The 64,776-nt window shown below is 60.6% G+C and overlaps 5 protein-coding genes across 37 annotated transcripts in view; 4 read left to right on the forward strand and 1 right to left on the reverse strand.

Annotated features, from left to right (window-relative positions):
* Positions 1-3,720: 3,720 nt before the first annotated feature.
* Positions 3,721-8,811, reverse strand: TMEM187 (transmembrane protein 187). 3 transcript variants are annotated; one of them, XM_019933654.3, is made up of 2 exons: positions 8,598-8,811; positions 3,721-5,091 (listed from the first exon to the last, which is right to left on the reverse strand). In XM_019933654.3, the coding sequence occupies exon 2, from the start codon at positions 4,844-4,846 to the stop codon at positions 4,046-4,048; it is 801 nt and encodes a 266-aa protein (XP_019789213.1). In that variant the 5' UTR covers positions 4,847-5,091; positions 8,598-8,811; the 3' UTR covers positions 3,721-4,045. The 3 variants fall into 3 exon arrangements, with proteins under 3 accessions (XP_019789213.1, XP_004315633.1, XP_019789214.1); XM_004315585.4 differs by having other exon boundaries at positions 3,721-5,095; XM_019933655.3 differs by lacking the exon at positions 8,598-8,811 and adding an exon at positions 6,608-7,006.
* Positions 8,812-9,655: 844 nt separating this feature from the next.
* HCFC1 (host cell factor C1) lies at positions 9,656-33,278 on the forward strand. 8 transcript variants are annotated; one of them, XM_033849071.2, is made up of 26 exons: positions 9,656-10,818; positions 16,255-16,403; positions 16,561-16,721; positions 17,284-17,492; positions 18,404-18,488; positions 18,995-19,101; positions 20,165-20,344; positions 20,427-20,786; positions 21,025-21,185; positions 21,686-21,883; positions 22,254-22,478; positions 22,569-22,673; positions 23,077-23,320; positions 23,616-23,758; positions 23,908-24,046; positions 24,187-24,407; positions 25,021-26,455; positions 26,654-26,817; positions 27,348-27,921; positions 28,360-28,680; positions 28,878-28,996; positions 29,092-29,229; positions 29,560-29,745; positions 30,352-30,652; positions 31,074-31,137; positions 31,368-33,278. In XM_033849071.2, exons 1-26 carry the CDS (start codon positions 10,626-10,628, stop codon positions 31,405-31,407), a joined length of 6,222 nt encoding a protein of 2,073 aa, XP_033704962.1. In that variant the 5' UTR covers positions 9,656-10,625; the 3' UTR covers positions 31,408-33,278. The 8 variants fall into 8 exon arrangements, with proteins under 8 accessions (XP_033704962.1, XP_033704960.1, XP_033704964.1 ...); XM_033849069.2 differs by having other exon boundaries at positions 9,657-10,818; positions 27,345-27,921; XM_033849073.2 differs by having other exon boundaries at positions 9,657-10,818; positions 27,477-27,921.
* A 2,441-nt stretch (positions 33,279-35,719) lies between these two features.
* Positions 35,720-42,847, forward strand: RENBP (renin binding protein). Of its 10 annotated transcripts, none has more exons than XM_073798974.1 (12): positions 35,720-35,811; positions 36,075-36,193; positions 36,307-36,382; positions 36,470-36,545; positions 36,736-36,908; positions 38,196-38,420; positions 38,973-39,054; positions 39,331-39,545; positions 40,101-40,232; positions 41,885-41,977; positions 42,507-42,594; positions 42,683-42,847. In XM_073798974.1, exons 2-12 carry the CDS (start codon positions 36,087-36,089, stop codon positions 42,826-42,828), a joined length of 1,413 nt encoding a protein of 470 aa, XP_073655075.1. In that variant the 5' UTR covers positions 35,720-35,811; positions 36,075-36,086; the 3' UTR covers positions 42,829-42,847. The 10 variants fall into 10 exon arrangements, with proteins under 10 accessions (XP_073655075.1, XP_073655076.1, XP_073655079.1 ...); XM_073798975.1 differs by having other exon boundaries at positions 36,084-36,193; XM_073798978.1 differs by lacking the exon at positions 36,075-36,193 and having other exon boundaries at positions 35,789-35,811; positions 36,470-36,613; positions 36,713-36,908.
* A 58-nt stretch (positions 42,848-42,905) lies between these two features.
* On the forward strand, positions 42,906-47,765 carry NAA10 (N-alpha-acetyltransferase 10, NatA catalytic subunit). 14 transcript variants are annotated; one of them, XM_033849005.2, is made up of 8 exons: positions 42,906-43,351; positions 43,781-43,929; positions 44,382-44,440; positions 45,337-45,382; positions 45,468-45,610; positions 45,925-45,969; positions 46,713-46,797; positions 47,444-47,765. In XM_033849005.2, the coding sequence occupies exons 1-8, from the start codon at positions 43,057-43,059 to the stop codon at positions 47,678-47,680; spliced, it is 1,059 nt and encodes a 352-aa protein (XP_033704896.1). In that variant the 5' UTR covers positions 42,906-43,056; the 3' UTR covers positions 47,681-47,765. The 14 variants fall into 14 exon arrangements, with proteins under 14 accessions (XP_033704896.1, XP_033704893.1, XP_033704894.1 ...); XM_033849002.2 differs by having other exon boundaries at positions 45,468-45,583; positions 45,679-45,969; XM_033849003.2 differs by having other exon boundaries at positions 45,468-45,583; positions 45,682-45,969.
* A 3,864-nt stretch (positions 47,766-51,629) lies between these two features.
* Positions 51,630-64,776, forward strand: part of ARHGAP4 (Rho GTPase activating protein 4) — a 15,713-nt gene continuing 2,566 nt past the window's right edge. For both annotated transcript variants that reach the window (XM_033849096.2, XM_033849097.2), the window contains exons 1-18: positions 51,630-51,787; positions 55,699-55,906; positions 55,993-56,155; positions 56,355-56,417; positions 56,663-56,827; positions 57,414-57,542; positions 57,620-57,841; positions 61,726-61,827; positions 61,908-62,099; positions 62,185-62,269; positions 62,545-62,572; positions 62,803-62,905; positions 63,550-63,610; positions 63,687-63,764; positions 63,860-63,994; positions 64,100-64,205; positions 64,334-64,567; positions 64,655-64,746. In XM_033849096.2, coding sequence (XP_033704987.1) covers positions 51,721-51,787; positions 55,699-55,906; positions 55,993-56,155; positions 56,355-56,417; positions 56,663-56,827; positions 57,414-57,542; positions 57,620-57,841; positions 61,726-61,827; positions 61,908-62,099; positions 62,185-62,269; positions 62,545-62,572; positions 62,803-62,905; positions 63,550-63,610; positions 63,687-63,764; positions 63,860-63,994; positions 64,100-64,205; positions 64,334-64,567; positions 64,655-64,746 — 2,233 coding nt within the window. In that variant the 5' untranslated portion in view covers positions 51,630-51,720. The remainder of the gene's footprint in view (positions 51,788-55,698; positions 55,907-55,992; positions 56,156-56,354; positions 56,418-56,662; positions 56,828-57,413; positions 57,543-57,619; positions 57,842-61,725; positions 61,828-61,907; positions 62,100-62,184; positions 62,270-62,544; positions 62,573-62,802; positions 62,906-63,549; positions 63,611-63,686; positions 63,765-63,859; positions 63,995-64,099; positions 64,206-64,333; positions 64,568-64,654; positions 64,747-64,776) is intronic.

Here is a 64,776-nt window from a genome sequence, read left to right on the forward strand (position 1 = left end):
GCAGGAAACGGAAGAAAAGACTAGAAACACATGAAAACGGTTAGAAGGGCCTGCTGGGCTAGCAGGGCGCGGGCTGCAAGGAGCTTTCCCGGCCTGCGGGCGCCAGGCCCCAGAATTCAGCGCTTAGCAGAGAGGCAGCCAGGGCTCCAGGGGCACCTGGCAGCTGAAAACACCGGGAAAGCAAGACCCGCTTAGAAGGGGAAGAGGCGCTCTCGAATTTCATAGCTATTTGGGGGCTCGCTCGGGAACAGAAATTGCCTAGTTTATAGTTACCCAAAGATTTCTACTCATGGAGGCTTTCGGAGGTGAGAGGGAAATGTTTACCTGTGGGACGTGCCCAGTTTTAAGTGCCGAGAAACAAAATCTCCTTTGTCCCCCAGGCTGCGATGAAACATGCTCCTCGGGGTTTGGGCATTTCCTCTCCGCCATGGAACACGATTGTGAAGGGCTCCGGCAAGTACAGTTTGGTGAACTGTCCTGTTAACGGTGATGACAGCTGCACTGCTTTGTTTCTGAATGTAACTTGCAACTATTTTATGAGTATTAGTCTCAATTTTATAATTAACTTTTTATAATGAAAACTACCTGAAGCAGCTATAGGAGATGTTAAGATTCGACAAAGCTACCTGATGTATAGACAAGAAACCCAAAGGCTACAAAGAAAAAGACAGACGTTTAGACATCCATGACCGGGGAAACCTTCAACCACGTTCCTTTAAGATGCCCACAAAGGCAAAAGACAAATGAGATTAACAAAACGTACGTATCATCTGCATGACAGATGAATGGTTAACGTTTATAATGTGAAACAAGTTCCTGCAAACTTTTGGAAGAAAAATCCAATAATGAGGAAAGGATGGAAATCAACAACCTACAGAAGAATAAATCCTAGCTTCCAACAGACAGGTGCACAAGCACCAGTTGTGCACAAGTGTGCATACGTGTGTGTGGAGGGGCACGAGTTAAAATCACAACGAGGTCTTGCTTTGCCCCCATCAGATTGGCACAAACTGGAAAAGCCCCCTGACGCCTTGCCCAGCCTCTCTCATCGCCGTTAGAAACTGAACCATAATATCAGTGGGAAAGGCAACCCGGGTACCCCTGATCCTGACCCAGAGGAAGGCGAGCTCTGGGGCGAAGGGGCAGGCACAGGATGTCGGGGTGAGGGTGGCCGGTATAGACGCCACTGCAGCAGCGCGGGGCCGGGGGTGGCATCTGGGCCCAGCACCGTGAGCGGGAAAGACAGGTGCAGGGGGGTGTGTCCCATGCTGGGGCCACCGCAACCCTGATGGCGCTCTCAGGTGGCTCGTCGTCCCCACCGTGAGCCTGTATACCTGCACGATCAGAGCAAAACCAATGCCACCACTTTCAGGGGGAGCAGATCCCCAGGCCACGTGTGGGGAAGTGAGGAAGAGGCCAGGTGGTGCCGCCACTGTCACTGCTTCCCGGGAGAGGTGGGGCATCACAGCAGAAGGGCCTGGAGGCCGCCGCCTGCCTTTCGGATGCTCAGTGTTGAAACCTTCAGCAAAGTTGCACATGTATAGTTTCAGTTTCTGCGAAATGAGGGCGCCGCGCACATGGTTTCTGAGATCCCTCCCAGCTTCAGAGCCTCTAAGCCGTTAGGCCAGACGCAGGGGGAGGGCCCGTCTGGTAACCATTGGCCTCTCTGCTTTCCGGGGGCAAGTTGCAGAGGAAAGAGCAGAGCCCAGAGGGGGCCCGGCCGCCAGCCTCCGTCCTCTGGCACCTCAGACATCGCGGGCGCCCTCGCAGCCTGGGGCAGGGCTGAGGCTGGCTGAGGCCCCGGCCCCGGAAGCCAGGACTCACCAGGGCTGCAGGGGACGCAGGAAGCTGCGTGGCTAAGGCTGGCCACACTTTGAGAAACGCTGATCAAAAACAGGGGGCAGAGAGAGAAGGTTCCAGGCCTCTGGCTTTGGTTGGATGGGTTCAATATAGGGTCGTCTGACTTAGCAAATAACGACAGAACACGCAGTGAAACCTGAATTTCAGATAAACAATGAACACTTTTTTAGTATAAGCACATCTCATGAGACATTGGGGACGCACTGGTACTGAAACATTATTTGATGTCCTGCATTTCATCTGACCACCTTGGGCTTCTGGAGGTTTCCGCCCCATCCGAGGTGTCCCTTCCACACGAGTCTCTCCCCAGGCCCCAGAGTGGAAAAGACCCCCTGCGGTTCCCCCCTTTCCTCCCTCCCCGTGGCACAGTGGTGTTCGTAGTTCTTCATGAAACAGTCCTGAATCACCCTGATCTCAGCGTGACATCTGTTTCCTGTGGGGACCCAGCCTGACACACGAGTGGAATGAAACCCAGAAGGTTCCCAGGGTTATTTATTAAATAGGTATTGGTAAAAATAAAATAAAATAAAAACAACAAAATAAGTTATGAGGGCTTGCGGCCCTCATAAGGTATGGAATGAACGAGGCTATGCAAAGCCCCAATTCTCAGGGGATCCACTCTGCCAAGCAGGGGGGAATCAGAGCCCACCCCACATCAGACCCTGGTCCTCCCCCATTCCTCCACACTGCCACCTCCGTCTCTAACTGAGCCACCCGAGAAATCATGCCTTTCCCCTCCCTCCCTCTGGCCTCTTCGAGGAGATGCCCATAGCCTTTTTCCTCTTCTAGGACACACAAAGCCTTCGAGATAACTGTAGTGGAACAAAGCTGCTTCCCGAAGCAAATGCTGGCCGTGCTCTTCAAAGCCGGCAGGCCCCGCCGCGGGCCCCAGTCCTCAGGGGAGGGGCAGAGGCAATGATCACCGACAGGATTCTTCAGGCAACAGCCTGGTTGAGACCCGCCACCCACTGGAGATGTGCCCAGAACAGAACATCCTGCCCAGGTACCCAGTTTCAAAAGCACCTTGGTAGTCATGGCAACGGTCCACATGCCAACCCTCGAGGCTCCAGGGAGAGGGGCCTCAGGGGACACTGAACAGATGCCTGTGGGCTGCCCGTCCTGAGACGCCATTCGGCAGGGACAGGACATCCTCTCCCTTCTGCCCTTGCCTTTGTCTTCAAAGACCAGATGCCTTTCCCGTGACGGGGAATGAAACAGGTGTCTAAAGAACACGTTAACAAGCAGGCAACCCAAAGGCAGACTCCTCAGCGTCTCTTGGGCCTCAGTGTTCCCCCACCCAGGGGGGCTCTCTTGTTCAAACATCATCATCTGCATGAGAAGCACGCTTTGGGGTTGAAAGATGCCAACTCCATGGCCCTACACTGGGATGCCATCAGGGGATCATGGTTCCGAAGGACCCAGGTTTCTCCGTGGGTGACAGACACTTGACACTGCAGTAACCCTAGCTGCTGAGGACACCTAAGCTATACCCTGGCTCTGAGGGAAGACCCGGCAAGCAACACTCTGTTGAGGACTCACCTCTTGACATTTGCGGGTGTTGCTCCACAGAGGATCTGAGGTGATGTGACTCCCATTTGACCTGCTGTCAGCTTGGCAGTCACAGATGGCACAGTGAGTTAGTGCTCTGGGCTTCGGATTTCCCCACCAGTCTGCTAGGCGCGTGTGTTTACTATGACTCAGTCTCCCTGAGGCCAGATACCTCTGGAGACGCTCACTTGTAACCCCAGCGCCTGGCCTGGCACGCCAGCCAGAGGCTACCCTGCCCCACTGTCGGCCAGCCCGTGCTTGTAGCCCACATCCCGAAGCAGACAACCATTCTTTGTCCAACCGTGAGTCTGATGGATTTCTTGGGGTCATTTCCCCCCAACATTTTATTTTGAAAAATTTCAAACTACAGAAAAATTACAAGAATAGTAAAATGGAACCCCACATCCCGGCCCTTAGATATTTGCTTTAACCCTTTGAAAGTAAGTTGCAGACAGCATAACGTTTCATAATGTTGAATATTCATACTCAGAGTATTGAAGCCCATACGTTTGAAGGAAGGGGCAGTCTTCTGTCATCATCCTATCTTGCTGCACCCAGGACTCTGAACACTGATGACAGGATGCCAGCGGAGGGCGCATTTTGATGTTAGGGTGGGTAAGCACCTTCCTTCCACACTTTAACGCATCTTCTCCGCAGGAGGGCATCTTCGGCAGGTGTTTAAGTTGGTCATGAACAAGAAGGCAAAGTGGAACTGGAGCACATCGCAGACTTTGGACCAGAAGTGGCCCGTGAGCCGCTGGAAGAGACGCCACTGCGAGAGCTCGTGGTCACACAGCTTGAGGAGCACAAAACCCAGGCAGCAGAGCACGCCCAGAGCCAAGTACTTCCCCGAGGAAGCGCTGCCGTGGCGGCCCTGAGTGCGCAGGGCCTGCCCCACAGCTGCTGCGATGTGTACACCCAGTGCCACCTCAAACCCACGGGGGTGCAGCAGGGCCAGGCTGTAACTGCACAGGGAGAGGCCCTCGACAGCCAGGAACAGCCAGGGCTTCCAGCCCCTGTCCAGGCAGAGGCACCAGGCCACCGGCCATGCAAAGATGGGCAAGGTGAGCCACTGGTCCAACACGGCGGTGGGGCGCGTCTGCATCGTGATGCGCAGCCACTGAACCGGGCCGTAGACCAGGGCCATGCCCGCAAAGACGTCCTTCATGTAGCAAGCCTTCCATGCTTCTGTGGGGCCTCCCGGGGCGCTGGCCTTGCTCTGCAGCCAGTACATCCCCAGGAGCACGTAGGCCACGTTAACGAGCGAGTTGAAGGGCATGGCCAGGAAGGCAGGGAGGCTGGCGACCGGCGCTTCGGCGTAGTGCTCATAGCCCACTGCGACAGAGACACCTGCGAAAACGCCGGTGTGGACGGTGGCCGCGCAGAGGCAGCTGACCAGGGCCACGTGCAAGAGGGCCTGCCCCGACTCGGGCTTCATCTGGAATCCTATGTGTGACCCGGGTCGGAGAGCTTAAGAGAGCAGCCGTCTCCACTGTTATTTCAGAATTCAGATAAACAGTTTTTTTGCAAAACACTCCTCGGCCTCCCAGCTGAGCCAGCAGGAAGAATTCCCCGTGATTTCCGACGCAGATGCTGCGACCTTGCCCCGCGTGGAGGTAGTGGCCCAGAGGAAGGCGAGGGTTCTGCTGATTGGTTGGCACCAGTGGAGGATCGTTCTGCCTTCTTCCTTTGTGGTTACAAAAAGAGTGTAGTTAAAGAGTGTGGGTAGAAAGAAATCCATCCGAAAAAGGGTCTCCATCTTCCCGATTCTCAGCCTCAGGATCCACCAACATCAGGAAACAACCCAAACAACCCCACAGAAATAAAAGTGCAGGAATACCCAGTCCATTCACCTTCTTATGCACGGCCTCTAGAAGGCTCTAGAACCCTCTTGTTCTTTCATCTGTGTGCTAGAAGAGTCCCGCCCCTTTGCCCTCGTTCCCTTCGAGCCACTGCAGTTGGAGACTTAAATCTTTCCTAGGTCTGCTGTTAAGACTCAGAATGGGCTTTTCCACCTCAGTGACATTACAAATGTGGAAGTTTCCAAGCCAGTCCCAAAGCCCTTTGAACCAAATACCCACTTAAAAGAGAAACCATTTGCTGTGGTCCGAGTTCTGGAATCTAAGGCAAGGATGGCGGGGGTGGGTAGGAGGAGGGCGGGGGAGGACTCCCCTCTGCTTCTTAGATGTGAGGCCAGGTGGCACAGGGAGCCGTCCCCCATTGGTTCACCCTCCTGCCTGCCCCTGAAGTACCACGCCTTTCAAAATCACCTTCTGTCCTTGGCTCACAAGAAAACCTCCCACTTCCTGCAGTCACAGAAGCAGTCCGATAATTTTAAAACAATGTGGACTTTTCATGGACCGTCAACTGCTCTGGGGCCTGCTGCAGTGTAAGCTGGCCAGGTAGCCAAGAGATGTATTAATATCAACAAGAGAAGAGGTTCAATGCCCTGAAAGTGACTCACAGCGAAGACAGCAATCAGGCAGGCAAGCATGGGGATGAGAGGGACTGTCCGTGTTCAAAGCCCAGTGCCCCCAGCTACTAACCGTGTGATCTTGGGCCTTAACCCTTCCGGGCCTCGGTTTGCATACCTGCAGAATGGGGATGCTACCAGTACCTCCCTGCAGAGTCATGGTGTGAATTAAATGAGTTCTTAGCTATGTAGACCACAGTTTATTTCTGAGGCCCAATGTCCACCTGCCCTCCTGCAGTTCAGGCCCTGAAAGGGCCGGGCAGGGTCTGATTCTGCACTCGCCCTCCGCTGCTCAGCAAAGACCTGCTCAGTTTCGGTTCAAGCCCCAAACCAGCACCCCTGCTCTTTTTCCTCATCCTGTTTGCCATTTCGCTTCTCAGACTGGCCGTGGGGCCCACGTGGAAGATCCGGGACGGGGCCCGCTGGGTGTCTTGGTGAGGTTTCTGGCCCCCATCCTGCCTTGGGGGCCTGTTGCTAAGGGGACCGGCATTTCCACGAGGGAACCGCAGGCCTTGTCCTGACCGCCACCTCAGCACGCAGCGCTGTCTCACGCCTCCCCGCTGCGGCTTCCGGTTAAGGAGCCTCTAGGCTGGGGGGCTGCCCCTGCCCCGGGCTTCCCACTTCCAGGCTGGCCACCGCTAACGTGGTCTGCACACAGCAGCCCCCAGCATCTCCCTCAAGGGCCGCCCCTGCTTAGCACCCTTCGGTGGCCGGCTCTCCACTCACACATGATCACGCCCCAACCTCTCGCAGACACCAAAGTGCCGTGCTCATGTAGTCCTGCGGGTCCCTCCTGTGCCTGGCCTGCTTACACCCTCAACTCGGCTATGCCTTCCGCTCTGGCACCAGCACTTCCCCATTCCGCTCCTGAGTCTGGCTGGGACACCAGCTGAGGCCCGGCCTCGTTTCTCCAGGTCCTTCCCTGGCGCCACCTGGGGCCCGACTCCCTGGTGTGAAGACCCAGGCCTCCTGGGCCCCACGCGGCCAGCGCCAGCCTGACCCTCTCGTCTGCCAGCCAGCATGGAGGAGAGCTGGGGACCGGAGTCCAGCACTGTCAGCTTGATAGACAAGGAGGCCCAGGAAGGGCGTGGAAAGTGACTCCTCTCCCACTGCTGGCCAGAGGCTACTGAGCCCTTGCGCAAGCTGAAAGTGACGTGTAATCAAACGAACTTCCCAAGTCCACCAGGAAGGCCAGGCTGGGTACCTTATGGCCTAGCTCCTCCGTACCCCTGAGGTGCTGTGACACTTGTTACATGACTCTCAAAGTTCTTCCCAGCTTACCCCGGCACATGAAGGTCCAAGGGCTCTCCCCTGGTCTGGTGCTGGGGTCTCTGGGGGAAGTCCTGCAAAACGTGACAATCTCCTGGCTAAGGGGTTAAGACGTGTTCCTTAAACGCTCCTGCTTCCGCAGTCTGTATGCATTGAAGCAGGAGCCACTGCCACTGTCACAGTGGTGGTTTCTTTGGCCTGTATCATTCATGACAACTGCTTACCGTGCCCGTGACTACCCTGACCACCTTGTTCCCTTTCTGCGGCTAAGGGGACGCCAGTCTGAGGGCTGTACCGTGGGACACCAGCAGCAGGAGAGCTCAATCTGGGCCACTTGGATGCCCAAGGAGCCTGGAACTACCGTAGTGATTCTTGAACTCTGAGGACAGAATCACTGAATGTGGCTAAGGCGCCTGGGAACCAGCAGCTTGGCTTCCTTATTTTACAGGGGAAGGAGTTGGGGCCAGAGAGGTGACGTGAACGGACAAGGTCACCTAGGGCAGTTGGTGGCACAGAAACACAGATGAGGGCTCTTGTCCTTTGCCTGTGTCACAGGACTCTTTGGTCTTTTACTCAAACAAATGCTTCCAAATGCATAAACTAAAACAGAATTACAACAGAAACTTAATATGTCGAAAGACAGTTATTAAAGTATTTTTGAAAATGTATGATATAGTAATATACGTGCTTCTTTACTAATAGGTTAAATTACAGGATCTATGGGCAGGTTGAATAACTACAGTAATTTCCTTTTTAAAATAAATTTATTTATTTTAGTTATTTATTTTTGGCTGCGTTGGGTCCTATTGCTGCGAGCGGGCTCTCTCCAGCTGTGGTACGCGGGCCTCCCACCGCAGGGGCCCCTCCCGCCGCGGAGCACGGGCTCCAGGCACGCTGGCTTCAGTAGTTGTGGCATGCAGGCTCAGTAGTTGTGGCTCACGGGCTCTAGAGCACAGGCTCAGTAGCTGTGGTGCACGGGCTTAGCTGCTCTGCGGCATGTGGGATCTTCCCGGACCAGGGCTCGAACCCATGTCCCCTGCCTTGGCAGGCAGACTCCCAACCACTGCACCACCAGGGAAGCCCAACTACAGTAATTTCAAAGCAGTTATTCTATAATAACGTGTAATTTCTTTAATTTCAGGATATCTACAAGAAAATTTATATGATCTCAAATGATCTGTCATTTCCTTTGGTGACACAGTCACCAGGCTAACCCTCTGTGCTTTGCTGCCTACACTCGTAATTGCGGGAAAGGCCAAATTTCGGCTGGAGGTTGGTGAATGTAAAGATCAAATAAAGATGAGAGAAACAAGAAAAATCATCTGTTGTCATTCCAAGAGCCCGGAGAGCAGCGCATTACACCCTGCGTCTGGCAGTGAGCATGACAGTGCAGCGACCAGACAGCCTCCTGCAAGATTTGGAACATAGGGGTGATGACAGTACCCACCTCTCAAGGTTGTTGTGAGAATTTACAGGATTGGCGCGAAAAGGCCAGCGATCACCATCCGGGTATTTTGCCTCTCTCGCTTTGCTGGGGGAAATTCAAATCTCGAAAAAGGGCGGAGCCGAAAGGCGGCCGTGCGCCTGCGCGCGGGGTGGGGCGCGGGGTCCTGGGAAGCAGGCGGGGCGGGGTGACGCGAGGTGACGCGGGGCGATGCGGACCGCTCCCGCGCCCGCCCGCTCGCCTCAGGCGCCGCCAGCCTGGCTGCCCGCCCGACAGCAGGAGGGGCGGCAGGCGGCTCGGCGCGCGGCGGCCCCGCTCTTTTTCTCGGGGCGCCGTTGGCCGCGGCGGCGCCCCCGCGTGGGGGCGGGACAGCAGGCCTGGGAGCCTGGGAGGGCTCCGCCCCCGGCGTGGCGCGCCAGGCCGCGTTACCGCTCACCCCCACCCCGCCTCCGGCTCCCCCGGAGGCGGGCTTCGGGCCACCTTTCCGGAGGCAGCTGGGCGTGCGGAGCAGGAAAACGTCCGCTCCCCGGTACGAAGCCTGACTCTAATGTCTCCGTCAGCCACCCTCAGCAACCTGTGCCCTGTCCCCCCTGCTAGTTAAAGCGATTCCTCTGGCGTGTGTCCCTTCAGCGACCCAGGGGGCAGTTCCCAAGGGGGCGGGGCCAACGGCGTCTGAGGCATTCTCATCCGGGCATTCCCCAGATGCCGCAGCCGCCATCTTTGTTTTGTGCTGAAAGTCGCTACTGACGCCCGCGGACGGCCGGGCGAGGGGAAGTGGCAAGATGGCGGCTCCCAGGGCGGAGGCGTGGAGGCGCGCTTCGGCGGCCACAGGGCTGGGGACGCCTGTGCCTGACCCGAGCGCGGCCTGACCCCAAGCAAAGCGTGCAGCGGCACCGGTCCCTCGCCGCGAGGCAGCGCGAGGTTCTTTTAAGAAGCCTCGGCCGGGAGGAGAAGCCTGCGAGGGTGGGGTGTGGGGGGAAACAGTGACGTCGCCCGACTCCGCCCCCTCGCCCGACCGCCGCCGCCGCCATGTTTAGTTGTTACTTCTTCACACAAGATGGCGGCTCCCAGGGAGGAGGCATGAGCGCCCTGCCGTTACCGCTCCTCCTGCCGTACAGTTGCCACTTCGGGGCCTAACTCTGCCTCTTTGAAGCGGCTCCTGTGGGAAGGAGTCATAAGGAGGGAAGCGAGGATCGGACGCTGCCTTGCGTTTGGTTTGCAGTGGAAGAACTGACCCAAGAGGAAGAGAATAGGGGGGAAGGGGGAGCTAGTCTCAAGATGGCGACTCCCAGGGCGGCAGGCGCAGCCTGAGCAGCAGAGGCGGACTAAAGGGAGACGCTCGAGACCTCACGAGCCGTACGGCGCGAGCCTCCGAGCAGCCCTCGAGAACTCAAGCTCGTTTCACTGGCCTCCGGCGCGCCTCTATTCTTTCCAAGTGTCGAGGCTGTTTAGGGAGCGGCCTCTGCACTAAGCGCTGGGCGGGGAAGCGGGACGGTCTCAAGATGGCGGCTCCCACAATTGTGGTCTGAGCTCCGGCGGGGCTGGGACAACCGCGGCGCTTGTGGCTCATTTCCACCCGCCCCGGAAGCCGGCCAGTGCAGGAGACTTGGGGAGGGTGTGGGAACCGGGCCGGGGCTCCGCCATTTCCGGCGGGGGAGGGCTACGATTGAGGAAGGGAGGAGAGAGAGGCGGCTCAAGATGGCGGCTCCCAGGGCCTCCCGCTCGAGCTTCTAAGTGGGAGCTCCCAGGCAAGTAGTCAGGGCGGCGGGACTCGGCGGCCTCCAGCTTCTCGGGTCTAGGCGCTCGACAGCTTCAGGAGGCTCTTAAGGAGACGTGGTGAGCGAGAAGAAGGGGAAGAGTAGAAGAGAAGGAGAATAGTTAAGATGGCGGCCTCCATGGAGCCGTTCACCGCTGTGTGAAGAACCGCTTCTCTGTGCGAGACGCCTTAGACGAAAGGGGGTGTGTGTGAGTGGAATTGGGGGCCTCCCTTCTCGCTTGGTGACTTTTTCCACCGCGCCCTTTCCCGGAACTATGGCTTCGGCCGTGTCACCCGCCAACTCGCCAGCAGTGCTCCTGCAGCCCCGCTGGAAGCGAGTGGTGGGTTGGTCGGGTCCAGTGCCCCGGCCCCGCCACGGCCACCGCGCCGTGGCCATCAAGGAGCTCATCGTGGTGTTTGGCGGCGGCAACGAGGGGATAGTGGACGAACTGCACGTGTACAACACGGGTGAGTGCAAAGCCCGCTGGGTTCTCGGATCTTTCCCTCCTCCCTTCATCTCCTCCCTCTCCCTCCTTTTCCCTCCCTCTCTCTCCCCTTCCTTCCCTCCGTCCCTCCTCCCTCTCTCTCCTTCCTCTGTCTCCCGCCTTCTCCTCCCCTCCCCTGCAGCCCTCTCCCCCGCCTCCTGTTCCCCCTCTCCGTCCGCACCGAGGTGCTACTTCTCCCGTCCGAGACGGTTTGCTCTGCCCGGCACCTCTGCTTTCCCTTGCTCTTTTTCCCATTCTTCCAGCCCTGATTCCCATGTGTTTGAGAGGCGCTTTTCATTATTGGAGAGGAAGCCTGTACCCTGGCTGGTGAAGGAGCGGGGGCGGCTCCCGCGGCGGTGACTTCAGACAGACACCGTTACCCCCGCCAGGCGGGCGGATGCGTCCCTTTGGCGCAGAGTCCCACCCCCTTCCTCCCTCCTCCTGCGCCTGGTCCGCTCTTCCTCATCTCTGGTGCTCTTTCGGGAGAAATGACAACTTCTAGATTACAGATTAGGTCGCCGTCTCGAGAAAAGGGGCAGAGTTGAGCAGCGTAATCCCGACCTGGGGGAGGGGGGCGGGCTGTGTGCTGCGCTGCGTAACCGTCTCCTGGGGACCCACAGGTCAGACGACATTGCTGCTTCCCTCTTGCAGCGTTGACTTCTCCAGCGTTTCTCTACAGATTTCATGTTGTCTCGATCTGGGATCCTTTGATGTAAGAGATGAATTAATTCCAGTGATCCCGCAGCAGGCTGAGGAGGTTCCCCTGCCCGTTCTCATGCCTCCCCCAAAGCCCGGGCCTGGTTGGTTGGGAGGGGCAAGCAAGGTGCGGTCATAGCTGGAGGCTGCGGTGCGCCTCTGCCTCCGGGTGCTGCTGCCGTGCCGGCTCGCCTTCGGCCTGTTGCCTGGTGTCCCCGCTAAGTCTCTAGGGCTTAGCCGCATCCTCCTGCGGCCCCCTCCCCCTTGGCGGCCACTTGGCCAGGTTGATACACCTGGCGCCTCCTTGGGCCCGAGCTGCCTGTTGAATGGACGCTGGCCCGCAGGACCTCGCCTGGCCCGGAGGGAGGGGCTCGGCGGGCGTTTTCGCCGGGAGCGGTGGGCCTGGGTGCCTTCCGGTCCAGTCCCCAGCCTGAGAGGTGGAGGCGGGGCTGCGGAAAACCCCCTCCCAGCTCAGGCAGCGTGCTTTGAGGAAGCTCCCCTCCGCAGCTCGCAGTCGCGTTCGGGTCAGCCGCGGCCAGGGGCCGGCTTCCAGCTCTTTCCCCCGCGCCATCTCATCTGGCGAGCTCCATTGGCCCCAGAGCCATCCTGTCCGAGGGTTCTGTTGGTACGGTGTCCTCGGGCCTGGGCACCTTCTTCCAGCTTTGAGGTTGCTCTGGGATAAGGTGTTGGTTGGAGTGCTGAGGGTTGGAGCTGGGCTCTCGGTTGGGTGCTCCCCACCGCCGCCTCCCCCAAGGCACAGAGTTCAGTTTTCTCTGCATCTTGTAGGTTGTTGACCCTACAAAGTTGACTTTCAAGAGGCTGGTGGGTTGCCGGTGACCCTTCACATTGTGGGTCTGAGCACCTGTTGCCTCCAGTGAGGCTGGGCTGGTTGGTGGTGCTCTGTGCCAGCTCAGACAGCTGCAGCGGCAGCGATTAGCCGGGTAAGGTAAGGCTGAGGGGCAGGGCTGTTTTTAGAGAGGCCGTTGCCCTGAGCAGAAGCTCCTAAACTACTTGGACCAACTTCATTCTCGTAAGGCCTGGAGCAGGCTCCTTGGCAAGGAAGGACAATTTTAGAAAGTAGGGCAGGGGCCTAATTACCATCAGCTCCAAAGTCCACTGCTTCCTGGGGCCTCTGCGTATTCATTAGTTTATTAAAATGAATCGAGCCCTTTGGCGTTAATTCATTCCCCATCTGCAAGGGTGTGTTGTATAGTAGAGGATAGCCAGCCTTCCGAAGGGCTGCAGCCCTGGATTCCTCCAGGGTAGCAGTTTGGAAAGTGCCCTATGAACTCCCTCGGTGACTTCTCGGGAGAGCCGTTAGCTGACCCAGCTCCCCTGTCCTCACCGAGTGTTTGCTATTTGACAGAGCCTCCAGCTCCTACTGTTCTCAGAAAGACAGGCTTGGTGTTGCCTCTCTCCCACCAGCCGTGGCACAGATGCGCAGCATCCTTAGCTGCTGTCTTGACAGCCAGCCTCCTGCTTACCTTGGTTTTGGTTTGTTTATAAATTTATTTCTTTCTTTCTTTATGGCTGCGTTGGGTCTCCGTTGCTGCGCGCGGGCTTTCTCTAGTTGCGGCGAATGGGGCCTACTCTTCGCTGTGGTGCGTGGGCTTCTCATTGCAGTGGCTTCTCGTTGCGGAGCACGGGCTCTAGGCGCGCGGGCTTCAGTAGCTGTGGCACTCGGGCTCAGTAGTTGTGGCGTGCAGGCTCTAGAGCGCAGGCTCAGTAGTTGTGGCGCACGGGCTTAGTTGCTCCGTGGCATGTGGGATCTTCCCAGATCAGGGCTCAAACCCATGTCCCCTGCATTGGCAGGCGGATTCTTAACCACTGTGCCGCCAGGGAAGTCCCTTGGTTTTGTTTTAAATGAGGTCAGAGCATACTCTCTAGTGCTTTTCTTTCTGCAAGATGAGTGCTCAGAGAGACTCGCCCTTCGGAGAGAGTTCCCCGTTGCTAAGACAAAGGGCTCCAGGGGGCACGTGCTTGCCTCGCTGTCTTGGTCAGCTCAGAGATCGGGGCGGTGGGGGGGGGGGTGACGGGGCTGGGGGTGGCAGGTGTGCACTTGAAGGGTGTGTGTGAGAAAGTGTGTGTCCTTCCTCTTTGGTGGCTGTGGAACACTTCACAGGCCTTTGGGAGATCTTAGGGTAGCAACTGTCCTTGACCTCGGGGAATTTTACTTCAACAGCAAAGCGGATTACTCGGAGGACCCGGCCCTGACACAGTGGGGTGCGCCCTGGTGAGGGGAGGGTGTGGCTGGTTGCCAAACCAGTGGCCCAAGGCTGGTCTGCCTCAGTGGTTCTCGAATGTCTGCAACTGATACCACCGGAAAGAGCCTTGGAAAACATCTAGTGGAACTTCCTTGTTTTTGCACATGAGGAAATTGGGGTCTGAGAGGGGAAGTGACAGGTCCAGGGTCACCCTGCTGGCTGGCAGTGGAGTCAGGCAGAATACAGGCCGTCACCGAGACTGTCGGGCTGTCTCGCCCTTCAGTTAAGGGGTGCGGGCCACCACCTTGGAGACACCTCCCTGTTCCTCTGTCCCTGGAGCTAATTGGTCACTAAATTGAGCTTATCTCAAACCCGTTCCCCCTCCGTTCTGGGTCCTTCTTGCTCTCACAGTCACTTCCTGCTCGGCCCGGCGGCTGGTTTCACTTGTCGGGAAGTCCTGTTCAGCCTTCAAGGCCCCGCTCCCATGTCACCCCTTCTGAGAACCCACCCCCACCCCCACCCCCGCTTCGAGCCTCGGCCGAGCGGGAAGGCAGCTGCGGGGGGAGGGGCTCGGCCACCTCCCGCCTCCTGGGTACAGGCCTCCCTTCCTCGGCCCCCCTCGCAGCCGAGAGTGGCGACAAGCCCAAGCCTAGGGAGAAGGAGGGACCCGGAGGTCGGGTCATGCGCCGCCCGCCCCGCTAGATGAGCGAGAGATGACATGATTGGGGGCAGCTGCCATCTCAGGGTAGAACTGGGACTGTAGGTGATGTGAAGAGCGGCAGGTTCTGGCTTCAGACCAGAAACTGTGCCTCCTGACAGACTGCTCCTGATGGCAGTGCAGAGAGCCCCTGCCCTGCCTGGAGGGCTCTAGAATGAGATCAGCCCCTCTTGGGTGCTGTAGAATGAGCTGTCAGGACGTCACAGGTCCCTCTAGCCCGGCCCGCTGAGTCAGTGGTGGCATGTGACGAGAGAGCTGCCGTTTCCCGTGTAGCCTCCTCCCGGCCCTCAGGTGGGCACCTAGCAGTCACTTTAAGTCGGTGACAAGGTTCTCATCTGTGTGTGTGTGTTTGGCCCTGTGACCTCGGGTAAGTTACTTCCACTCCTGGTCTCTGTTCCTTTGTCCACGGAGGGAGGCTCAGAGGTCTGTGGCGGCTTCAATCCCGGGAACTTGGATGAAGCTCCTTCCGGGCCCCGCGGGAGGCCATCTCCCCCAGTTCGGGCAGGGCTGATGGCTCCAGCCTGGAAAGCTGCTGCTCTTCTTGGTTTGTCTTTGCGCTGCGCGGTAGGACGAGGTGGAGCGCGGGGGTCTGGGGCCTGGGCGTGCAGAGCAGGCAGGGGACCCGGAGGCCCGCTGGCTGCTGAACTGAGGACGGGACCCACAGCCCACTGCAAACTAACGTGTACACTTGGGAAGCGGCGAGCCGGGCGCCTTTACCTCGGGAGGTGTGGTGTGTTTTTGGCGGCGGGGTGGGGCAGGCCTCTCTGCCCAGCTGCAGGTAGAGTCGGGTTACCCAGCCTGGACGGGGTCAGGGACCGGGTGCACCGTGCTGTCCCGGCTCCTGTCACGCCCCCACAGGGGCTCTGTTCGCTCCCAGATCCGTGCCCTGCCCACTGGCCCCTCAGTCCCAATTCACTTGCCTACGTTTGACCAAAAGTGATCGAGGGGCGTGGAATCAGATTTGCAGTCGGCTGCCGGTTTGGGGTTTTCGGAGAGAGTGTGGTGTATGTTTTAGGGGATGGCCCTTCAAATAACATAGGACAGAAGGCATCCCTCACAAGAGGGCAGCGTTTGCCCCCGGACTTTTCCAGGAAGACCTGGCATGGCAGACGTGAGGGCGGTGGCCCAGGAGGGGCAAGGATGCCAGGCAGAGCAGGGGCAGGTTGGGAGCTCCAGCCCGGCTAGAGGCGATGGGCTTTGGGCAGCTTAGTTGGCACTGACTGCCGCCACCTCTGCCCGTGTTCTGGAGGGGGGAGGGGGTGGGCCCGGGGGAGGGCTGCTCCGGACCGTCACCCGGGAAACAGCAGTAGAGATTGATTCGTACCCCCATGGCCCTCCCCAGCCTATACCGCAGGCTGCTGCTCCCAGCCTGCACTGGTAGCTCTTTTGGCCACTTAGAGGTGCAGCCACGGGCCCCTGGACGGTATTTTGGGTGTTAGACGTTTCTTTCCGATGACCCATAGAGTGGCGGGAGGTGGCCACATCGCCAGAAGCTGACGAATTTTCTTGGTCAGTGACTTCCTGCTTTTTAAGACGACCGTGATGAGAAGCAGGGTGATCACAGGCTGTTTTGAGGTGGCCTCTGAGGCCAAGGAGTTTGGAAGATGGCTTGGATAGAGGGCTGGCACTTGGATGGTAAAAGGAGAAAGTCCCACATCCTTGGGAAGAGAGGCAGTGCCTCAGCCCCTCCTTTCTTAGACTGTATTTTGAAGGCTGGTGGGTGTGGGGAGGAAGAGGGGTGGAGGTTCTGGTTCTAGGGGCTCCCGAGGAGTTCTGACTTCTGCTAACTTTTGTTCTCCAGCGACCAACCAGTGGTTCATCCCGGCCGTGAGAGGGGACATCCCTCCTGGATGTGCAGCCTATGGCTTTGTGTGCGATGGGACTCGCCTGCTGGTATTTGGCGGGATGGTGGAGTACGGCAAATACAGCAACGACCTCTACGAGCTCCAGGTAGGCCCTGGTTCTTGGGGCAGGGGCGGGGGCAGGCCCCATGTCACCCAGGACCTTCTCACTCCCTTCAGGTCCCTCCCTCATCAGCACCAGCCCTTCCCTGTGCGGCCAGTGGCCGGCTCATCCCCGATTTAATCACTGGGTCTTCATTTTGCAGGCAAGCCGGTGGGAGTGGAAGAGACTCAAAGCAAAGACGCCCAAAAACGGGCCCCCTCCGTGTCCTCGGCTCGGGCACAGCTTCTCCCTTGTGGGCAACAAATGTTACCTGTTTGGAGGTCTGGCCAACGATAGCGAGGACCCCAAGAACAACATTCCGAGGTGAGGCTTTGTCCTGTTCACGTGGAATCCCGTGAAGGCGGGTGCTTGCTCACATAGCAGCCAAGCCTGCCGTACCAAGTGCCTTTCCTTTGTGAAACGAGGGTGGCACTGGATGCCCTCTAAGGAGCTTTCTAACCCCGAGGAGGCCTCGCGGGAGGAGGGCCAGGCCAGGAGGTAGAAACCCACCTTGCCTTGGGCTGGTTCCTGCTCCTCAGACCCAGTTTAGAGCTGGCGCTTTGCTTCTCAGCATCTGCTGCCTGCAATCTTCGTGATGGTTGTTGTCCTTTCTGAAGTTTGGAGGTAGTCCTGAGATGGTGCCCCCTTTTCACCCGGGAGGCCCTCATGTCACGCCCAGCTTCGTGTGCAGGGCAGACTGGCACACCCCATCCGGCTCTTCCTCTTCTCCTTGCTCTCCTCCTCTGGAGCTTCTGGTAGCCCCTCCTTCGGGGCGAAGGTAGAAGACCTTGGGGTTCGCACAGCCTCAGCCCCCTTTGTCTCCCCAGGAGTCCACTGTTCACCCATCGAAGCCGGTGGCCCGCCATAACTGACTGTTCTTCTCCAGGTACCTGAATGACTTATACATCCTGGAACTGCGGCCAGGCTCTGGAGTGGTAGCCTGGGACATTCCCATCACTTACGGCGTCCTTCCCCCACCCCGGGAGTCCCACACTGCAGTGGTCTACACCGAGAAAGACAACAAGAAGTCCAAGCTGGTGATCTATGGAGGGATGAGTGGCTGCAGGCTGGGGGACCTCTGGACGCTGGATATTGGTAAGATGTGGGTGCGGCGGCTCCAGTAGTCTTGGCGCGAAGCTGGTCTGCTGGGCGGCCGGTGTGGGGTGTTGAGTTGGGGCTCACAGGGAGGGGAGTGTCCCGCCTAGCCCTGTACTTGCTGCAGGGTCAGGATAGGACCCATTTGGGGCTGTCATCTTTGCCCCGAGCTTGTGGCGTTGCTTGAAGAAAGAGCAAGGCTCGGTTGGCTGAGTTGGTCTGCTGTCTTCCAGGAGAGTGAGGGGAGAGGGAAGGGCCTTTCTAGAATGGAACTGTGTAGATGAGGTAGCACCTGTCCCTGTCGACTTGTCAGTGGTCAGGCTGTGCCAGGAGCGGAGCCCCCTGGTCTGTCACAGTCAGAGGGGATGTACAGATGCCCTTAGAGCCGTGGGGACTCCTCGGGCTGGTCGGCAGGTGGGGAAGCGGGAGCGGTTGAAAGGAGTTCAGGCTTTCGACCTGAAGAAGGCTGAGGGGAGAAGGTGGCCGACCACACATGTCTGGAGGGTTAGGTGGTCCTGTGGGGCAGCATCGGTGCTCGAAAGAAACAGTGTCTCGGGAGCAGAATCCCCAGCAGCAGCAGCTCTGTAGGTGGCGGAGGCGGTGTGGGAGAGAGTGCGTCTTGCCGGGAGTCAGAAGGTGCGCCCGCCGCTCCTACCCCAGCCCAGGAGCGGTGCTGGCTTGTAGTGGGTGCTCAGTAAAAGTTCAGAGGATGGTAAACGCAGCTTGGGAAATGCCAGCACCTGGTGACCGGAGGGCCTCCCATGGGCTGTAAGGAGGCCAGGTATGGATTCTTGCGCTGGGTCAGCACCTGCCTCCCCGCACCTTCCCTGTGTCCGGGGCACATCCTGTGGGTCAGAGGGCCCGTGTCCGACCTGGTATGGGTAACCTTCCCTTCCCATTGCTTTGCACAGAGACTCTGACGTGGAATAAGCCCAGCCTCAGCGGGGTGGCACCTCTTCCTCGAAGTCTCCACTCGGCTACGACCATAGGAAACAAGTGAGCAGCCAGCCACGGCTTTTCCCTTCCTAGCCCACCCCACCCCCACCCCCACCCCCACCCCCACCCCCGTGGGCTCGCAGTTTCCTTCCAGCAACCCCTAAGGCCTGAGGAGACCTCTTTCTGGCTGGGCTGGCGTTCGGCAGCCCCGTCTTTCCATTATGACCCTGGGGGACTGAGAAAAGACAGAGGGTAGAGGGGCACAGACCGTCCTCTCCGCCAGCAGCTGAGTGTTTTTGTCAATGCCAAAGTCCCAAAGTGAATATAAGAACGATGGGGACTGAGGTGAGCTTTAGGTGAGCTAAACCGAGGCTCCACATACTGGAGGTGACACAGTTCTTGTGAGGGCTGAGCCACCAAGTAGGAGAGGGCCACGTCCAGAGCTTCGTGCGTCCTGGGGAGAGCTAGAGGACCAAGTGTGTTCAGAAGTTTCTGGATGGAAGAGGTGGCCTCTAGCTTGGCACCTCCTCTACAATCCTCTCCTACTCTTCCCTCCCTCGTCCCAGAATGTACGTGTTTGGTGGCTGGGTGCCTCTCGTCATGGATGACGTCAAAGTGGCCACACACGAGAAGGAGTGGAAGTGTACCAACACACTGGCTTGTCTCAACCTGGGTATGGCCTCCTCGGGCTTGGGCTCAGAGCGGCCTCCTCGGCCTGAAAGCTGTGTGGGGAGCACAGGGAGCCGAGCTGCTTCTAGGCCGTGCCTCTAGAATCCGCCAGGAGTAGCCAGTGGCCCAAGTGCTCTGAGGGACGCTCCTCCTTTGCGTCTTTTGAATAGGCTCTTCCTACCCAGCGTAACCACGCAGAGCATCCCTCCTGTCTCCTGTTGGTGGTTTCTCACCCACCCTGCAGGGACTTTGCTATATACACGAGCGTTGCCTCTAGGTTCCTTTAAAACCGAGGAAACAGGACAGCGGCCTGCTCTACGCAGTGCGGCCCCTGACCCTTGCATTTACTCTGTCCTGGAGACCATCCCATCCCTGCAGGGCGAGTGGCCTCATTCTTTTGAATTGCTCTCGTGGTGTCAAAACTTGCACCAACGCTGCTCGTGAGTATCCTCACACCATTCTCGCCAAGTGCAGTTGTATTCAAAGAGGAAGACCTAGAGGTAGACTTGCTTTCAGAGGGATGTTGCTGTACACACAGATGCCCCTGGCAGTGTTTGCCAGGCCGGTAAACAGTTCGCTCTTTGCGGAGCCCGGTAGGCACTTGACTCTCCCCATGGGCCAGCCCCCATTCCCTCCCCTGGCTCACCCTGAGCCCTGGCTGCACCAGCACGAACATCAAACTGCCAGGCACCCTCTGGGTTAAGTTTGCCTTAATCGTGAGTGAGGGTATGTATTTTTCCTCGGATCCTCTTGTCACCTTTTCTGTAACTTGCGTTCCTCTTCACCCATCTCTTTCTAGAGGCTCTTGTTGTTGCTTGATGTGTGAGAAGGGAAACCTTTGGCTGTGTGTTTCACATAGTTTTCCCAGTTTGTAGTTTGTGGTTTATAATTTTTTACGGTCTTTTTGCTATGTGGAGTTGTTTTTGTTTTTGTGTTTGTCTTAATTTAGTAATCTTTGATGACTTCCTGGTTTTAATTCCCCATCCCTGACAGCAAAAGGCCAAAGAGCCCTTGGGGGTTGTCTATTCCTCTGCCCCCTACTGACCTCCACATCCTGCCCTCCCCAGATACCATGGCCTGGGAGACCATCCTGATGGATACGCTGGAGGACAATATTCCCCGGGCCCGTGCCGGCCACTGTGCTGTAGCCATCAACACCCGCCTGTACATTTGGAGTGGGCGTGACGGCTACCGAAAGGCCTGGAACAACCAGGTCTGCTGCAAGGACCTCTGGTACCTGGAAACGGGTAAGGCCGACCGGAGGAGAGCTGCCATGCCCGTCCCTGAAGTCTCTGCTGCCGCCTTCTCACCAGCGGTGCTCTCTTACAGAAAAGCCACCGCCCCCGGCCCGGGTACAGCTGGTACGAGCCAACACCAACTCCCTGGAGGTGAGCTGGGGGGCTGTGGCAACAGCCGACAGTTATCTTCTGCAGCTCCAGAAATATGACATTCCTGCCACGGCTGCTACTGCCACCTCCCCTACACCCAATCCAGTCCCGTCTGTGCCTGCCAACCCTCCCAAGAGCCCTGCCCCAGCAGCAGCCGCGCCTGCTGTGCAGCCACTGACCCAAGTAGGCATCACGCTCCTGCCCCAGGCTGCCGCCACCACCCCAACCACCACCACCATCCAGGTCCTGCCGACGGTGCCTGGTAGCTCGATCTCCGTGCCTGCCGCAGCCAGGACTCAAGGTGAGCGGGGGCCGGGCTCTCAAGGGCAAGATCCGGCCCACCAGGGGGTCACGTGCCCGAGTGAGGACCGCTAGACAGACGGCACACCTGGTGGCCATTCGTGCAGGCTTGTGGCCAAGTGGTGGCGGGGGACCTCGGTCCCGACCTTGGAGGCTGTCACTGAGGGTGTCTGGAAGGGCCAGATTTGAAGCACAAGCAGGTCACAGAAGCTGTTCGCCTCTGCCCCTTCTCTTGCCAGGTGTCCCTGCTGTTCTCAAAGTGACCGGTCCTCAGGCTACAACAGGAACCCCATTGGTCACCATGCGACCTGCCAGCCAGGCTGGGAAAGCCCCCGTCACTGTGACCTCCCTTCCCGCAGGCGTGCGAATGGTCGTGCCTACGCAGAGCGCCCAGGGGACGGTGAGAAGCTAGGGCGGGGCTTTCCTGGCGGTCGGTAGTGCGCTGGCGGGATTCGAGTCCCGCTCATCCTGCGCCCGTAAAGCGCTGATGAGGCGACCACTCGGCACTAACTTAAGGGTTAATAAGCTCATGCCTCAGAACCGCCCGTCTGACCTCAAGGGCATTTTAAATGTGTATTTTCTTGTCCTGGAGCCTGAGGGGAGGATCTAGCCAGCTGGGGTTTGACTCAGCCCCCTGAGGAGAGAGCTGTATCTGTCTCCGTGGTCTTTAGGAAAGATCCAGAACTACTCGTAACTCTTGCTGCCAGGTTGCTGTGCCTCATCAGTGGTAGGAGTCCACGTCTGGGGTCAGTAGAGCAGGGCCCAGCAGTCCTGACGCTGAGAGGTGCCACTTCAGGGCGAGCGAGCCAGGCGGGTTCTGGTGAAGGCCGTGGAGCAGGGAGTGTGGTGGCCGCGGGCCTGGCACTCCCTGTGGGCTCACACTCCCTGCGCCTGCTGCAGGTCATCGGCAGCAACCCGCAGATGAGTGGCATGGCGGCGTTGGCAGCCGCGGCTGCCGCCACCCAGAAGATCCCTCCTTCCTCGGCACCCACGGTGCTGAGTGTCCCGGCCGGCACCACCATCGTCAAAACTGTGGCCGTGACACCTGGCACCACCACCCTCCCAGCCACTGTGAAGGTGGCCTCCTCGCCAGTCATGGTGAGCATCCCTTGGGCCTGGTTCTCAGCCTTGGGGCCGGGGGCTTCTGGGCACTGTGATCAGACAGCGGTCACTCCTTCCGGGCTTTGGACCAACCCGCAGAGGCTGTAGGTCCGTAACGTGTTTGCTGTGGGCTGTGGAATAAGCTGATAGCTATAGGGGTGTGGCAGCCTTAGGCTAGACTTGCTGGCCCAGTGTCCTCCCTTGCTTTGCTAGAGGAAAGGTAAACCAAACTGAGCTAGGGACGCACTCACTCATGCACGCATGGGGCAAGGCAGGCTAGAGTTTTGCTGTGTGCGCACCCCCGCCATTCCAGGCAGAGGCTGGGGTGCTCTCTGCCCCGCCCACCACTCTTCTCTGCTCCCTCCAGGTGAGCAACCCAGCCACTCGCATGCTGAAGACTGCAGCCGCCCAGGTGGGGACGTCTGTCTCCTCTGCCGCCAACACGTCCACCCGCCCCATCATCACAGTACACAAGTCGGGGACTGTGACAGTGGCCCAGCAAGCACAGGTGGTGACCACAGTGGTGGGTGGGGTCACCAAGACCATCACCCTGGTGAAGAGCCCCATCTCTGTCCCAGGAGGCAGTGCTCTGGTGAGTGATGGGTGCCAGGAGAGCCCAGCCCAGGCCGTGCCCTTGACTGGTCTCTGGATCACTCTTTGTGCTCCATGTCTTCCTTTTCAGATTTCCAATCTGGGCAAAGTGATGTCAGTGGTCCAGACCAAACCAGTTCAGACTTCTGCAGTCACAGGCCAGGCGTCTACAGGCCCGGTGACTCAGATCATCCAGGTGAGCTCGTGGGCTCCAGACTGTGACACAAGCAAGAGTGGGCGCTGGCCTGGGGTTAGAACTCGCATCCCTGGCTAGACATGATCCCATGAACACTGATGGCACAGAAGGTCCTACTGCTTGGTAGGACCTGTCACCCTCGGTCTTCAGAATACTCTGAGCTGCCTGGGCTGCCAGTGGAGACTAGCCAGACCAGAGTCACTGTTAAACTTGCCATTCTTCTAAAAAAAGGATGGATAGATATATATGGGTATAACTGAATCGCTTAGTTGTACACCTGAAACTAACACAACATTGTAGATCAGCTGTGTTTCAGTTAAAAATTAAAAAAAAAAAAACATTTCTCATCTTGACAATGATGCCGGTTCACCTCACCCCGTCTTTGCGTGTTTTCCCCTTACAGACCAAAGGGCCCCTGCCAGCTGGGACTATCCTGAAGCTGGTGACATCAGCAGATGGGAAGCCCACCACCATCATCACTACCACGCAGGCCAGCGGGGCAGGGACTAAGCCCACCATCCTGGGCATCAGCAGCGTGTCCCCCAGCACCACCAAGCCCGGCACGACCACTATCATCAAGACCATCCCCATGTCGGCCATCATCACGCAGGCGGGCGCCACGGGTAGGGGCCTCCTCCAGCGTGCTGGTGAGGGACCATGTCAGGAGGGAAAAGGCAGGCAGATGGAGGGCGGGCTGCGACGTGTTTCCATTCTGGTTTTCCCCTCTTTTCCACCCTCTCCCTGCCTTTTCCTTAAGATAGGTCGGGAGGTAGCAGGGGTTACGGCTACAGTTGGTACTTCTTTGTTTTAATCAAGGGGCAGCAGGAGTAACTGCTTGAAAGGGGGCCCAAGAGAAACGGGACCCGGCAGCAGGCCCGGGTGGGAGGCCGGCGCTGTCCCTCGTGGCCCAGCCTGAAGCCAGGCTGCCCCCCTCTCCTCCAGGTGTGACCAGCACTCCCGGCATCAAGTCCCCCATCACCATTATCACCACCAAGGTTATGACTTCCGGAACTGGAGCCCCCGCCAAAATCATCACTGCTGTTCCCAAAATCGCCACTGGCCACGGGCAGCAAGGAGTGACCCAGGTGCGGCGTGCCTGGCCCTCTCCTCACCCCAGGGTCCAGTCCGGGAGCACAGCAGGCCACGTGGGTCTTCCCGTGGGGCCTGGGAGGGCCAGCGCAGGGTCTGGCCAGCCCACATGTGATGTGAGGCTGCTTTCCTCTTGACATCCCAGGTGGTGCTGAAGGGAGCCCCCGGCCAGCCGGGCACCATTCTCCGCACCGTGCCCATGGGCGGCGTCCGCCTGGTCACCCCCGTTACCGTCTCCGCTGTCAAGCCGGCTGTCACCACGTTGGTCGTGAAGGGCACAACAGGTGTGTAGGCCGCGGGGGGAGTGGGGCAGAGTCAGGGTGCACCCCGGCCCCGCCTGCCCAGGGAGAAAAGCTGCCGGGAAGGCGGTGCCAACAGCGGGCTTCCTCCCACATCCCACTCCCGCCTCCCTCTCTGCCTTCAGGCGTCACGACCCTAGGCACCGTGACAGGCACCGTGTCCACCAGCCTCGCCGGGGCCGGGGGCCACAGCACCAGTGCCTCCCTGGCCACACCCATCACCACCTTGGGCACCATCGCCACCCTCTCGAGCCAAGTGATCAACCCCACTGCCATTACCGTGTCGGCGGCACAGACCACGCTGACGGCGGCCGGTGGGCTCACCACCCCCACCATCACCATGCAGGTAGGGCAGCCGGGAGAGCACGTGGAAGCACGGGCCCAGCCTGAGGGTTCCGGTCTCCACGTTGGGGCCACCCTCTCCAGGCTTCCTTCTGCTGCCATGTGCAGCTGGGTCCTTTTTTTCCCTCCCGTGTGTGGCACCCGTAGGACGGTTTCCCTGTAGCCACGTAATTGCGATTCTTAGTCACCGTTCGATAGCGTGTCGTGCTGAGATAATGTATTTCAGCCATTTTTAGTGTTTGAGCGTTAGGCTTTTTCTTTCGTGATACCGTAGAGGGTACGACAGTTCATTTTGGGGTGCATATAGCATCTTTCTCTTCGTACGTTGTAAGCTGAATTCCCGGTGAAGTGGTGAAGCGTCTGTGGCTGGCCTTGGTACAGCCTGGGGTCAGCAGGGTTCCCAGCCCAGGCCTCCCCCCCGCCCAGCCCCTTCCCAGTCCCTGTGGCCCTTGAGGTGATGCAGTACCTCTTCCTTGGTTCCTGAGAGAGTCAGTTTCTTGGGGTCAGAGGGTGAGCAGGTCCTGGATTTGCCAGCTTTGTTGCTTTAGGAGCCAAGCTGGTGGTCCCAGCCAGCGTAGGGGATGCTGTACTAATTTCCCATCTGGCCTCTCCCCCAGCCTGTCTCCCAGCCTACCCAGGTGACTCTGATCACAGCGCCCAGCGGGGTCGAGGCCCAGCCTGTGCACGACCTCCCCGTGTCCATTCTGGCCTCGCCTACTACAGAACAGCCCACGGCCACGGTCACCATCGCTGACTCAGGCCAGGGTGACGTGCAGCCCGGCACTGTGACACTGGTGTGCTCCAACCCGCCCTGCGAGACCCACGAGACGGGCACCACCAACACAGCCACCACCACCGTCGTGGCTAATCTCGGGGGACACCCGCAGCCCACCCAGGTGCAGTTTGTCTGCGACAGACAAGAGGCAGCTGCTTCTCTCGTGAGCTCCACAGTGGGCCAGCAGAACGGCAGTGTGGTTCGCGTCTGTTCCAACCCGCCGTGCGAGACCCACGACACGGGCACCACCAACACGGCCACCACTGCCACCTCCAACATGGCTGGGCAGCACGGCTGCTCCAACCCGCCGTGTGAGACCCACGAGACGGGCACCACCAGCACGGCCACCACCGCCATGTCGGGCATCGGAGCCGGGCAGCGGCGAGACATCCGGTACACCTGTGTGGCAAGCACCGTGCCCGCCGTGGTCCGGGTCGGCATGGCTGCCGGGGCGTCAGAGGGAGCCCAGGGCTCTGTCAAGCCCTCGTGCCAAACCCGCCAGACCGGCGCGACCAGCACCACCATGACTGTGATGGCCACCGGGGCCCCATGCTCAGCTGGCCCGCTCTTCAGACCAAGCCTGGCCCTGGAGGCTGGTGGCCGTGGCGCCACGCTCGTGCAGTTGGGCCCTCTGAGCACCCAGGTCAGGCCTGGTGGTGAGGGTAGCCCCCTAGCTGGCCTGGGCCCGCTGGTATCTGTGGGGCGCCAGCCGGAGGCGCATCACGCCCACACGACGTACACCGCCACCACGGCCCGCTCTACCGTGGGTGCCGGGGAACCCAGTGAGGTGCAGGGGATGCCCGCGCTTGGGTACGAGAGCTCGCCTGGCGCCGCTGTGACTGTGAAGGCCCTGGAGGCACTGCTGTGCTCCTCGGCCACCGTGACGCAGGTCTGCTCCAACCCCCCGTGCGAGACCCACGAGACAGGCACCACCCCTACGCCCACCACCGCCACGTCCACCGGGGGTGCGGGCCAGCCAGAGGGTGGGCAGCAGCCCCCGGCTGGCCGCCCCTGTGAGACGCACCAGACGGCTTCCACCGGTACCACCATGTCAGTCAGCATGGGCGCCCTGCTCCCTGACGCCGCGCCCTCCCACAGAACCCTGGAGTCCGGCTTGGAGGGGGCGGCACCGCCCGCAGTTACCCCCCAGGCTGGAGCTTCATTGCTGGCTCCTTTCCCGACGCAGAGGGTGTGCTCCAACCCACCCTGTGAGACCCACGAGACAGGCACCACGCACACGGCCACCACCGTCACCTCCAACATGAGTTCCAACCAAGGTAGGTGGAGGCGGCCAGCCTGGCACCCGTGCTCCCCGGGGCCCAGGCCCCAGCAAGAGGCCTTCGGTTTGATTCCGCGGAGCTCGGTTTACTAGCCTGGGCGGGTCCTCTGGGCGATGGTGTCCCCTGCTGGCAGAGCTGGGTGGAAACCCTGCTGGAGGGGGGCCTGTCATCCCGCTCTCCGCTTGCCCCCCGCAGACCCCCCGCCGCCTGCCAGCGACCAGGGAGAGGTGGAGAGCACCCAGGGCGACGGCGTGAACATCCCTGGTTCCAGTCCTATCACGACAACGGTGTCCTCCACGCTGACACGGGCCGTGACCACTGTGACACAGTCCACACCGGTCCCGGGCCCTTCGGTGCCGGTAAGAGCCCCCGGAACGCCCCCCTCTGTCTGCCTCCCTGTTGCCCACCGCACTTCAGGCCTGCGCTGTTCCAGGATTGGACACCAGGTGTCGCTCTCGCTCCAGGCACGCGCCACTCCTGGTTCCTTTTCCAGACCATAGAAGGGCAGCCTCGTGCCTGACAGGGCAGGGCGCAGGAGACCCCCAGGCTTGGTGGGTGTCTGGTGGGCGCTTTTCTTTCTGTAGCTGTTTCCTATGGCTTGTTACTCGGCTGTCGCCTGTAAGAGTGGCACAGCGGGAGTCTGAGGGCCCCTTTGGCGAGGCCGGGAGACCTCTGTGAGGATGGGGTAAAATTGGCCGGCAGGTCGCGGGTCTCCACTCCTCTTGCCACGCCCCCCACTGCTCAGTGACCTACTGCCCCTGCTCATCAGATGGGGTCGTGGCGGCCCCTGGGGAATGCAAATCCTGGCCCACAGGGAAAGATGAAGGTCTGCCTGGTTCTGGCCTCCCGCTCCTTCCCTCTGACAGGGGCTTCTCTCCCTTTCTAGAAGATCTCATCAGTGACCGAGACTACCCCAGGGGCTCTGACCACCGAAGTCCCCATCCCGGCCACGATAACAGTGACCATAGCCAACACAGAAACTTCTGACATGCCCTTCTCTGCTGTTGACATCCTGCAGCCCCCAGAGGAGCTCCAGGCCTCTCCAGGGCCTCGCCAGCAGCTTCCGCCGCGGCAGCTCCTGCAGCCTGCCTCCGCACCCCTGATGGGGGAGTCCGCCGAGGTCCTGTCAGCCTCCCAGGCCCCCGAGCTCCAGGCCGCCGTGGATCTGAGCAGTACGGGGGACCCGTCTTCAGGCCAGGAGCCTGCCAGCTCAGCCGTGGTAGCCACTGTGGTGGTCCAGCCGCCACCGCCCACGCAGTCCGAAGTAGACCAGTTGTCACTTCCCCAAGAGCTGATGGCCGAGGCCCAGGCGGGCACTACCACCCTCATGGTAACGGGGCTCACCCCCGAGGAGCTGGCGGTGACTGCTGCCGCTGAAGCGGCCGCCCAGGCCGCGGCCACAGAGGAAGCCCAGGCCCTGGCCATCCAGGCCGTGCTCCAGGCCGCGCAGCAGGCCGTCATGGGTAGGTGCTGGGGTCACGGTAGGTGGCTTACCCCACTGTCTTTGGTTCAGGGTAGGTGGGAGCCCCGAGGGGAAGACGGACTCCTCGGGAGGAGTGAGGAACCGGGGTTCTGGAGCCTCCCTGCTGGCAGCCCTGGCTGGCGGGCCCCAGTGACAGCCTGGGAAGAGGAGGCTTGTTTCCCGCCAGGGCAGCACGCCGCAGACTTGACGGGGAGGGCAGGCTGACTTGGGCGCCCAGGAAGGAAGCGGGCTTTCTCGGGCGGGGGAGGGCAGGGTAGAGGTGGGCCGGAGACGAGGTCCGAGAGACAGGCTCTGAGGGCCGGCACCCCCCAGGGCACCAGGGCTGCCCCTAGCTCCGGGAGGGCGGTGACCATGGGTAGCCGGGGCTGGGCTCTCCCACCTGCCGCTCCTCCTAAGTAGAAGTCATCTCCACCTGGAGCAGGCACCGGGGAGCCCATGGACACGTCGGAGGCGGCGGCCGCTGTGACGCAGGCGGAGCTGAGCCACCTGTCGGCCGAGGGCCAGGAGGGCCAGGCTACCACCATCCCCATCGTGCTGACGCAGCAGGAGCTGGCCGCCCTGGTGCAGCAGCAGCAGCTCCAGGAGGCGCAGGCCCAGCAGCAGCAGCACCACCTCCCCACGGAGGCGCTGGCCCCTGCCGACAGCCTCAACGACCCGACCATCGAGAGCAACTGCCTCAACGAGCTGGCCGGGGCTGCGCCCAGCACCGTGGCACTGCTGCCCTCCACAGCCACTGAGAGTGAGTGGGGCCCTGCTCCCCCAGGGAACTTGGTTGATTGCGGAAGAAAGTCTCGGGGCGGCGGTGGGGGTGGGGGGCGGCGCTGGTCCCGGGCCCCTCCGTGCAGAGGCGGGCGTGTCCTCTAGCCTGCGGGAAGGGCTCCCACGCAAAAGCCAGGTCTCCGGGGCCTTTCCTGTTGATGCCATCTTTACTCCCAGGCCTGGCTCCGTCCAACACGTTTGTGGCCCCCCAGCCAGTCGTGGTCGCCAGTCCCGCGAAGCTGCAGGCCGCGGCTACCCTGACGGAAGTGGCCAATGGCATCGAGTCCCTGGGCGTAGTGAGTCTGGAGTGACGGGGACTCGGGGGTTGGGGTGCAGCATTTGGGCCCCGAGGGTGGAGGGCCTGATCTCTTCTCCCCTCTCTGACTTGCAGAAGCCAGACCTGCCACCCCCGCCCAGCAAAGCCCCCGTGAAGAAAGAGAACCAGTGGTTTGATGTGGGGGTCATTAAAGGCACCAACGTGATGGTGACACACTATTTCCTGCCACCTGATGACGCTGCTCCGTCGGACGTAAGTGTCCCCGCGAGCTGAGACCCCCGGGTGGGTAGGGATTTATCAAGCTCCCCGGGGGCATGCCTGTCTTAGGGCTGCCCCCCTCTCTCCCTGTGACCCTTGAAGTGGCTGTGAAGCCCAGCCTTGGCCCACCTTGCCCTGTCCCCGCCTTGTCGTGCAGGGGCTGCCGTGGCTGCCCTTTCCCCGGCCCACCCACCCCACTGTGTGGACCTGCATCGTCCCCAGGGTAGAAAACTCCTCTGCTGGCCCCAGAGCCACACTCCAGCAGCCCTCTCACGTCAGGCACTTCCGTGTCTCCCTTCCTGTTCGCCCGGCCTCTTCCCGCAGGACGACTCGGGCGCGGTGCCGGACTATAACCAGCTGCGCAAGCAGGAGCTGCAGCCTGGCACCGCCTATAAGTTCCGCGTTGCCGGGGTCAACGCCTGTGGCCGGGGGCCCTTCAGCGAGATCTCAGCCTTTAAGACGTGTCTGCCTGGCTTCCCGGGGGCCCCCTGTGCCATTAAAATCAGCAAAGTGAGTCTTCTTGCCCTGGGATCAGCCTCTGTCCTCGGCTGAGTCCGTGCACTCAGCGCTCTCTTCCGTGCTGGCTTCCGGCAGGGGTGACTCGGGAGGGGGCCCCAGGGTGCGGGCAGAGCCAGCTGGCTCTGCGGTGAGGCTTCTGGTCCTGGCTCTGTCGGCAATGGCCAGGGAGACAAGGGCAAGTTCCTCCCCGTGCCCCTGCCACCGCCTCCCCCTTTTGACACACTGTGTGCTGTGCTCCACGTGCTCCTTCATCTAATCCTTAAACCCCCGATGAGGAGACTGAGGCGCCGAGAGGCTAAAAGACGAGCCACATGCTAGGTGGCAGAGCGGGGCTGGGAAGGCTGCTGGAGTCCCGTTGGTTGTATCGTGCTGTTGCGTCAGGCTGCCTTCCGGGTGGGGGCAGAAGAAGCCATCTCTTTGGAGCTCCTGGAGCTCTGCTCTGAAACAGCTTTGTTGTGTTAGGAGGAGGGTGAAGTATGAACACTCAGTTCCGGAGGCTTCGAAGCATTCTAGGCCCTCTGTACCCGGGTGGCCGGGGTGGGAATAAGTCACAAGGCTGAAGATGGCCCAGCCTGATCTCTGCCCCCTCGGTTCCAGAGTCCAGATGGCGCTCACCTCACCTGGGAGCCGCCCTCTGTGACCTCTGGGAAGATCATCGAGTACTCGGTGTACCTGGCCATCCAGAGCTCGCAGTCTGGGGGCGAGTCCAAGAGCTCCACCCCGGCGCAGCTGGCCTTCATGCGGGTGTACTGTGGGCCCAGCCCCTCCTGCCTCGTGCAGTCCTCCAGCCTCTCCAACGCCCACATCGACTACACCACCAAGCCCGCCATCATCTTCCGCATCGCTGCCCGCAACGAGAAGGGCTACGGCCCAGCCACGCAAGTCAGGTGGTTGCAAGGTGGGTCTTGTTCGTTGGGCTCCTTTGGGCAGCTCTAGGGAGAGGTTGGGGGATGGCGGGGAAAAGCCCCGCGAGCGTCGCCGGGACCACCCGGCTCCAAGCTGGACTTGGGGGCTTTGTATTCTGGGGCGGGTGATGGCCTAGGGCCCTGGGTAGGTGTCTTGGAGTGGAGGGTTACTCGCCTCATCTGGGGGTGCAGAGGAAACTGCTCGGGGCTGCTGGGGGCGGGAAGGGCTGCCGAGACCGGCAGCAGGAGGCATGGGGTGGGGAGCAGAGGCCTCGGGCTGCTCCGTCAAGAGTTTGCGCGGGGTTGGGGGGGCCACGGGCGTCGTCCCCGCTCTCGTTCCCTCAGCTGCACCACTGGAGTCGTCTCACCCGCGTTGCTGAGCTGCTCACTCACTGTTGGCCTCTTTCCTTTCAGAAACCAGTAAGGACAGCTCTGGCGCCAAGCCGGCCAGCAAGCGGCCCATGTCCTCTCCAGAAATGTAAGCGGGGAGTGCCTTTGAAGAGCCTTCTGAGGCCAGGGGTAGGCGGATCCCGGGAGGAAGGAGCGGTGGGGACAGTAGGGCCCGCCTTCTCCTTAAGCGAGGGGGGCTGCTTAACCGGGCACGACGCCCCGCTAGGGCCCAGCCAGAGCCCCCGATGAGTCCCACTCGCTTCACCGTGGGGACCCAGCTGACGCTTTTCGCTTTGCCTTTGCCTCCCGTCTCCCAAGGAAATCCGCTCCAAAGAAATCGAAGGCAGACGGTCAGTGAGAGGCAGCTGCCCTGCGCCTGGCTGCTTCTCCAGACCCCCCTCTGCTTCAGGACCGCCGCCCCGCCCGGGCCTGCCCGCCCCGCCCACCCGGCGCTCACTTTGCCCTCACGAGCCGCCACACCGGCTGCCCGTTCTCTCTCCCTCTCTCTCTCCCTCTGTTTTAAAAATAATCTCGAGAAAGCACATTTTACCATTGCTGTGGGGAGGAAGCAGAAGGCAGATGTGGAAGAGCCCCCCTTCCTCTCCCCGCCCAGCGCCTGCCAGGGGACCAAGGCCCCAGGAGTGGGGGGTGGGCGTGGAAGCCGAGGAGAGGTGCCCCCCTGGGCCCCTTCCCCCGCCTCCGCACCCTGAACTGGGTGTCTGTCTGGTTCTGTTGCATTTTCTTCCATTAGTGTTTCCCGACACCCGCCCGCCCTTCCGCTTCTCCCACCCCGCCCTGCCTGGCACTCCCATGGGAAGCTGACACATTTTCTCAGAGGCCTTCGTACACCCACCTCTTTCTCCCTCCCCTCTTCTTTCCCATTTGAAAAAAAGAGAAGAAAGAAAAAGAAAGAGGTGGAGAAGGAACCCCGTGGTGGCCTGAGCAGTGTTCTGTGAAAACCTCCCGACTCCCAATTGGGGCGTAGAGTAGCCGCCCACGGAGCCTGGCTTCAGCCTGTCTGGGGTTGGGGCTAGGGGCCACATCACCAACTGCTGCATTTGTTGTATTTTTTTTAAGTTGAAGTTGACGGAGTTAACATTTTTATTGTAATTTTAGCCTTAGCGTGTGGGGTTTTGTCCCTTTTTTTTGTTGTTGTTGTTGTTGTTAGCTGTGTACAGAATGTGTATCTTTTTTTCCCCCCCTTTTTTTTAAACTCTTTTTCTCCTTGGCTAAGCCTTGGCAGGGATCTTTCTGGAGGAGAAGCTGGGGCAGCCAGGGTAGGAGAGGCATGGGATCTCCCCTGTGGGCCTGGTGTTTGCTGCCCAGCCCGGTTTTCTCTTTCTGGCCCCTGTCCTCTGCCCCTCTGCCTGTCCCCAGGCCTCTGGGACAAAGGAGGGTGAGCCGTCAAACCTCACTCCCCACGGGCAGTTGCTCCACACCTAGAGGGAGCTTCAGAGTCCGCTAGAGCCCGAGGTCAGTCAGGTTGCTGAGGAGGATGGTGTGGAGGTGGGGGCCGCGGCCTGACAGCCAGTCCTGGGGCCACAGCACTCTCCACGACCCCCAGGCTCGCTCCCCGGCATGACTGCTTAGAGCATCCAACACCCACAACTGCCGCTTCCTGCAGCCGCCCTCTCTCGGCAAAGCTGGTGCATGATGGAGGGGAGCTTGGCCTCAGAGGCAGCCTGGGAGGGCAAGTTGTGTGGTGCCACTGACTCTGTGAATTTACAGTGCAGTCCCCAAGCTGGGCCCGTCCTCCTGGGCCAGGCTTGGTGGGCTTGGGGCTCTGCTTGGAATGGCTAGTGACAGCTTGCTGCCCCACACCCAAGCTTTAGGCAACGAGTGAGACTTGCAGGCGGGTCGCACAGAAGGATTTGAAACGACCAGCCGGTCTCTTCAAAACCCCTTTCTCTGCCCTGGAGACGCAGCTGTGGCCGGGGGCACCCCAGCCTCTGCAAACCCCCGGCCCTGGCCCACGCCCTCTGGGGCCTCTGATTTGTTGTATTATAGTATATTTCGCTGTGGAAAACGTCATGTTTAGTCACCTTGGAGCCCACCGCCTGGTCCCGTTGTTTCCCCCCATCCCTATTCCCGAGCACCCGTTGATCTCTTGTTTCTGGAAACAGTAAGCTTGTTCATCTAATGTAGAGTAACCCCCGTGACTCAATATTACCATAGTGCGATGTCGTTTTGTGCTATTTTGAACAATTAAAAGACTTTTTTTGAAATAACCATCTGCCGTCTTGCTGTGTCTGGGGCTCCCACAGGAGGCTGCCTGAGGTGGGGAAGTTGGGCCCCACAGGGCTCACCAGAACCCTCAGGGAGCCTCTTGTTCGCGGGGCCTGCTGTGAGCGGGATTCTGCTTCTCCATTGGCTCCCGTGTCTCACAGTTCTGTGGGCTGTGACCTTGGCACTGAGCTACACTAGGACCAGGTTGCCCACAGAAGATCCCATGATGGCGGCCAGAGCGCAGGCTACAGGCCAAGGGGCTCCCTGGACACGTGTTGCCGATTCCCTGTGTGGAGACCAGGTCACCTTCCTTCTCCCCAACCAGCGGACAGGGGACTGGGTCCAAGGCCTGGCAGGTCACCAGCCGCCACCCTCCTCGGACGGTTGGCCAGGGCCGAGCACCTGCCACTGAGCGCTCACAGACCCCGGAGAGCCCCTGGGATGTCAGATCTGCAGGAGAGCCCGGCGTCAACCGAGGGGTGGCTCCTCCCGTCTGGTGCTCAGTGGGCGTTGCCCGAGTGACTCCTTGTCTGCCCTTCCTGCACACGGGCCAGGGCCCCCAAGGGGGGGGGGGCAGCAGAGCTTCTGTTGAACCAACTGTGACAGTTGCACTGTTGGGGTGGGCTGCTATCGCTAGGGTGGTGCCGTACCCAGGGTAAGACGGGCAGAGGTCGTCCTCAGCGTGGACCAGACGGGAGCTCCGCAGAGCGCGGGGTGAGGCGGCCGAGGCTCAGCACAGCCTTGGTGCCACGCGGGGCAGAGGGGAGCACCTCGCTGCGGGCCCCGCACTCTGACAGGGATCCGGGGCCCCTGCCTCATTCCCCGCTCTTGGCAAGTCGCTCTGGTACCAAAAGCCACCTCCTCCCTCTCTAACCCGCGGACGCCTAACGGCGCCTCGCCCAAGAGGCCCCCCAGAGTGCGCCCCTGTCCCTGGTACTCCCTCCGCTGGAAGCGCGGGGTCTCATGAGTGTGGGGTCCTGTCGGGCCTCCACCACACCGACTCTGACCTGACTCAGAGCCCAGGCGCCTCACAGCTCTTGGAGGTTGGCGGGGACAGAGGCCCAGGGAGAGCGGCAGGCACGTGTCCTTCAGGCTAGAGCAGGAGAAGGAATGTGCAGGGGTGGGGGGTGGGGGGATGCGGGGCAGCCGGGGGAGGGGGGCCCACCTGGGGGACTCGGGAAAGAAGGGGCCTGTGCAGATCTGCCAGACACATGGTACGCAGTTCTGTGGATGCTCACAGCGTGGGGGGGAGGGGCGCCAGGTTCCTGCCGCCCACCCGTCGTCCCTCTGCTCACTTGCACGGCTCTCTGGACGGCCAGGGCCACGCTGCTGGTGTCTTCAGCACCGGTCTCAAAATACTGGGCTCCAGCCCCGCACAGGGACGGGAACGCCGCCGGCTCTCACCTCGGGATTGGGACCCAGGGCTGGGGGCCACCCGTAAGAACCTTAGAACCCTCCCCATAGCAAGGCTCCTCCTTGCCTAGGCATGAGGGAGACAGAGTGCCAGGAAGGCAGGGGATCCGCAGGCAGGCGGCTGACACCAGCGCAGCTGGGCCCATGGCTGGGACCCCCCCTCCGCAGGCACGAGGGAAGGCGGAGGGTGGAGGGGCACAGCAGCCACAGGGCACACCAGCTGCCGGTCCCCCGTGCTGTCGGGACCAGCGCACAGCTGCGGGAGCCGCAGGGGCGCCAGGCCCCTGTCCCAGGGCTGTAGGACACTCTTGGGCTGCTGTCCCTCCTTCCGGAAGACGGGGCGACGGACCCTAAAGGCCAAGCTTCCCTGAGCCCCACTGGGAGCCCAGGGTCCCTGGAACGCCCCCTCCACATAATTCTTCCGTTGGCTGGGCAAGCAGGTGACAGTTCGGCCAGCCTTCTTCAGAGCACCTGACCTAATCAGACAGTCACAGAGCCGTGAAGTGAAAATCAGATACTGGTGCTAGAAGATACACCTGGAGAACTCGGGGGTGTGACGGCGGAGAGGGCCCAGGATGCCCCCTCTTGCCTGGCCTTCGAGCTGCCGTCACTGGGGCCAACAGGTCAGGTGCTGAGGGGCTGGTTCATCAGAGAGGACTTGCCCCGCTGTGGGGCCCAGGTCAGAGGAGCCGAGGCGTTCAGCCAGTTCCAGCAGCTCTCTCCTGCTGCACCTGGGCCCGCGCCCCGCCCTGTCCAGCCCCCTGCTGGACCCCCCCCGCCCCCCGTCCCGGACCTTCCTCCTGCCAGCTCACCCAGCACTTCCCACCGGGAGGATCTTGAGCGGAGGCTGCCCAGCAGAGGGGCTCCGCGGGACTCTGCCGCCCAAAGGTGGGGTGGGCCAAGAGTCGGGGCGCAGCTGGAGGCCGGGGTGGAGTCGCAAGCCGGCCAAGCCCAGCCCCCGCTGCGGGCTCTGCCCCCAGGCCCGGGCGGAACCCCGGGGAGGAGGGGTGGGTGGGGCTAGGCTGGGTCAGCTGAGTGACAGTCACGCGACCGCGACCAGCTCGGCTCCGAGCGCCTTCCTGGAGGAGAGGGGGGGACGAGCGGGAGTCTCCGAGTGTGGCAGGCCAGTGGTGTGGGACCCGGGAGGGGGTGGGGGGGAGGGCTTGTCCTGGAGGCGCCCCAGGGCGGCGGGGTCAGTCCTGGGGCGGGTCTGGGTCTGGAGGGCAGACCCGCACAGGGCTGGGTCCCGAGGCCTGGGGGCCTGGGGGACCCAGCCCTGGGGTCCACTCGAGCCTGGGGTGAGCTGGGGCACCAAGGGGCCCACTGAGGAGGCTGGGACCCGGAAAGATGGGGAGGTCTGAGGGGGAGCCGTGCCTCCAAGTGCAGGTTTCCCAGGACATGGAGAAGGAGAGAGAGACCCTGCAGGCCTGGAAGGAGCGGGTGGAGCACGAGCTGGATGTCGTGGTGGCTTTCTGGTTGGAGCACTCCCACGACCAGGAGCACGGGTGCGCCTCGCCCTGCTCGGGCCCTGGGCGGGGTCCCTGCCCCTGCTGAGTCCCCACCTCACTCAGCTGACTCAGGCCTGCTGGGCTCGGCTAACACTGCGTGGGGCCCACAGGGGCTTCTTCACGTGCCTTGGCCGTGACGGGCAGGTGTATGACGACCTCAAGTACGTCTGGCTGCAGGGGAGGCAGGTACGACACGGGCACCCGCGACTTGCCGTCATCCCGGCCCCGAGGACTGGGCTGCTCCCGACTTAAGCCGTGTTTCCTTCCCCACAGGTGTGGATGTATTGTCGCCTGTACCGCAAGCTTGAGCGCTTCCGCCGCCCTGAGCTTCTGAATGCGGCTAAAGCAGGTGCCCCCTCCGGGTCCCCATCTCCCCAGAGGCCGCTCCAAGTCACTCTGTAGCACGCGTGCTCCGAGGTGCCTAGTTCTTAGAGGGGTCTAGAAGCAGCAAAGGGCCCGGTATGCTCGCAGGTAGGGAGGAAGGGGGAGGCGGTGGCATCCTCACCCAAATTCTAGCAGGCCACCTTCCCGACCAGCAGGTGGCGAATTTTTGCTGCGTTATGCCCGAGTGGCACCTCCTGCAAAGAAGTGTGCCTTTGTGCTGACGAGGGACGGCCGCCCGGTCAAGGTGCAGCGGACCATCTTCAGCGAGTGTTTCTACACCATGGCCATGAATGAGCTGTGGAGGGTGACAGGGGACGCGCAGTACCAGGTGCATGGGAGGAAGGCTGCCCTGCGTGTCTCCGTGCCCTCGCCTGTCCTGGGCACGGCTGCCAGAGCATTCCCATTCAGCATGCGAGCCCCTCCCTGGGTCCTGCGTGCAGGGCCGGGTCTGTCGTCACCGTCAGTCCTTACTCTGGGCCCCCACAGCCCAGGGCTGCTGGTGACACCCCCCCCCCCCTTGTTGCACTGTACTGTCACTGTGCGTATACAGGTGAAGGAAAGTGCAGGGTTCATTGCGAGCCTCCAAGCAAGGGGAAAGGGCAGGTCTTGCTCAAAAGACCCTAACTCCCCGATGGCTTCCGGGGAAGGGCTTTTTTTTTTTTTTTTTGCGGTACGCGGTCCTCTCACCCATTGCGGAGCACAGGCTCCGGACGCACAGGCTCAGTGGCCATGGCTCACGGGCCCAGCCGCTCCACGGCATGTGGGATCTTCCCGGACCGGGGCACGAACCCGTGTCCCCTGCATCGGCAGGCGGACTCTCAACCACTGCGCCACCAGGGAAGGGCTTTTGAAGGCAAGGTGAGGGAGGGGGTGGCGGGATACCTGATCAGCTTATGGACGTTCTTCTGACTGCTTGGTGGTGAGGTAACCAGGTGGTATTTCGGGAGGGAGTCAACATCATCAGCCTTCTGGTTCCAGTGGTCTGGGGTCTACACGCCGGTGGTCAGCACGCCCTTACCTTCTTCCGCCCGGTGGGGGTCTTAGTATCTGCAAAACAACTCAGGGATATGACTCAGGGTATGATCTCTAGCCCCTGAGGAGTAACTAAAGGTCCATGACTCTCTCTTACGGCTAAACTATTATTATTTTGTGTTGCTTATCTGTTTTCCTCTGCTTCTGCATTTTCTCACTTCTATGATTATATTTGCTCTTTGGAACTCGGGGAAGGCCTTGGAGGCTAAAGCTTTTCTACAGACAAGAGGCGGGGGACACAGGGGCTCTACCCCCCAGAAGGCTCTGCAGGGTCCTGCTCAGTTTCACAGGGATCAATCCGTGCCCTGCCCTGGCCGGGACAGGGCCGCTCCCTCCTCCCTGGGCCCCCTCTTGCTTTCAAACGTGACCTCACTGTCTGGGAATGGTCTACGCCCCCAGAGTGGGAGCCCTAGCCCCCAGCCCGGGGCCAGGCCCAGAGTAGGCCTTGGTGAAGGTGTCCTATGAGTGGCTGGGAGCACATGGTTCTCCCACCCCAGGGCTGGGGACCCAGCAGGTCGGCACCTGGGGTACCAGACTAGATGGGATGCAGCCTCAGCCTGGGCCTCCCCTCATCCCTCCCCAGAGCGAAGCGGTGGAGATGATGGATCAGATCGTGCACTGGGTGCGGGAGGACCCCTCTGGGCTGGGCCGGCCCCAGCTCCCTGGGGCCCCGGCCGCGGAGTCCATGGCGGTGCCCATGATGCTTCTCAGCCTGGTGGAGCAGCTCGGGGAGGCCGACGACGAGCTGGCGGGCAGCTACGCGGAGCTGGGGGACTGGTGCGCTCGGAGGATTCTGCGGCACGTGCAGGTGGGGGCAGGGCAGCGGGCGGACGGCGGCCGCCAGACAGGGCCTGGGGAGCTGGGGGGCAGGGCGACCCCCTACGCCCCACCCCCGGGGCGCCTCCTCCGCCCGCACCCACCCCCGGAGCCGGGCGCCGGTGGCTCCCTTTACAGACTGGGGAGATGGGGCGAGGTGCGGGCCCAGAACCCTCGGGAAGGGAAGGAGGGCCCTGGGGGAGCCGGGGTGGGTGCCAGAGCCCCAGGCACGTCAGGGAGCAGGAAGCCTGGCCGGACTCAGCTTCGTCCCAGGCCTCTGCACAGCCCAGTCCCCCCGGTCTCAGCCTCCGCTCAGTGCCTTACGCTCCCCACGTCAGGGGCCCAGGCCCAAAGCAAGGGTTAGGACAGGTCCAGACCCTTGGGAGTGAATCGGCTCCTCCTCCAAAGGCCCTCCGAGTGAGGCCACCCAAGCCTGCAGATCAGGAGGGAGGGGGCGTGGGAGGGCGCGTCTTTCTCGTTGGATGATGGGGCGGGGGTCAGGGGGTGCTGAAGGCCCAGCTGCCTTCTACTCCTCCCTCGGCAGAGGGGTGGGCAGGCTGTGCTGGAGAATGTGTCCGAGGATGGCGAGGGGCTTTCTGGCTGCCTGGGGAGACACCAGAACCCAGGTGAGGGGCGGGGTGGGCTGGGGGGCGGCCCGGTTGGAGGGGGGCGCTCAGCCTTGGTTCTGGACTCCAGATGCGGGGAGTGCCCTCCTCCCTCCGCCCTCAGCGCACCGAGGACCAGGCAGGGGAGGGGGGACGGGCCTCCCACGCTGGCGTGTCAGCAGCAGGAGGGTGACTCTGGGGCAGACCGGCAGGGCTGGGGGGCTCAAAGCAGGCCCCGCAGTGGGGCAGAGAGGAAGGGAGTCAGCGGTCAGCACAGCGCTTGAGTCCCCCGCCTAGGGGAGGACACGCGGCCTACCTTACCCGAGCCCTCACCAGGCCACGCGCTGGAAGCTGGCTGGTTCCTGCTCCGTCACGCCGTCCGGAGAGGTGACCCCAAACTTCGAGCCCACGTTATCGACAAGTTCCTATTGTTGCCTTTCCGCTCTGGATGGGATCCCGACCATGGAGGGCTCTTCTACTTCCAGGATGCTGACGGCCTATGCCCCACCCAGGTGGGAATGTACCCAGGGCTACATGGTACTAGCCTGTCGAAGGCTTTCTGCCCAGGGAGGTGCGTGTTGTCATCACCCATTTCAGAGAGGGGGACCCGGGGCTCAGAGGAGTGAACCTGCCTGGTGTGACCCCAGTGGGAAGCTCGACTCCTGTGCCGGTGGCCCTCAAGCTCACATGCACAGGGAGGCCGTGAGGGAGCGCAGGCCATGCCCACGCGGAGACACATGGCCCTTCATCTTGGAAAGGCTCTCTGAGTGACCCTAAGGCATCAGCAGTGGGAGCAGCCGGGGTTGCGATTCCAGGGCTCAAGGGGCGCCCACCCCAGCCCTGCCCTTTGGGAGGGGCCGCTTGGGCTACATCTGCCTCAGGAAGCTAGTCGCGATCTGATGGGCGGTTAAGGCCCCCAGGGGCGTTCGTCCCGTGGTTAAGCTCCAAGAGCTTGGGCCAGATGGAGTCTGAGCCAGGGCCCGAAAGATGGGGGTGACTCTCCTGCTGACAGGGGTGGTGGAGTGGGGTCCAGGGCTCTCAGATGCCTGCCTCCGCTCTGCTCTCAGCTGGAGTGGGCCATGAAGCTCTGGTGGCCGCACAGCGAAGCCATGATCGCCTTCCTCATGGGCTACAGTGAGAGCGGGGACTCCGCCTTGCTGAACATCTTCTACCAGGTGGCCGAGTACACTTTCCGCCAGGTAAGTGCTGCTTCCTGGCCTCAGCGGTGTGGAGGAGACCGCAGGCACGGCACACCCCCTCCTTCCCCCCCTCGCCGGACGTGTTCCCTCAGTAGGTCTGAGAGTTCCTGGAAGTCCCGGCCCTGGTGCCCTCCGTTCAGTCAAGAGAGTGGCCCCTGCCCCACTGGAGCTCACATTAGGTGCTGGTGGGACCGACCATAAACAAGTAAACCAGCAAACACAGATGGTGATGAGAGCTCTGGGAAATAAAGCAAGGTCAGGGGACTGGGGGGCTAGTGGGAAGGAAAAAAGCTGGGGCTTCAGGAGGGGAGGCCAGAGGGCACTAGGCGAAGGCAGGGAGACCGGGCTGTGGCTGTCATCCTGGCTAGTGAGTGGGGGCCTGGCCCGGGGTGGGAGCTGCAGCGGCTCAGGGGTCAGAGTGTGGTCGAGCGGGAGAGGTGTGGGCTGGCCACGTGAGGCAAGGTAACCTTGGAGTACAGAAGGAAAGGAGAAGAGGGAATAGGCAGGCCCAGCAAAGGAGAGAGAATCATCTGCGAGGTAGGAAGGAAGCCAGCCCCCCCGCCCCCCCGCAGAGGCCCAAGTGCCGTGAGCAGAGCGATGAGCTGTGCCAGCTGCTGCCGACGGGCACCTCGGGCGCTGAGCGTGACGGGGAACGAAGGAAGATTCCCGATGTGTTTCTAAAGCCACGACTCACTCCATTAGTAAACCCCAGTACGGGAGGCATTACAACAGGGGGGTCTTATTCTGAGGTCTGTGGGCTTTGAAACCTGAGAGAAAATTCCACCTTTATTTGCACTAACCTCTAACTGAAATCCAGCATTCACGTCCATCATGAATGAAAGCAGTGAACCACAGTATTAGCAGCGTCCGACTTTGTCACCAGTAGAAATTCCAAATGTGTTCGTGTTATGCTGTGGTTAGAGAGGCATCTCCAAGTACTGCACACGCTCGTCACTGCTTCCAAACACGGGAGCCACAAGACCAGAGGCGATATATGTTAAGATTGAATGCGTTCATAGAGAACATGTGTTCGAGGTGATCGCTCTTAACTGCATAAAGTGAAATTTAAGGAATACATTTTCAAGAAAGAGAGATTGTACTGAACAATCACAAAAGTTATAAACAACAGGTAATTCACTATGCACTAATCGTCATAATACAGAAAGCAAAAATTCAGACATCCATGGAAAGGCTGGACAGGAAAACAGTCAAATCCTTTGTTATCTTCCCGTGTCATATCCAGTAGTCGAATAATAAGTAAGGACATGGGTAATATCACTGGGAAGATAGAACGAACAGATACAGAACTAGTTTTACCCCCTATGAAGAATACACCTACTCATAGGTCCCCATTTAAAAAGACATTTTTGGTAGTGGACTTCAATGTCACTGATTTCTTCTATGGTCCTTCTGAGAAGGGGTTCCACTCGGGGGTCTATCTGGGGAGGAAGGGCCTAGGCCAGGGCTCTGAGGTCTATCCTGGAGCATCTGGAAGGAATTGGGCAGGAGAGAAGCGAGGAATTTGGAAAGGGTCAACGGAGCTGCTGGGCAGGGGCAGGCTTCAGGTGGCTCCGAGGGAGGGGGAGATGTGTTTGGGACCTGTGGTGAGCAAGGGAGAAGTCAGACCTCTGTACGGGATATCTACAATGTAGCGCTATCTACAATCTCATCCACGGCAAGACAGTCCTCTGAAGCAGGGAACAAGGAGCTCCAAAGGAATAACTTGTTACAAAGTTACATGGCAGGTCAGCACTTCCTCAGGGTTCCGTTTCTTTTTACATTGTTATTTTTTAAAATTATATTTATTTACTTTTGGCTGCGCTGGGTCTTCGTTGCTGCGCGCGGACTTCTCACTGCGGTCGGTAGCACCGGCTCTAGGCGCGCGGGCTTCGGTATTTGTGGCGCACGGGCTCTAGAGCGCAAGCTCAGTAGTCCGAAGCAGGGTTTTTGTTCTTGTTTTTGTTTTAAATTCCATCTTGCAAGGTTTCATCTCACAGCCTGCGGCCCCTTCCCCAGGTGGGGTAACTAGCTGCAGACTCAAAACTCCACCACCCCCCCCCCCACAAGAGAAAGGAAAAGGAAAAGCCCCTTGCTTTCATATTTGTCCAGGAGGCGGGACCTCATTTAAGAGCACTGATTCTGGAGCCGGGGGTCAGCCCGGGCTCTGACCCCAGGTAGCGGTTTAGTGGGACCGGTGAACGCCCCTTTCCCAGGCCTGTGGCATCTGGGCGGTTCCTGCAGGCGCTGCCTGTCACTGCCTCACTGTTATTGCAGTTTCGCGATCCCGAGTACGGGGAATGGTTTGGCTACCTGAACCGAGAAGGGAAGATCGCCCTCACCATCAAGGGGGGTCCTTTCAAAGGTGAGTGGGGGAAAGAGCGGGGCCCAGGGGCTCGGAGCACTCGGCTGCCCACGGCCCTCCCAACCCGCCGTCCCGCCTCTCCCCGCAGGCTGCTTCCACGTGCCGCGGTGCCTCGCCATGTGCGAGGAGATGCTGAGTGACCTGCTGAGCCGCCTCGCCCCGGCCTCGGCCCCGGCCCCGGCCCTCAGCGCCCGGTCTCCGCCCGCCGACCCCGCGCGCCGAGGCGCAGAATAAAGCCAAGCCTGCTCCACTGCCCGTGTGTGTGAGCGTCTGTGGGGTGTCGGGTGGGGGACCAACCGCCGCCTTTGGCTGGAGGGCACCTGCTCGCCCTGCCAGTGACCCGCCCCGCGCGCTGGACCCTCCCACCCTGCCAACAGGCCCGCCCCGCGCCGGGGCCCGCCCGGCCATTGGCCCGGCCCGCCCCGCGGAGCGGCCCCACCCCGCCCTTGGCCCTCCCTGCGCATGGCCGAGCGGCCGGGAGGGCGGGCCCGGCGGGCGGGCTCGGCGGCGCGCACTTCCGGCCGGTGGCCGGGCCCGGCGCGCGCCTCCTCTTCCGCCGCCGTCCCCGCGATCCTGGACCCAGATCCAGATCCAGATCCAGATCCAGCCCCAGCCCCAGCCCCGGCCCCAGCCCCAGCCCCAGCCCCGGCCTGGCAGCCCCGGCGTCGCTTCGGAGCGCGGTGGCAGCTGACTGCGCGTTCACGACCCGCTGGGAGCCGCGAGCCCCGCCGCCGTTATGAACATCCGCAATGCAAGGGTGAGGGGCCGGGGCCGGAGGCTGTCCGCGCCGCGTGGGAGCGGGGCCCGGTGGCCGCGTGCGCGTGCTCCCGATGGGCCCGGCCGATCACCGGGCTAGCCGCCCTGGGCGCCCTCGGCCGCCCGGCGCGGAAAAGTGAAGGCCACGTCCCCGTGGGGCTGGATCTACCCGAAGAGGAGGCCGGGGGAGCCAGGGGCGCAGGGCCGGGGCTGCGAACTCCTTCTTTCCGGATGTCGGGTTTCCGTTGGATGGTGTCGGGGAGCTTCCTGGAGCTCAACGTTCATTCCTGGAACAGTCAGTTTTTGCACAGCGGCTGTGGGCCAGGCCTGTGCGGAGACAGATAGTCCCAGCGCCCGCCCAGCCCTGTGGGGGGGCGGGGGGTCGCTGAGTAGACAGAGCAGGGTTCTAACACGACCGAGGCCTACTTAGTCACCGCAGCCCCCAGCCTGACTGCATTCCACTGCCGTCCTCTCCCGCAGCCAGAGGACCTGATGAACATGCAGCACTGCAACCTCCTGTGCCTGCCCGAGAACTACCAGATGAAATATTATTTCTACCATGGCCTTTCCTGGCCCCAGGTGGGCAGCTGTTGAATTTGGGGATGAGGGAAACCAGGCCAAGGAAATTCCACCCTGGGTCGGCTTGGGACGAGCCGGCGAGGTCGCGCAAGGTCGTGAAGAGTCCGGGGGGCGCATGGGTCAATGAGGCCCTGAGTGTTTCCGGCTGGGGTGGCGGGAGATGGATAGAGGCGCCTTGAAGAGGGCCGAAGAACAGGGCCAAGGTAGGGGCAGTATTCCCACCTGTGTCTGTCCACTTCTTCTGGGTTAAGGAAAGGGGGCACGGTGTGATGTGGGAAAACCAAGCCACTTGGCCTGGAGGTCAGGAGCTGTCACTGAACTCGCTGCCCGATGGGCTTCTGTCTGTCATGCACACAGCGACAGGCAGGCGCTGGGGCCAGGTGTCCGATAAGGGCGCCTCCAGCTCTGACAGGAACTTGTTTTCTGCCTTCTCTTTCCTCCCTGTCACCCAGCTCTCTTACATCGCTGAGGATGAGAATGGGAAGATTGTGGGGTATGTCCTGGCCAAAATGTGAGTCACCAAGGACGGAGGGACAAGCCTGGTGCCTGCCGTGGGGGTGGGGGGAGGAGGGACACCGACACCGCACGCGTCTGATGGCTGCTGCCTGGGTTGGGTTGGGTTTGTTTGTTTCGTTTTGTTAATTAATAGACTGTTCGTTTAGTGCAGTTTCCTCTCACATTAACATCTTGTGGCAAATTTGTTACAATGGGTGAACCGATGCTGTTACATTATTGCAGAAACCCATAGTTACATTGTTTTACTCTTTGAGTAGTAGTTCTACACTCCATGGACAAAGGTATAACAAGTATCCGATACTATAGTATCAAACAGAGTAGTTTCACTGCCCTCCCTCCCTCCCTCCCTCCCCTCTCCCCGGGAACCACTGATCTCTTTACTGTCTCCATACTTTCGCCTTCTCCAGAAGGTCATATGATTAGAATCATACAGTGTGTAGCCATTTCAGACCACCTTTCACTTAAGTCATATGCATTGAAGTCTCCCCCCACATCTTTTCATGGCTTGAGAGTTTTTTTTTTTTTTTTTTTTTACCCCCCCCGGTACGCGGGCCTCTCACTAATGTGGCCTCTCCCGTTGCGGAGCACACGCTCCGGATGCGCAGGCTCAGCGGCCATGGCTCACGGGCCCAGCCGCTCCGCGGCACGTGGGATCCTCCCGGACCAGGGCACGAACCTGTGTCTCCTGCATCGGCAGGCGGACTCTCAACCACTGCACCACCGGGGAAGCCCGAGAGCTCCTTTCGTTTTAGCCCTGAACAGTATTCCACTGACGCTGCACATGTCTTTTGGCTGCTGCCTGGGGTTTGGAGAGTCCTGGCACTCCCCTGTCCCGGGACTGGACGCACTTTGGGGTTCACGCCTAGCCCCTCTCCTTTCTTCTTGCTCTAGGGAAGAGGACCCGGACGACGTGCCCCATGGACACATCACCTCGCTGGTGCGTAGGGCCCACCCAGGGTCTGGTGGGGGCGGGGGCGGAAGTTAGTTGGAGCCGCCCCGAGGTCCCACCTTTCTCCCACCAGGCTGTGAAGCGTTCCCACCGGCGCCTTGGCCTGGCTCAGAAGCTGATGGACCAGGCCTCCCGAGCCATGATCGAGAACTTCAATGCCAAATACGTCTCCCTGCATGTCAGGAAGAGGTGGAAGCCAGGGCCGAGGGAAGGGGGGTGGGTAGGGGGATACTGTCTGTTTTGTTGGGTCTTTTTTGAATTTTATTTTATTTATTTTTATACAGCAGGTTCTTATCAGTTATCTATTTTATACATATTCGTGTATATATGTCAATCCCAATCTCCCAATTCATCCCACCACCACCAGCGGGGATACTGCCTCGATGTGGATCCTGGGCTGCCTTGGCTTTTGGAGAAGATCGGGAAGTGGGCTTAGTGGGGAGGGGGACCGGGAGGAGGGGCAGGACCTGGACGTGCTGTCCCTGCCTGGCCTCGTCTGTACAGCTCAGCAGTGCCTTATTCCCCTGCAGTAACCGGGCCGCTCTGCACCTCTATTCCAACACCCTCAACTTTCAGTAAGTAGATCTAGATTTTTCTCATGGAGTGGGATGGTCCCCAGGTCTGGCTTATCCAGGTGGCTGAGATGGGCTGTCCGTGGAGGGCCCACTGAGACAGCGTCAGCTTCAGCTTGGTGGGGGACGAGGAGGGACTGTTGGGAAGGGAAGTGGCCTCCGGGCTGGGTATTTGAGGCAGGATCTTTGGCCTGGATGCAAATGCCTCTGGTGGTTGACAGTTCTAGGGTCTTAAGGCTGGCAGGGTGCCCAGGTCTGCATACACACTGCCCAGCGCAGGCTTGGCCCCTGAGCTGCTCGGGCTAGGGGCCACGCTGCCTGGTAACGACCACCAAGAGCAGAGGCCCAGGCCGCAGCACCCCTCCCCGGTTCCAATTGTTAGGCATACGAGCCAGCCATGCATGCCCAGGAAGTGACAGGGAGCAGGGCGGGGAGGGGAGGGGAGGGGAAGGGAGGGGACTGCCAAATTCAGGGCTTCAGTTCACAGGAAACCACAGACACAGATCCTTGGTGGCCAGGTTAGGGACGAGGGGCAGTGGCAGGATGCCAGTGGTGGGGGGGGGGATAAAGGAGCTGGGTGCTACTTACTGTTGGAGAAAGCAGAGGGAAGACCATGTTGGAAATGTCTCCCAAAGGGTCCTTGGGGGGGCAATGACACCCTGCCCCACTAGCAGATGATACCAGAAGGCTGAGGAGAATTGCCCCCGATTTGGGTTGCCCTCCTTCTCTCCACCTGCTGCCCCCAGGATCAGCGAAGTGGAGCCCAAATACTATGCAGATGGAGAAGACGCATACGCGATGAAGCGGGATCTCACCCAGATGGCCGATGAGGTAAGAGTCCTGCAGGTAAGAGTCCTGCGGGGCCAGGGCCGCGGTCCCCAGTCAAGGCGAGCAGGGGTGGCCTGGGACAGTTGGAGGCTGCGTGGCCGGGAGTCCTGGCCCTCCTCACCTCAGCTTCCGTAGCTGGCAGGCGGGGAGCCGGACCTCGGCAGGGCTTTAACGAAGGCCATCGGCCCAAGATTCCATTCTCCGAGGAAGAAGCCCGTCCTGCCCAGAGGCTGCTGTGAGAGGAGAGGGAGGAGGCCCCTGGACGTGCTGAGAGACGCGGGGCCTGGGGACGGCTGTGGCTGGCCTCCAAGGCTCAGGGGCCAGACAAAACCGGGCTGAAGAGAAGTCAGGGTTCTGCCCAAGGCTCCTCGGGGGCCCGGGCCGTTCAGAGGGCTCCACGGCAGCCTCGTGAGGGAGCCGTAAGCACCTCCACTTTACAGGACAGGAAACAGGCCCAGAGGGGACAGTGCCAGGGCTCCCCGCTGGGAGTCGGACTCAGTCCTGTTTCCTGCCCTGGCTCTGCTGCCTCTCATCCTGCCCCCCGCCGCCAGCAAGGGACAAGGCACGGGCAGCAGGAGAGGGCCTTCGTGGTCTAGAGACTTAGGTGCTGTCTCCTTACTCCCGTTTCTCCCCGGGCTCCTGGTGGCAGCTGAGGCGGCACCTGGAGCTGAAGGAGAAGGCCAGGCACGTGGTGCTGGGCTCCATCGAGAACAAGGTGGAGGGCAAGGGCAACTCGCTTCCGAGCTCGGGAGAGGCCAGTCGTGAGGAAAAGGGCCTGGCTGCGGAGGATAGCGGTGGAGACAGCAAAGACCTCAGTGAGGTCAGCGAGACCACAGAGAGCACCGATGTCAAGGACAGCTCAGAGGCCTCTGACTCAGCCTCCTAGAGCCTGCACATGCTTCTCTCCCTGCCCTGGCCTGCCCATCCCATCCTCACCCCGAGAGGTTTCACAATAAACTTCACCCAGTGGCCTTGGGGAGTTTACCTGTGCGAGCGTGCACATTTTTGGGGGTGTGTGTATGCCCCTCTCTGGCTCTTCTGCATCCCTGTGGATGTGGACCTCACATCCTTTTGGCACAGTGCTTCCTGCCAAGCCCGAGTAGAAGGGAAGAGCTTTGTCGGGGCTTTGGAGATGTCTGATAGCTTGGAGCCATCTTTGGGTCCCGGGGGAAGGGAACCCTGCAGTTCTGGGAGCCTCTTCCGAGCCCTGCTCTGCCGCTGCCTTGCCAGGTTCCAGATGCCTGAGTCCAACTGCTCGCTGAGCTTCTCTACCAATGTCTGATCTCGGTAATGGCCCAACCAGCTACCCAGTTGCTCGAGCCCTGGCAACTGTCCTTGATTCCTCCCTCCCCTGCAAACCAAAAGCGAGTCCTGTCTGTTCGATCACCATGATACCCCTTGAATCTACTTCCTAACCCAAGCCTTCATTTGAAAATAATCGGTGGGCTTGCTTTCTAGCATGGTTTTACATTTACAGGAGTGAGCAGATAGTACAGAGTTCCCGTGGACCGCCCCCCGTCCCCCTCAGTTTCCCCTATTAATTTTTTTTTTTTTTTTGCGGTACGCGGGCCTCTCACTGCTGTGGCCTCTCCCATCGCGGAGCACAGGCTCCGGACGCGCAGGCTCAGCGGCCATGGCTCACGGGCCCAGCCGCTCCGCAGCATGTGGGATCTTCCCGGACCGGGACACGAACCCGCGTCCCCTGCATCGGCAGGCGGACTCTCAACCACTGCGCCACCTGGGAAGCCTCTCCTATTAATATTTTGTATCAAGTGTTAACATGTGTTTGAGCCAAGATTGATACATTGTTAACTACAGTCCACAGTTACATTTCCCTCTGCGTTGTACACTCCCGTGAGTTTTGACGAATGCATAATGTCATTTCATGCAGCCTGTAAGCCCTCTGTTTTTCATAGCTTCAATTCTAACCCTAAAATTGGCTCCTGTGCCTTTCAACACTGCCATTCCCTCTGGCTGCAGCGCCATTGTTTGCTGCTCCTCATCCCTGGGCGGGCCGCCTGGGCCGCCCACCTCCCAGCGGAGCTCAGCACTCCTTAGCTGTCACTGTACCTTGTGCGCCTGCTGCCGCAGACGGCACACTGCTCCTCTGCTACGCAGAATGATTTGCTACGGAGCTCCATCCGCTCTCTGGCTGGCGCCTGCCACGTGACCAACTAACAGCCGGTACGCTAGTGAGCGGGCCGGAAATAGGAAGATGCGCCTGCGCGCGCCCGCTAACGCGCGGGCTGGCGGGGGGAGGGAGGCTGTGTTCTGATTGGCTCAAATCGCGGGCTTGCTGTCGGAGGCGGAGCCTCGCCCCGCCCTCCGCTCCTGGCTTCAGTCCCTTTCGGTTCGCAAGCGGCGCCGGGCTTCGTTCCCAGGCTCTGATTGGTACGGCGGCGGCGGGGCTGGGCTCCGCGCGGCGGGCGGGGCGGGCAAGGGGGAGAGCATGCGCGCTACATCGGCCGCGCCCCAGCGCTGGCGGGAGGGAGCCCGCGGAGGCTCCCACGGTGCCTTGCGGCACACTCCTTCCTCCCTCGTCGGGCCCGCCCTCTGCTCTCCGCGTCCAGCGTCCCAGGAGGGCCCGTTGACGCTCGGCCGCCCCCAGGCGGTTGGGTTTTCTGGGCGGAGGCGGGAGCTGAGGCGAGGGCGGAGGGCAGAGAGGGGAAGCCGCAGGCCCGACTGACCCTTGGGGCCCAGCACTTTCTCCTTCTCTGCAGGACCCGGCTCTGGGAGGGGCCGCTTCAGTAGCTAGGTGCCGAACAGAGGCTGGAAGGCTGAGGGTGGGAAAAGCAGGAACTCCTGTTCCCTAGCCGTGTGACTGGGGGTGGGCTCTGGGGACGTCTCCCCAGGGGATGAACCTATACACAGAGGTGCACAACCTGGACCCCCGTTGTGAAACTTCTCCTGGAAAGCTCATTTGTGGGAAAATGGGAGTGGCCTCACTGTCCAATTCATGCTCTCATCTGACGTGGACATCTGTTAACAACCTCCCCATTGATCTCTTCTCCCTCTGGTCCATCCTTCACCCAGCAGACCTGACCACGTCAGCCCTGCGGTCACCCCTCAGGACCAAGTGTTCACTCCACTTGTCAACAGGCTTAGCAAGGCCCCGCAGATCTGATCCTGCCCTTCTGCACCATTTAGATTCTTGGAAGGGGAACAGTAGAGCTGAGGACAGAGCAAGCAGTTCGGCCTTAAATGCCAAAGAAGCGTCCTAAAAGCCAGGGCTAGTCACTCGAGTTTTGACACCAGTGGCTGAATGGGGCTTCACGTGAGCATTTCTGGAGTCCTAAAGTAAAACGACGAAGGAGAGCATTTGAAAGTAGACGCCGACACCAGTTCAGCCGCAGTTTCCTGCGGGCTTGAGCCCTGTGCCTGGCTCTGCTGAATGGGGGAGGAACTTTGGGCGACCAGTCAGGGCTCAGATAGAGGGTAGGGGGCAAGGTGTGTTGTGTTGGGTTTAGCTGATGAGGGGCATGCCTTCCTGCTGGGGTCTGGCCTGCTCCCAGGCCGAAAAGCCCCAGTGCCCCGTGCACACACTGCAGCTTAGAGAAGGGCCTGGTACTGGGGGTGGGGGGCAGGGAACTGAGGAGGTATGTTTTCCCCTTCTGGGTGAGCGAAATGCTCACAGTTGAAAGCCAGGAAGTACCTGCGCAGACTCCCCTCCCTCCCACAGCTGCAGGTCAGGGTCACGTGTGCCCACATTTGCACAGAGCCTGACTTGGACATCCACGCACACACATGCCCGGACCCCTTGCACTAGCGCCTACAGGCCCGCCTCCCCTGGGCACGAGCCCAGAGCCTAACTGCCTTCGCCCCCGTCCCCACCATCTATACCCCAGGGATTTCCCTCCCACCCAACTGAAGACAGTTGTCCAGTCCGGCTGGTCAATTGCTACCTGCATCCTGCCTTCTCAGTATACTGGAGAAAAACCTGTCGGCCTGGCCTGTGACTTCGAGTTGGTAGAGAGGGGTGAAGGGAAACTCCAGCACTCCTGTCTAAGAGAGGCCCCAAGACGCCCCCAGGCTCAGTAAGGCCTTACTCTGAGAGTGAGGGAAGAAGGCTGCCCCTCCCCAGTCCCCTGGGCCTAGGACAGCAGGTGCAAGCTGCCGGGGAAAGGAGGCAGAAGAGTCTCTTCCGGCAGCAGGAAGTGGTAACCACCTATGAGGCAACAAGGCTTGTTCCTCCCCACAGGGCTGAGCAGAAGGGGAACCTTAGCCCAAGCCTGCTCTCTGACCTCCGCCCCCACCCGCTCCCCATGAGGGGGCCTGGAGGGAGTGAAGGCACGTTCTGTTCTCTGGTGCTGACCTCCCTTCCCACCTGGCTCTCCAGGCTCCTTGTGCTTGGGAAGGGTGGGCCCCATCTGATGTCCTGGGGATCTGGGGGAGGCAGGTGACCCAAGGGAGCCCAGGGTCTGGAGCAGCTATGGTGTCACTGCGCACTGGCATTCAGGGCCAATGGCCACGATGTGCAGTCTGGCAGTGGTGACCAGACAGCCTTCTGGAGGCTGGGGGGGAATGGCAGCCAGAGGATGCCAGCTTGCCGGGCACCTTGGGGCTCCCACACCGGCCCTAGCAGCCGAACCTTGGGCACAAGGCTGCCCGGGTGCGCGCCCAGTGCCTGGGGCGAGGCGACGGCAAGGCCCGGCCCCAGTGGGCGCGCGCGCGCGCACACACACACACACACACACGCACGCACACCCCTTCCCCCCCCCCCCCCCCCGACCCCAGACCCTCTCGAGCAGTGCCAGGCCGCGCCGGCCGCCCCCGCCCCGCCCCGCCCCGGGAGCCGCGCTGGGGGCGGGGCGGGGCGGGGCGGGGCCGGCGCAGGCTGCTGGCTGCGGGGGCCTCCGGTCCCAACGCCCGGCCCGCTTGCGGCCGCGTGGGAGCAACGGAGCTCGACGGCGCGGCCGCCCGGCGGCCATGGCCACGCACGGGAAGCTGCGCCGGGAGCGAGGGCCGCAGGCGGACCATGAGGCGCAAGTCAAAGGTGAGAGGGCGCGGGGCGCTCCCGGCCCAGTTCCCTACGGAGACCCCGAAGGTCGTGGGGGAGCTCGAAAAGACCTGGCCGCTGGCCCAGGGCCCGCTGCTCTCCCCCAGTGACCTCCGGAGGGGGCTGAGGGAGGGAACCCGCGCCCCCTGCCCGCCTCTCCACGTCCCTTTGGCCGCAACCGCCGCTGTTCCTCCTTCCTTCCACTCTCCCTCGCTCCCTCCCTCCCTTTGGTAGCTGTGTCCTCCTGGGTTCTCCCTGCACCTCACCTAAGGACTCCGAGGAGGGAAGGGGGCACCGAGTGCTCCCCCCAAAGTGGCATTCTAGCCACAGTGAAATGGAGCACCTTGACTTTGCTGACGGGGGTTGGGTAGGGGGTCCGAGAGCTTCGGTGGATGGATTTAGCGATGGCTTTACCCTAAAACCACTCCAGTCCCTGCAGCCCAGTCCCTGTTCCCTCCCTTGGGCGCTGAGGTGGCTCAGAGTTGAAGGCCACTGTCTCTGGGTCAAACCGGCACAGTGTATCTTGGCCTGAGGGATCTTGCGCCCTCTGCAAGAGCAGACCTCTTTGGGTTCTGATAAACACTCTGTGCAAATCGTATGCAAATCAGCTTTGCAAACTCTTAGTCGACTGCTTTTCTGGGTCTTATTCAGGGCGTGGTAACTCGTGCAAAGGGAAGCAGGCAGCGTCCAAGTGCCAGCAGTTTGAGGCTGTAACATTTTCTGGTGTCTTCAGATGTGCGACCCTGTATATCAGTCTCAATAGCTCAATTTTACCGATGAAGGAAACCGAAGCTCAGAGAGGACCAGTGACTTGCTTATGGCCACTCCTATAGGTCCCAGGAGGTGTAATGAAATGAGCCTCGAATGTCCTTCCAGTCCATAGATGGAGATTCCAACGTCATTATCCAATACAAGCAATTTACACCAAAGTATGCTCGAGTCCTCCCCGTCTGGGAAGGGTGGCCTGCTGCCCAGAGCCAGCTTGAGGTGACCGTGCAGGGCCAGTCAGCTCTCCAAGCCTCCCCTGCAACATTCCTCAGATGGAGAGAATGGTCCGCAGCCGCATCCCCCAAATGTCATGCGGCTGAAGGACTTTGGAAACTCTTCAGTCAGCAAATGTGGGTCGTTCCTTCACACTGAAAAAAAATTGGGGTTTCGAGCAAGGCTGTCTTTTAAGTTGTTCCTTGCCTGCTCTGGGTCCCTAATGATTTTAGCTTCTGTTCCCCGTCCCCCCGCCCCGTGCCCCCACCCCCCCACCCAAAGAAACTTCCTACTATGCTAGAAAAACGGGATCACTGTCTTGACACCCGCAATTCTGAAAGGTCAGCATAGTCGTGGTTTGGGAGGCCATCTTTTCTGCTTTGCTTGTCAGCAGAAGTGAGACCGAATGCCTCACTCACAGGAAGTGTTGTTGAGGCCCAGTCCTGGCTCTGCAATTCAAGCATACGTGGATTCCATCCTTCCTTTTGCTAGATGTTTTGTACGCATCTGTTCTTTGCCAGGCCCTGAACATACAGTGCTGAGCACAGGAGAAGCAATCCCTGCTGTCATACGGCTCACAGGTCTAGCGGGGAGACATACAGTGAACAACCTATCACACAATTCATTTCAATTATGATGAAAACCACTATAAAGGGAGGGTGCGGATGTCAAGAAAGGGGACAAGAAGAGGGCCAGACCTAGTCTGTGGGGAGGTTGGGAAGGCTTCCCTGATGAGCGCATCCCAGCTGAGATCTGAGAGCTGGACGCCGACTCAGCTGCGAGCCTGGGGAGCCTGGGGAGCTCAGCAGGCACCGGCTCACTGTGCTCAGACCCTGCCGACTCAACGTCTGCCTGACGCCAGGCCCGAATCCCAGCCCAGGCTTGGCTGCACCGAACAGAAGAAATGAAACGGTTTGGTGTGCTGGCCCGTTGAGCACTGTTCGCTTGTAATAGGCCCCCAGCGAGCTGTCGCTCCACGAGGAAGGGGCAGACGCCAGAGGACAGTGAGGCAAGCCGGGACATCTCAGATCTTTCTTGGAATGAAATGAAATTTACTTCTATCCCCAAACTGTTACCCTGATTTAATGAAGACTCTCCTGATTTCAAGTGGCCTGGCCTCGGACGGTGTAAGGAGACTGCACTGGTTTCACCTTCAGGAAGCAGTCCTCGCCCAGGCTTCCATTTACCCAGCTTGACCCCTTGGTGGAAAGAGAGCGCTCTCGTTCAGTCACTGCGGTGCAAGCGCGGGGCGGGGATGGTGGCCCCTGGGCCTGTCACTGATCTAGTCCTACGGTGGAGGACGGTGGAGGGGCCGAGGGATGGGTGATGCAAGAGCCACATCTGGGGCGCCTGGAGTCAGGGAGAGGGACCCAGGGGCTGAGAGTAGGAAGGGGACGTTCTCGAAAGGGAAATCAGAGGAGGAGACGCGGATGCCGAGCAGGCAGGACCCATGGAGGCTGCCACGTGCCCCACAGCCCGTGGGACGCCACTGGCGGGACAGAAATCCACATGGCACCAGTACCGAGCTGTTCACCGCAGAGTTCTTTCCGACAGCCACCCTGGGTCCTGCCACTGCCCACCTCCTCCCAGGCTGGCTGTCTGGTCCAAGCCCCTGACTGTCTTGCCTGGACTGGTGCGGTAGCTGCCACCTGGGCTGGGCACGTTTCCTCCGTCACCTGACCTCTGCCCTGGCTCCCCACGGCAGCCTGAGGGGCCCTGAGTGCGAAGCCGGACCCTCGTGGCTCCGCTGCTGTGGCTCCCCTCTCCCTCGGCGTCCAGTGGGGAGTCCTCCCCAACCACGGGCCTTGGCCATCTCCCCCCTCCCCTCGCCTGCGCAGCTCTCTCCAGCCACGCTGGCTCCACGGCCCCTCTGTTGCTTCCTTCAGCTCTCTGTTCCAGTGTTGCTTGTTCCTGACCACCTCCCGCTCTGTGCTGTCTTCTCAGTGCCACTTGTTCCGACACGTTCTAGCGCGTGCCTGTCCCCCTGCTGTGTCCCCAGGAGGGTGGGCACCGTGTCTCCATGTCTAGACTGACTGGGTGCATAACCAACATTATGCTGAATGAAGGAGTCATTTAACGTCCCTTTTTTGGACAGCAATTAGTAAGTGGTGACCCGCCTGCCAGAAGCCGAGACAGTGCGTTATGTCCCCGGGATGCCCAGGGCTCGCCAGTGGGTTGCTTAAGATCCTCATTCAGGCGGTTCTTCGCTTTAGGTCTGTGTGGGGAAAGTTGCCAAATCAAGTCAGCGATAAGGTGTCAGAAGCCAGCAGTGTGGGGAGCGGGGTGTGGCCCTCTCTGCCCGGAGGTGGGTAGTGAGGAGTCGGTACTGGGAACAGCAAACAGGCCAGTTGCCTCAGTCCTGTCACTGGTCAGCCTCCACCAGCTGGTCTGGCCCTCCCACTGGCGCTGCCCTTTCTCCCTGGGGCTGAGGGCAGGGTTTCCAGCCAGCGAGGCCGCAAGTTCACTGCAGGTTTGGCAGAGCGCCGTGGCCACCCCGCGCCTGCGCAGCCCCGTGTGTCTCTGTGTTTGCGGGGGCGGCCACCCTGCCTGGGGTCCCGGGCACCCAAAGGTCAGGAAGTGGCAGGGAAACCGGGGAGTCATGGGAAGCCCAAGTGCCAGGTGCTCTCCCACCATCCCAACCTGCTCCGAGCCTCCGGGACCCTCCACACTCCCTCTCGCCCCTGGCCCTTCGCAGGGCTCTGCCCTCTGCCTGGAAGGGCCTTTCCGTTCTTCCTTCCCGGCTGGTTCCCTTCAGCCTCACCTCAGAGGTCCCCTTCCTCAGGCCCGCCCCGAGCCGGCTGGACGGCAGACCTCCCGCAGCGCCGGGCCGGCCTCCCGCCCCCTTGGCTCTGCGCTCACTCCACTCGGCGGTGGGGCCACTGCCCCAGCCTGAGCTGCGTCGTACCCCCCCCGCCCCGCCCCTACAGAGATGCGCTGGCAGCTGGGCGAGCAGCTGCGCTGCCTGGAGCTGCAGGGCGAGCTGCGGCGGGAGCTGCTGCAGGAGCTGGCCGAGTTCATGCGGCGCCGCGCCGAGGTGGAGCTGGAGTACTCGCGGGGCCTGGACAAGCTGGTTGAGCGCTTCTCTGGCCGCGCAGGCCGCCTGGGGGGTGGCAGCCGGGAGCACCAGAGCTTCCGGTGGGTCCTGGGGACTGGCCGGTGGGACGACTGCAGCAGGGCCTGAGGCCCCGCTCCCCGTCGGTCTGAGTGCCCGTCTCCCCCAGGAAGGAGCCGTCCCTCCTGTCGCCCTTACACTGCTGGGCCGTGTTGCTGCAGCAGACGCGGCAGCAGAGCCGCGAGAGCGCGGCCCTCGGCGACATGCTGGGTGGGCCCCTGGCCCAGCGCCTGAGTCACATCGCGGAGGATGTTGGGCGCATAGTCAAGAAGGCAAGGCCCCTGCCCTGGGCACGGGATGCTGGATGGCCTCAAGATCTAGCGAGGGCAGCCCGTGGGTGCCCGATGCAGAGGTGTCACGGCTGGGAGGGCCCAGGAGGCCGGGGGGCGTCGGGCAGAGGGGAGCCAAGCTGCAGGATGGAGGTGGGTGTTGCACTGGGGCAGGACTGTGCTCAACTCCCCTCCCCCGCAGAGTAAGGATCTGGAGCAACAGCTGCAGGAGGAGCTCCTGGAGGTGGTGTCAGAGCTTCAGACGGTGAGAGCGCCGCAGGGCCCGTCCGAATCAGAGGGAGGCCATCACCTCGCATCTCCCCGAGCCAGGCTCAAGGAGAGACCTGGCTTTCGAGGACCGCGAGCGCGGCCCTCTCTCGCTGCTCTGGGCACTGGGTGGTTGGGCAGAGCGCTCAGGTCCGAGTCCCGGATGGGCTGGGATGGGGAGGGTGAGGGCTGGCTGCGGCCGTGGCCTCGAGCAGGGCTGCCTGGCCTTGGGCCTCCTTGCAGGCCAAGAAGACATACCAGGTGTACCACATGGAGAGCGTGAATGCCGAGGCCAAGCTCCGGGAAGCCGAGCGGCAGGAGGAGAAGCGGGCGTGCCGAAGTGCCGGCACCGAGGCAGGGCCCCTCCGCAAGGGCTCCCTCAAGAAGGGAGGGCGGCTGGTGGAGAAGGTGGGCCTGGGGGGCAGCCGTCTGTGTCCGGAGGCTCTGGCTCCTGGGCTTTGTCCTTCCGAGTCCCGGCCCTGCAGGGAGGTGGTGTGCAGCAGGAAGGCGGGGCTGGCTCTGGAGGGCTCCCCAAGCTGGGGTGGTAGACAGAGCGGGCAGGAGAAGAGCCACTAGGCCCGGGACAGCCCGCACGCTCCTAGCTGGTCTCCCCCACCAAGCCCCGCTGGGCAAAGAGAAATCTGCTGCCGGAAGCCTGGGGGCCCTTCCACCCACCCGTCCTTGCCTCACGCAGTGCTGTGAGATTGCAGACAAGCGAGCGGACGTGTCGAATGGGTGACTGAGTGACAGGAGGGGAGGAGGAATGTTTGAGGCGGTCCCTGAAGAGAGGATGGGGACGCTGAGGCTGCCAGCGTTGCGGAGGGAGGACATCATGACTTCGGGGCCAAGTTGTTTGAGGGACCTGGTGGGACAGCGGGTGTAGCTGTCCGCGTGGGGAAGGGAAGGGAGAGAGCATGTGTCGCGGGTGAGGGCTACATGGGAGGCGGAGCTGGGGCCGCGTGGGTGATCCTGGGGCTTGTGTGGTCCTGAGCAGCGCCATGCCAAGTTCTTGGAGCACAAACTCAAGTGCACAAAGGCACGCAACGAGTACCTGCTCAGCCTGGCCAGCGTCAACGCCGCTGTCAACAACTACTACGTGCGTGACGTCCTGGACCTCATGGACGTGAGTGCTGGCGGGCAGGCGGGGCCGGGCGCCTGTGTGCCGAGCCTGCCCGAGCCGTGTCCTCGCTTGTCCCCCAGTGCTGTGACACGGGATTCCACCTGGCCCTGGGGCAGGTGCTCCGGAGCTACACGGCCGCCGAGAGCCGCACCCAGGCCTCCCAGCTACAGGGCCTGGGCAGCCTGGAGGAGGTGGTGGAAGCCCTAGACCCTCCAGGGGACAAGGCCAAGGTGCTGGAGGTGCACGCAGCCGCCTTCTGTCCCCCGCTGCGTTTCGACTACCAGCCCCACGAGGGAGATGAGGTGAGGGTCTCTGCCCGCCCCTTCAGGCAAATGCTTTGTGTTTTCTCGTCTTCATTGTGATGGTAGCTTGTTTCTCAGACCCTCCTTCAGTGGCCTCAAGACAAATGAGGCTCTGCGGTTTCCGGACTTGCGTTTGGAGCCAGCAGACCTCCGCGGCTCACTTCTGCGGCTCAGGCGAAGGACGCGCACACACACCCACGCCCCCCGCAAGGGCAAACAGCCAGGATGCCACTGGTTTTGAGGCCAGCTGGCGGGTGGTATATAGCTGTCCGTATACTCTTTTTTCGACGGTTCTATGTACCTTAGACGTTTCATAATGCAAACTTGCGGGGAGAGAAACCATGCAAACAGTAACTTATAACTAGGCATCTTTTTTTTTTTTTTTTCTTTTCTTTTGGGCCGCACCACACGGCTTGTGGGATCTGAGTTCCCCGGCCAGGGATCAAACCTGTGCCCCCTGCAGTGGAAGCTCAGAGCCCTAACCACTGGACCGCCAGGGAAGTCCCCACTAGGCATTTTTAAATGCACCTCCGAGCTATTCTTTTGTTTACCAGTTTATCCTCGTGAACATTGTGCAGGGGCTGGGGTTACGCTGAGCTTTTACTTATTTAATATGTATTTTGACCAAAGTCGTATCGGAAGTCAAACGTTACTCAAGGCGTCCAATGGCACACAGCCCTTCTCTGACTCACCCGTTCCGTCCCTGACTCCCACTCCCCAGACGCAACCCCTTCCCCATCTTCTAGCTGCTGCTTCTGCTGCGAGCAACGCGGCAGGTGCTGCTGGCGCTTCTGCGCTTCCAGAGGCCCTACCGGCCTCCTTCGTGGCTGACTAGGGCTCCTCCCCACATCACCACCTCCCAGTGCTGTCGTCTCCGTCTTCCCCTCACACCAGGTGATCTCTTCTCTTCAGAGCTCTGCCCTGGAGCCGTCCAGTCCCGGCTTGCAGGCCTGTGAAGTCCAGGACCTCCCTGCCCCATCGTCCTGAGCATTCCTGCCATTCTCTCCTGCGTTGGACCGTCTGTGTCCCAGATCCTGTGTCTTCCTCTTTCTTGGTTTATTACCCTTGTTTGTGTGGACATCTTTCCCCATACTTTCCTGACTTCGAAAGTCTGAAAAAATGTCTGTATTCTTTTTTTGTTTTGGGTTTTTTTTTTTTTTGCGGTACGCGGGCTTCTCACTGCTGTGGCCTCTCCCGTTGCGGAGCACAGGCTCCGGACGCGCAGGCTCAGCGGCCATGGCTCACGGGCCCAGCCACTCCACGGCATGTGGGATCCTCCCAGACCGGGGCACGAACCCGTGTCCCCTGCATCGGCAGGCGGACTCTCAGCCACTGCGCCACCAGGGAAGCCCCAAATGTCTGTATTCTATCCTTGAAATTGATTGGTAGTGTAGCTGGGTATAGAATTCAAGGTTGTAGGTGAGAAGTGCAATGCCATTCTGATTTCTGGACTGTTGCACGTGACCTGCAGTTTGTCTCCCTGAAGCCTTTAGGATGGACTCTTTCCCTCGTGTAAGGTTTTATGATGATGTGCCTTGGGGATCCTTTTCCTTCATGGTGCTGGGCACCCAGTGGGCCTCGTCACTATGCAAACCTGTGTCTCAAGGTTTTGAGCTCATTTTATTCCTTTGGTAATTTCCTTCCCTTAATTTTCTTTTCTCTTCCTTTCACGAATTCTTGTAATTTGATGTTGAACACCATGGACTGACAGTCTAAGTTCCTTATCTTTTTTTTTAATATAAATTTATTTATTTATTTTTGGCTGCGTTGGGTCTTCGTTGCTGCGCGCGGACTTTCTCTAGGTGCGGCGAGCGGGGGCTACTCTTTGTTGAGGTGCGCGGGCTTCTCATTGTGGTGGCTTTTCTTGCTGAGGAGCACGGGCCGTAGGCGCGTGGGCTTCAGTAGTTGCAGCACGCGGGCTCAGTAGTTGTGGCTCGCCGGCTCTAGAGCGCAGGCTCAGTAGTTGTGGTGCACGGGCTTAGCTGCTCCGCGGCATGTGGGATCTTCCTGGACTAGGGCTCGAACCCGTTTCCCCTGCATTGGCAGGCAGATTCTCAACTACTGCACCACCAGGGAAGCCCTGATTTCCTTATCTTTTATCTTTCCTATTTCTCATCGCTATACCTTTTCATTCTGCTTTCTTAGATATTTTTTCGACTATTTCTTCCTGCCCCTTGTTGAAATTTTTTTTAATTTACTTTCATATTTTTTTGTTTTTAAGAGTTTGGGTTTGTTTTCCAAATTCCTATTTAAAACAGCCCTTTCTTCTTGTTTCATGGATACAATACCTTCTCAAATCTTTCTGAAATGTTCATTCCTTTTCTTGACATTTTCCCCCGGTTCCCTGCCTTTTCACTGTTTGCTTGCTTTGACCAATGTCTTCCACGTTAGCGCTCTCCCTCAAATGGCTGCCGGTTCTTGGCCGTCAGTTCATATTTCAGAGGAGGCACTGAAGAGAGGTGCCTTATGTATCTGATGTGTGTGAGCAGAGCTTGGCAGCAGTGGGTTTCCCCCCAGGGTGGCTGGGCAGGGACTCCGATCATTGCTGTGAGGGACACCCACATCACGGGGAGCTGGGGGTGTCTCGGTAAGAGGGTGCTAGAAAGGACTCCGAGGACTTGGGCAAGGGTTAGGGGACTTGGGGGAGGGGCCTGGCACTGGCTTGGATGCTGTCAGGAAACAGGGGTAACTCTGACAGGGTGTCTTAATAAATCTTATTGAGAAGACGGGGCAGGGGTGGCTAAAGGGAGGCTAGAGCTGTCATCAGTGAGGAAGGAACCGTCCCTCACACTAGCTGGGACGCGCGGAGGTTTGCTCATTTTTGTGCCTTGGACAAGGTTTTTGCTTTGGTCTGTGCTCAGACACGCTGATGACTTTTTTTTATCTTCAGCCGTCATGGCCACAGTGGCTTTGTCTGACGTTGATGCTCTGTGACATTCCTTATGTCCAACAGGCCCACACTGAGGCACAGCTCTGAGCTCCTGGCCAGCCCCAGATGGCGGCGGCTGCTGTGTTCTCTCTCATCAGTAGGGACTTTCGTCCCCTTCCTCAGCAGTGACTAGTGTCCCTGAGTCCAGAACCCCTCTGATTTATCCTTTCCAGAGAGTCAATTTCTGGTTTTCTGCCCATTATGTGGGCTTGAGGGGGTGGGTCTTCTAATGTCAGTGTTTTCTAGGGCCTGGATAGAAATTTTATAATCGTGGTAAAATACACATAAGACTCACCGTTTTGTCCGTTTTAAGTGCACGGTTCAGTGGCATGAAACACCTTCACGTTGTTGTGCAGCCATCACCACCGTCCGTTCCCCAGAACTTTTTCATCTTCCCCAATGGAAAATCTGTCCCCATTAGACACTAACTCCCCCCGCCCCAGCCCATGGCCCCCAGCATCTACTCTCTGTCTCTAGGAATCTGGCTACTCCAGGCGCCTCATACAAGTAGAATCATGTCCTATTTGTCCTTTTGTGACAAAAGGCTTGTTTCACTGAGGATAACGTCCTCAGGGTTCACCCATGTTGAAGCATGTGTGAGAATTTCCTCCCTCTTTGTGGCTGAATAACGTTCCATTGTATGGAGAGACCGCACTTTGCTTGTCTTTTCATCAGCTGCTGGACGCTTGGGTTGCTTCTTCCTTTGGGCTGTGAGGAGTAGCGCTGCGGGGAACGTCCGTGCGCAAGTCTCTATGCGTGCGGGTGTGCGCCTTCCCCTTGGGAAGGTGTCCTTGCCACGCTTCAGATCTGGCTGTACGCAGCGTCAAGGCTGGTGAGCCTGTGCATCGGCGGCCAAGGCAGCGAAAATGGGCCCCAGAGACCTCGGTGCCTGCTGCCCAGCCCCACCCTGCGTCTCGGGCGTGGCCCTCAGCCGCCTGGATGCTGCCCTCTGCAGGTGGCTGAGATCCGGGTTGAGATGGAGCTGCGGGACGAGATTCTGCCCAGAGCCTACAATATCCGGAGCCGCCTGGACCGACAAACCATCGAGACAGAGGAGGTATGGGTGACCCGGCCTGCCCTCCCCCTGCCTTCTGACTTGGACTCCCTGTCCCTCACCTGTCCCCACTTCTTCCCCAGGTAAACAAGACGCTGAAGGCCACCCTGCAGGCCCTGCTGGAGGTGGTGGCGTCGGAAGATGGGGACATGCTCGAGTCCTTCCAGGCCAGCCCCTCCACCGAGTCCCTCAAGTCCACCAGCTCGGACCCAGGGGTTCGGCAGGCCAGCCGGAGGCGGGGGCAGCAGCAGGAGACCGAGACCTTCTACATCACGGTGGGGAGGCGGGGCCAGGAGGGCGGGGGGCCGGGGAGGCCCAGAGCTAGGACTAAAGCCTTGGACTCTTCCTGGGGCTTCCTAGAAACTCCAGGAGTACCTGAGTGGACGGAGCATCCTCGCCAAGCTGCAGGCCAAGCATGAGAAGCTGCAGGAGGCCATTCAGCGAGGTGGGCCCCGCTCCTGGCCCCCTGAGCCCCTGCCTCGCCACCCCCAGGGCCGGGAGCGGCCGCAGCTTGGCTCTCCTCCTGGGTCCTCCACCCGGCCCACGTGCTCTCCACCCAGGGAGGGTGCTTGGCACGCAGGGGATAAGCCAGCGAGGATCCCGGCCCCTATCCCGCCTTTTGTCCTGTGACCGCCCTGGGCCTTCAGGTGCCCTCTCCCTCTGCGGGGTGTTGAGGAACCTCCCAGCCCGAGAGACACACCAACGTTTTCTCCTCCCCAGGTGACAAGGAAGAGCGGGAGGTGTCTCGGTGAGTCCTTCGTGAAGGACCAGCTCGTCCCGAGGAGCTGTGGGGTCCCCACCGCCCCTCTCTTTGGGACCCGGCTCTGTTGCTCGTCCTTCGGTGGCCTGTTTCCCACTTTGCCCAGTGGGTTCTGGAATAGCTCGCGAGCTCCAGCATGCTGTTTGGCTGGGCCAGGGTGTCGGGGCAGCCTAGTCTCCACACCCACTCCCCTCAGAGCCAGCTCCTGTTCACGACAGGACCCAGTACACACAGAGAAAACTCCAGAAGAGCCGCCTTCCCCGCCCCAGCTCCCAGTATAACCAGAAGCTCTTTGGGGGAGACATGGAGAAGTTTATCCAGGTACTTGCTTTGTGTCACCCGCCAACCAAGTGCGGGCCCCTCCCCGCTTCTGCTCTCCCTCCAGCCCCGGGGGCTGCCTGTGAACCCAGTAACCTCCGCCCCGGCCACCGGTCTCCTCCTGGGTGGGCCTTTGTCGGGCCTGCACTGGTCAGAGGGCACGTCCCTAACTAGTAACGGAAAGCCTCGGGTGGCAGCGATTTTAGGGCTGAGGAGTTGAGTTAACAGAAGCAAGAGTGTCCACGGGCCCCACTTCTGGGTTACGAGAGAGGAAGTAAGGGAAGCAAGAAGGATCAGAAAAGAAGAAATCACACTGTTATTTGCAGGATGTGATTCTGTATGTCACGGTTCAAAAGAATCAACAGATTATTTAAGTGAACAAATTTTGGGTTTCACGATGTTACTTGATTCGAGGTCGACATACGGAGTTCGATGGCATTTCCACATGCCAGCAATAAACAGTTAGCAGGTAAAACGTAAGGCGTGGCCCGAGACGGCACCAGGGATGTCGGACACCTGGGCATGCATCTCGCAGGCCTTACTGCTGACCGCATAACGCATTAAGAGAAAATAAAAGCGAGTGAGTGGTGAGGCAGGACGTGCTGTGTCCACAGTGGAGGGAACACCCTCTCTGTCCCTGTCCCCAGAGCTCCGGCCAGTCCGTGCCCCTGGTGGTGGAGAGCTGCATCCGCTTCATTAACCTCAACGGTGAGTAAGACCTGGGCCCTCCTGCCGCTGGCCTGGCACCCGATCCTGCGCCCACCGGCTCTCCGTCCTCCCGCAGGCCTGCAGCACGAGGGCATCTTCCGGGTGTCGGGCGCCCAGCCCCGGGTCTCGGAGATCCGTGACGCTTTTGAGAGAGGTGGGGACCGGCGGGGCCGGGGGTGAGGATGGGGGTGGGTGGAAGAGCCAGTGCCATCCGCCTTCTCGCCCCCTGCGCCACCGTGTCGCCCTCAGGAGAGGACCCACTGGTGGAGGGCTGCACCGCCCATGACCTGGACTCGGTGGCAGGTGTGCTGAAGCTCTACTTCCGGAGCCTGCAGCCTCCGATATTCCCCCCGGAGCTGTTCAGGGAGCTGCTGGCTTCTGCGGGTGAGGCGGGGGTCTGAGGCGGGCCCTGGGGGGGGGGGGGCCCTCCCCGCTGGCCTCCACGGCTGCGCTCACGCCTTCTCTCCGGGGCACTGGCCTCGGCCGCAGAAGCGGAGGCCGCGGCGGAGTGGGTGGAGCATGTGAGCCGCCTCCTGGCCCGGCTGCCCGCACCGGTGCTCGTGGTCCTGCGCTACCTCTTCGCCTTCCTCAACCAGTGAGTACCTCTCGGCGCGGGGGGAGGGGGGGCGAGGGCGGCTCAGGGGTGGCTCTAGCCAGCTGCTAGTGGGGGTGAGGGGACACCGGGCCGAGAACTCCCTGCCTGTGACCCACCTGTGCCCCCAGCCTGGCCCAGTACAGCGATGAGAACATGATGGATGCCTACAACCTGGCCGTGTGCTTCGGGCCGACGCTGCTGCCCGTACCCGCCGGGCAGGACCCGGTGGCCTTGCAGGGCCGGGTGAACCAGCTGGTGCAGACGGTCATTGTGCAGCCCTCGCGGGTCTTCCCGCCCCTGGCCCAGCTGCCCGGCCCTGTCTATGAGAAGTGCATGGCGCCGCCTTCTGCCAGCTGCCTGGGGTAGGCTCTTCGTGCTGCCGGGAGGGAGGTCCGGCAGACGGGCGATCCCTCGTGCGCTCATCCGCCTTGCTCTGCTCTGCACTGCAGGGATGCCCAGCTGGAGGGCCCGGCGGGGGAGAACGAGCCGGAGCCGGAGCCGGAGCCAGAGCCAGAGGCTGGGAGCCTGGCCCCGGAGGACGGTGAGGGGGGCGGGAAGGAGTGCCCCACCC

The sequence above is a fragment of the Tursiops truncatus genome, chromosome X, assembly GCF_011762595.2.
Source record: "Tursiops truncatus isolate mTurTru1 chromosome X, mTurTru1.mat.Y, whole genome shotgun sequence".
Taxonomy (NCBI): Eukaryota; Metazoa; Chordata; class Mammalia; order Artiodactyla; family Delphinidae; genus Tursiops; species Tursiops truncatus.

Excerpts from the sequence above, each read along its gene's own strand:
- HCFC1 (XM_033849069.2), top strand. The coding sequence starts at position 10,626 with ATGGCTTCGGCCGTGTCACCCGCCAACTCGCCAGCAGTGCTCCTGCAG. Across the intron at positions 27,922-28,359 it reads CGCGCAGCAGGCCGTCATGG|CAGGCACCGGGGAGCCCATG; the intron begins GTAGGTGCTGGG and ends CTCCACCTGGAG. Across the intron at positions 28,681-28,877 it reads GCCCTCCACAGCCACTGAGA|GCCTGGCTCCGTCCAACACG; the intron begins GTGAGTGGGGCC and ends CTTTACTCCCAG.
- RENBP (XM_073798973.1), top strand. The coding sequence starts at position 36,036 with ATGGGGAGGTCTGAGGGGGAGCCGTGCCTCCAAGTGCAGGTTTCCCAG. Across the intron at positions 39,055-39,330 it reads GGGGAGACACCAGAACCCAG|GGGAGGACACGCGGCCTACC; the intron begins GTGAGGGGCGGG and ends TCCCCCGCCTAG. Across the intron at positions 39,546-40,100 it reads ACGGCCTATGCCCCACCCAG|CTGGAGTGGGCCATGAAGCT; the intron begins GTGGGAATGTAC and ends CTCTGCTCTCAG.
- NAA10 (XM_033849002.2), top strand. The coding sequence starts at position 43,057 with ATGGCCGAGCGGCCGGGAGGGCGGGCCCGGCGGGCGGGCTCGGCGGCG. Across the intron at positions 43,930-44,381 it reads ATGGCCTTTCCTGGCCCCAG|CTCTCTTACATCGCTGAGGA; the intron begins GTGGGCAGCTGT and ends CCTGTCACCCAG. Across the intron at positions 44,441-45,336 it reads GGGTATGTCCTGGCCAAAAT|GGAAGAGGACCCGGACGACG; the intron begins GTGAGTCACCAA and ends TTCTTGCTCTAG.
- TMEM187 (XM_019933654.3), bottom strand. The coding sequence starts at position 4,846 with ATGAAGCCCGAGTCGGGGCAGGCCCTCTTGCACGTGGCCCTGGTCAGC.